General features: G+C 36.4%; 4 protein-coding genes across 6 annotated transcripts in view; all 4 read left to right on the top strand.

Moving 5' to 3' along the window:
• Nucleotides 1-5,157, top strand: part of LOC149838345 (uncharacterized) — a 5,940-nt gene extending 783 nt beyond the window's left edge. Inside the window, exons 2-3 of the mRNA XM_090008229.1 lie at nucleotides 1,558-1,643; nucleotides 4,873-5,157. Coding sequence (XP_089864355.1) covers nucleotides 1,558-1,643; nucleotides 4,873-5,157 — 371 coding nt within the window. The remainder of the gene's footprint in view (nucleotides 1-1,557; nucleotides 1,644-4,872) is intronic.
• Nucleotides 5,158-14,777: 9,620 nt separating this feature from the next.
• LOC149838346 (proteasome subunit beta type-1-like) lies at nucleotides 14,778-41,933 on the top strand. Its single transcript, XM_090007673.1, has 7 exons — nucleotides 14,778-14,884; nucleotides 15,027-15,134; nucleotides 35,833-35,914; nucleotides 40,901-41,030; nucleotides 41,130-41,272; nucleotides 41,373-41,459; nucleotides 41,676-41,933. The coding sequence occupies exons 1-7, from the start codon at nucleotides 14,823-14,825 to the stop codon at nucleotides 41,748-41,750; spliced, it is 687 nt and encodes a 228-aa protein (XP_089863799.1). The 5' UTR covers nucleotides 14,778-14,822; the 3' UTR covers nucleotides 41,751-41,933.
• Nucleotides 41,934-44,627: 2,694 nt separating this feature from the next.
• LOC149838347 (GPI-anchored protein LLG1-like) lies at nucleotides 44,628-50,264 on the top strand. The gene is made up of 3 exons (XM_090008230.1): nucleotides 44,628-44,718; nucleotides 46,103-46,159; nucleotides 49,701-50,264. Exons 1-3 carry the CDS (start codon nucleotides 44,628-44,630, stop codon nucleotides 50,063-50,065), a joined length of 513 nt encoding a protein of 170 aa, XP_089864356.1. The 3' UTR covers nucleotides 50,066-50,264.
• An 8,389-nt stretch (nucleotides 50,265-58,653) lies between these two features.
• Nucleotides 58,654-66,566, top strand: LOC149838348 (hexosyltransferase GAUT11-like). 3 transcript variants are annotated; one of them, XR_016432181.1, is made up of 3 exons: nucleotides 58,654-58,974; nucleotides 64,695-66,278; nucleotides 66,464-66,566. XR_016432181.1 is itself a non-coding variant. In XM_090007674.1 (2 exons), the coding sequence occupies exons 1-2, from the start codon at nucleotides 58,834-58,836 to the stop codon at nucleotides 66,144-66,146; spliced, it is 1,593 nt and encodes a 530-aa protein (XP_089863800.1). In that variant the 5' UTR covers nucleotides 58,654-58,833; the 3' UTR covers nucleotides 66,147-66,412. The 3 variants fall into 3 exon arrangements, 1 of the variants encoding a protein (XP_089863800.1); XR_016432180.1 differs by lacking the exon at nucleotides 66,464-66,566 and adding an exon at nucleotides 66,367-66,412; XM_090007674.1 differs by lacking the exon at nucleotides 66,464-66,566 and having other exon boundaries at nucleotides 64,695-66,412.
• The last annotated feature ends 5,523 nt before the right edge of the window (nucleotides 66,567-72,089 follow it).

Here is a 72,089-nt window from a genome sequence, read left to right on the forward strand (position 1 = left end):
ATCCCCAATCCTTCTTTAAGGATGGTAATGGACCGAGGATGGAGGACATGAAACGGGGATGGAGGCGGAGATGGAGGTTAAAATAAAAACCGGTGCGAGGATGGACTTACGCTTTCCCTCACCCCGTCTCGCCCCATCCCCAATCCTTCTTTAAGGATGGTAATGGACCGAGGAGAGACGGGCCCCACCCCACCTCATCCCATTTGGACCGGGGATGGAGGACATGAAACGGGGATGGAGGTTAAAATTAAAACCTGTGTAGGGATGGAGGGCAGGATTTTATGACGGGGCAGGGGTGAAGACCTTGTCCCCTACCCCCGACCCTGTCCACTGCCATCCCTAGCTTTTAGGATGTTTTGTAATTTCAGAATGGATTGCCCTAAAATCAGAGTTGGATTCCTACTCAGAATGAACGCTATATGCTCAACATGCAATCAATTTCATTGATCCCTTCTCAAACCTATGGAATTGCAACAAAGGGCATGTAGGCACGGATGTCAATGCGTCAGGTTTGGTTCAGATATCCAACCAAATCCGAATCCATTTAGTTTGATTGGTAAGAGGTTCAACTTCTACTTATTTAATTTGGATTCCGTTAATAGTTTGGAATTTGAATCCTACATCAGAATCCCTTTACGTAATATGCATAGTAAGCTAACTGGATCTGGATTTGATTCCATGTGGATCACAATCCAACTCCATTTCCGATTATCCTGCACCAATTATGTCGGGTTGGGTAACACCTACCTTTGAACCCAGGGATGTCAAAATTTGGACTTGGGCCGAATTCCAGGATCCAACTTCTTGACACCTATAGCGGATCCAGGTCCAATTTTGATGAGGGCTTAGGCATCGTATCCATTATGGGAAGACTGTGCCCAGCACAATTGGAGAATTAAAATTGGACGCTATCTTAATCGGATCCAGTTATGGTTTAGAACTCGCCAAACCAAATTCAGAGCAGAGTAGCTTTCTCGGACCTGGCCCGTAAACCAATTCAATCTATCGCCTGGAAAAATGCAAAGGAATTTACATGTAACAAGTAGGGACAAAAGTGCGTCAAATATATGGCGGGTCATGCTTGACCCGACATCATATCTGTCTCAGATCCATCTCAGATCTATTGGTGAAGTTATGGATCCGATCTTCTGTGAATCTGTGTTTCTCCATCGGGGTGAGGGGTAAGCTACGGTTTTACACTGCCGAGCACCCTTAGGTCTCTTACTTCAGGGGTGGTTTTGTCTGTTCCTCATGATCACCAAAAAAATTACCAATGGGGACTCCCCTTGTCTGGCAGGAGCAGTTAGTGCACGTCACCTTGTGTTGGGACGTTGCAAGTTCGAATCCCAATGGTATGGTTGTATAACTGGTAGGGGTCCGCTTAACCCCAGCTTTCTCTGTGAAAAAAGAAGAAGAAAAAAGTTACAATGGATTAGGTCTGATCCATATCAGATTATATTTGCTTACCCACTTCCGACCCGGCATTAATAGTTGACAGTCTTTTCTGTCCTCCCTGCTATTCTAAGGCCATCTTTTATTTTTTTTTGGGTTAAATAGAAGCACGATCCATGATGAAGACTCATGCCAAGGAGAACGATCTGCTGCAAGCCACGGAGAATCTCTGCCGTACACGTAAGCCAGAGGTAAAACTCAGAATTTATGTTTTTATTTTTTTTGGGTCGTCAAAACTATAATGAGTCGACAATATGTCCGGCCGGGTCAAGTTCAGGCTAGGTGGAGCTTGAGCCCTTGAGAGGTGGTTCGGCCTTGACCTTGGCCTTGACCTTGACCTTGACCAGGGTTTTGTGCAGCCTTAAAAGGACTCAGAGAAGGCTTTAGTTTGGTCAACTGATCCTGTTCATAAGCTGGTCAGTTCTTTCGGGTTCGAACCCTCTTTTGAGTTGACTATGATGGCGACAAGTATGTGTAGACTGCGATTTTACGACTAAACAAAGTGTTTGATGGGTTCATGGATTGACTAGGACTAAGACTGGTTTGAGTCACTAGTTAGCAGGGGACGCAATAACTCGATCTAGCCCAAAAGACTTGGACCGATAAAAGTTTTTCTAAGTTATTGACTCAGTCAACCCATCCAAGTTTTCAGCAACCAGCCAGGTTCTATGTCATCCTTGAGTTTGACTCTCAATATCCTTAAGTGTTTCTTACTATACACGTGGGTTCATGCTGTCACGGGCATAGAATTTTTCGCAAACCCGCGAGACTCGGTCCGGAACACGTGCACTGGGAATTAGAAAAGGTTGGAGTATAGACTTGGTGATTTCTCATGGTGAAGCCCACTTTGCACATTTGGTGGAGGCTTTGAGTGCACATCAAGGTTCTTGAACTGGTTCACGTTTCACCTGGTGCCCAAACGTGATTTTAGTAAGATTAGACTTTCAGAGGTCACGTTGAGAGGGGTTCATGAACTTGGTCATACGTCACGTGTTTGCATAAACTTGCAAAAGCAGTTAATTTTTAATTTTCATAATTAATTCTTATATATTTTTTTTACAATTTATGTATTTTGCCTTGTGATTTTAAAATGTGAATATCAACTTACATAGGCCGCTTTAAAAACATGCTTTCAATCTAAGGCTGTAGATGTGTTTATCACCATTTATTTACTAGAAAAAAAAAACATGATTTCAATCGAATTATTTTAATAAAAAAACAAGTTTTTTTTTTCATTACAATGCTTGGGTTTAATTTGGACCAATGACTGTTAGCTTCTTTTAAAACCTGTCTTAACATAAGAAAATTTTCAACTAATAAATGTTCTCCCACTAAATAAATATTGAGATATGACATTTGTAGTTTTTTTTTTTATCTTTTATCATGCTAATAAACCCCCATTTTTTTGGACATCTCCTTAAGGGAGGATCAGGTGCAACGTGATTGTATACTTTTGGTATGCTGCTGCACCTGATCACCCACCATCTGGTGTTGGGTCTCACAGCTGACAAGCTGTACCAAAGATGGTAGGCGATCAGGTGCAGCAGCACACCAAAAGTGTGCAATCACATTGCACCTGATCCTCCGGTAATATGGTCCATAACTAGGGGTGTCAACGGGTTGGGTTTGGTTCGGACCAAGGTGAAACCAGACTTGGACCAGATTTTTGGGTATGAAATTGGGTCTGGATGCGGGTTTAATCGGGTCTACTATAAGAGAAACCATACTCGGACCTGATAAGAACTACGTGAACCAGACCTGGACCATACCCGGTAAAATAATAATTTTTATCGTTTTTACATTGAAAAATTACGGATCTTAATTGGAACTCGGGTTGGGCCCGAGTCTGGTATAAAATTTCATGAACTATACCCGGGTTCATGCATTAATCACACGTTCAGATCCAGACTCAGGTCTTAATCGGGTTTTCTTATTTGTCACCATGCCCGGACCCTATAGGGTTTGGCCCGTTGTCATCCCTGTCCATAACACATTCAGGGTCATTTTCATGATATATCATTTTCTTCCTTTCTTTTTTTTTTTTAATCTTTTTGGTTTAGAAAACTTATAATTGCAGTAAAGAGAATAAAGAAAAGCAAAAAGCAAAGAGTAGGCCATGATTAGTCCAACTTTTGGCTACTATATTAGACAACAAAGATGAAAGGCCACTGCTGCCTGCATGATGTTTCCCAAAAGAATGTCTTCATGGGCCAACTTCGTTGTTCTTGTTTGGTTACTGCGAATGAAAGTTTCTGCAAAAAATCAAGAATCTTATATTGATTGGTTGCTTCAATATTAACATTCTTAATTAATTCTTAAAAGGGTTTGTGTTTGCTACCATTGAAAGTAAACCTCATTGATACTTAAGCAACCCATTGAGTTCTTCATGCCCTGCCGATGCAACCTTTATATATATTTAATTAGGTATTTCTTTTTCAAAAACACATTAAAAATCAATGTACTACAATATACCAAAATTTCAGGATACAATAAATTTGTTTTTTTTTTATGTCAAAACAACTTTTTTCAAAGATTTTTTTTAGCAGAAAAACCCTTATAAGGCCAATGAATTTAGTGAAGTAGTCTTCTTCTCTTTTTTTTTGCGATTATAAAAAACAATTGCCTACTTATAGGAAAGAATTTTCTATTTGACAATATATGCTTTGAATTCCATGAACCAAAGTTTTTTTTTATAGTCTCCATGAACCAAAGATGCTGCTGAGTTTAGTTTGAACCGTCGGATCATAATTTTGTGAGGGCCTTGATTTATTTATTTTTTATCATGATTTGGGATGAAAAGTATGTCCAGTGACCCAAAGCCAATGTTGGGAGGATTCAACATCAGCACCACACATGTAACAAACACTAATTAACATGATAGAAGCCACACCTAGACAGATTTTTGTGGGTCAACACGCCATCCATGACCACCAACCAAGCTAAGAACCCCAACTTAGGGGACAACTCATTGGCCCCCGCACACATTTCTCTGGTAAAGGGGTTGACACCACATTTGGATCTAAAATATGGCAATAGGTCACCTTCATTGCGACATATAACCCACCACCATTTTGACAACAATGCAGCATTCAAAAAAAGGAAATGACTTTTAACACATGTCATGTTCTGATTGACACGTAATATTTTTTCGTCGATTCAGAACGATTCTCCTAGTCACCTGAATCGTTGGCCAAACGATACAGGGCCGATACCAATACTGACAACATTGATTCCTACTTGGGAAAGAAAGAAAGTTGGAGAATCCAGGGTATTCCTGAGTTTGTGATGACATAAATTCAGCTAATAAAGGTAGCTAATTAGATAAATTTTCAAGATTTTGTGATTTTTTGGCATTGGCTAATTAAGAACTTGATCTTGCAAATGTGACTGAGTATGTCATGTAAAAAATTGGGCCCACAGGTACAGGTGGAGACTTCATTGGTGGAAGGAAATGAGAAGGGGCCCACCATAGTTAGGGAGGCAGGGGGACAAGAGGCATCACTTTTGATTCTAGGGCAGAAGAAGAGGTCCCTAACATGGAGATTGTTCATGAACTGGGCAAGGGCTAAAGTTGGTGGTGGGGTTGTTGATTATTGTATACAAAATGCACACTGCATGACTATGGCTGTGAGGAAGAAAGGAAGGAATGTGGGAGGGTACCTTCTAACCACCAGAAAGCACAAAGATTTCTGGCTCTTAGCTTGAGAAGAATCCACCTTGTACTTTTTTTCCTTTTTCTTTTTTCTTTGTTTGATTATTTGTGGGTCTGTATTGTGCCTTTGTGCTTGAGATTGATTTCAAAGCTGCTATGTACATGAGCAATTGCATATACCAATGACTTCTTGATGAGGACAGAAATTAGAAATGGCCTTCAACATTTGCAGTCAGCGCTTGTGTGTGTAGAGAGAGAGAGAGAGAGAGAGAGAGAGAGATGAAAATTCACCCACTTCATCAACATGGGCCTGTCTGAGAACACACACACATTATATATATATATATATATATATATATATATATATATATATATATATATATATATATATATATATATATATATATATATATATATGTTTGCTACACCTCGTGGCAGGGATGCGCAACGAGTTGAGCTAGCTCAAGCTCGACCCATTTAAGCTTGGCTCGAACTTGTTTGAAAAACTAAACAAGCCAAGCTTGATCAAGTGACTGAGCTCGATTAAGCTTGAAAAGCTCAATAAGGCCCGAATAAGTTATATATAAAATATGTTTGCATATTTATCTCGTGAATCGTTGTTTCCTTAATGGTTAGGTTGTTAAAAGGTGATGAGTTCGATTCTCACGTCTAAATTTTTTCAGTATTCTAGAGAAGTTTTACTATATATAAAAGTTTCTGGGTCATGATCAATATTACGATCAATGTGTTGTAATGGTGTGTCATGTGTTTGTGGGTTTGAGAGACCAGCGATTGAATCTCTTTTCCTGGCTAAAACTTTTTTGGAACATAGTAAAGCTTGGCTCAAGCTGGGAACCGAGCCGAGTCTGAACAATGTTGTTCAAGCTCGAACTCTGTTCGTGTTCATGCCTACCTTGTGGATAAGGAACTCCTTAATAAAAAATATAATATTTTTATTATTTTTGTTTTTTTGCACATTTGACCCTTCATATATGATCAACCTATTAAGTTTAAGGGAAACTGATCTTTGGATCAATGCATATGTCAGATTTTACAAGGATTTAAAAATCAATGGCTTACAAATTACAATTTACCATATTTGCAAACCTCAAAAAAGCATATTTTTACTTTAAAAAAACTATGATCCAAGGGTCGATTCTTACTATTTTGACCAGGTTGAACAGATCCAAAAGGTTTTGGTCAAAACAACATCTCCCTGTGAGTTCTAACTAGGGGGTTCCTTACCCATGAGGCAAATGCTATCCCTGTAGAAAGGTAATGTTGTGCAGCCAAGTGGGGGCAAATGTGCCTGATCCCATGCACCATGGGATCAGCTTTTGACAAGGGTGGATGCAGTAGTTAGGGTTAGATAAGATGAAGTCAAATGAGATAGCTGGATGGTTTGCTCACACTATCATAACTGAGGGGTCTTACACTCTAGGAACGCATATCCAATGAGCTGCCTGAGTATATAGCAGGGTGTGTGGGGCCTTAAAAAGTAACAAGTATCCCTTGTGTCACCCCCTCCTGAGCCACACCACAGACATTGCTAACAATGTTTTTTATGAGTCACTTAATATTTCAAAATTACGGTTTCATAGGCCTCCTTGTACTTTTTAATAGAGAGCAGGGACCAAGTCCAAAAAAGGCCAACAAATGCAGTTCGATGGTTATCATCCTCCTTACCCGTGACTCCCTTCATCCATGTATCACAATACTTTTAACTTCTCATAATCAAATATAATCATATAGTAAATAGGCTATTAATCTTATGCCTATTCCTCGGTCTAACTTTATTGCCATTACCAGTATTCTGTCATTGATAACCCAACATTAAGTGTACACATAAATATAATGAAAGGCAGAAACAATTAATTATCATAATCCAAAAGTCGTGACAAAACAATATTAAGGTGTTACAGTATACTGAAAGAACTGACTAGACCCATATTGGTTACATGTTCCTTAAATAGACCCCTTAGTCAATGGGTTTGCAATCATTATTGATGTAAATAACTGACACCATATGATCATTGATGTACTCTCTACGAACAAAATGCTTCAATTTCATTGCTCTTGAACCTTTAGAGCTTTTGTTATTCTTAAGAGAAAAATACTGCAGTCATGTTATCACAGTAAATCTTTAATGGATTGGCAATGGAATCCACTAGTCGAAGGGCTGTGATAAAATTTTGAAGTGTTGTGGCCTGTGATGAAGCCTCAAAGAATGATATGAACTTAGCAGCCATAGTAGGCACCACACTCTTATTTCTTGCTGAAATGACTCCTGCAAGTAAAAAAATATACCATGTGGTACTATCAAGACATCCACCAAGGTTTGCATCAGCCTTTCAATGATCTTTGCAAGGGTTGCTCTGGTATCCGCTGAGCGTCCTGATAGCAAAAATAATATCTTGACAAGTGCAAGTCTGCAGGTACATCAGGCTCCCTACAACCGAGGCATAAGGAATGTTTTTCATTTCTCTGAACTTGTCACCCTTCACTACAGGGGCTATGCTAGGTGCACAACATTGCATATTGAACCTTTCTAAAACTTTGGAGATATAAGCTTCTTGAGATAGACCTAGTTGTCTATCTCTATGATTTTTTATGCCAATGACAAAAGATGCATCACCTATATCTTTTTATCTCAAAAATTCTTTGATAGAAACCTTTTGGTTTCATGTATTAGGACCAAATCACTGTTGGCTAGCAGAATATCATTTACATATAAAATTAAAATTATGAAATTACTCCCACTAACCTCTAAGTATATGCATTGATCAATGACATTTTTCTTAAACCCAAATGTCAAGATTTTCTCATTAAATTTGAGAAACCATTGGTGGAAAGCTTGTTTAAGTTCATAAATGGATTTCTTTAGTATACACTTCAAATGTTCATTTATCTGCAATAAAACCTTTAGGTTGCTTCGTATACACCTCTTCCTCAAGATCCTTATTTAGAAAGGTTGTTTTTATATCCATTTGACATAGCTTCAAATTATAATGAGCCATTAACGTCATAAATATCTTGAATGAGCTTTTCTTAGAAACTGAAGAAAAAGTCTTAGTATTGTCAATGCTTTCTATTTTAATGTATCCTTTAGCCACTAACCTGTCTTTATAATGTTCAACTTTACCTTTGGAGTTTCTTTTAGTCTTAAATAACCATATGCATAGGACTGGTTTGAATCCTTTGGGTAGGTCAACTAAATCCCAAACATGGTTCTTGTCCATATAGTCTAGCTCTTTCTTTATGGCATCAAATCATTTTGTAGATATTATACCCACCATAGCTTGTGAAAACGTTTGTGGATCATCCTCAAACCCTACATCATATTCAATCTCTTGTAGGTATGGATTTCCTTGTAACCCCTTGATTTGCCACTTGTGGCAATTGGGCTTCAATTTTTACAAAATTGGTTGCTCGTGGGGCGACTCTTGCATAAGTGGTTGTTCCTCTTGAATGTTATCTTGAGGGTCAAACATTGCTATAATCAACTCACTAGATGCGATAGGTATATTGTTTAGATTTTGAATTTTCTCAAAGTCACATTTTGAGGTTGCACATTCTCACTGATTTTATTATCTTCAAGAAACCTAGTTTTCTCTATTTCAACTATATTGGCAGTATGAGATGAACAATAAAACCGATATCATTTTGATTTCTTTGTATAACCAATGAAAAATCTATTGATAGTCTTAGGATTAAAAGCCTTCTCGTGTTAATTATATAATCTAGCTTTGGTTGGGCATCTTCATATATGCATGTAATCCAAGCAAGTTTTTCAAACGGTCCAAAACTCATAATGAGTTTTAGAAACAACCTTAGTAGAAACTTTATTTAAGATATGCACGACCATCTTTAATGCCTCACTCTACAATGATATAAGAAGGGTAGAGTTACTAATCATAGTCTTATCCATTTATTTGAGCATACAATTTTATTTTTCAGCTACTCCACTTTGATATGGGTAGCGAGGCATAATGTGTCGAGGGACTATGCCTTTCTCTTTAAGGAACCTCGCTAATGATTTAGGTCTTTGTCCCATCTCAATGTACCTATCATAGTACTCACCACCTTGTTTGACCAAACAACTTTGATTACTTTTCCTATTTATTTCTTTACATTTGCTTTGAATTATTTAAAGGCTTGAAAAACTTTTGTATTTTCAAATAAAATGTAGTGATACATGTATCGTGTATGGTCATCGATAAAGGTGACAAAATATTGTTTTTCAGTTATGCAAGGAGGAATGCGACATGTTTGTATGAATAATTTTTAATGTATCCAAACTTTCTTCGACACTTTTCTTGAATGTGTTGGTCGGCTTTCCTTTTATGCAATCCAAACAAGTTTCAAAATCAGTGAAATCAAGGTCCTAAAACTCCTTTCACTAATTTTTTAACTTTCTTTATAAAGATATGTCCTAATCTCCCGTGGCACAACGTAGATGACTTTTCATTAATTCTACCTCCCTTGATGACAAATGAATTTATAGTATGATGAGTAAACAAAGATAATTCAAATTGGTGATTAAGATGCAATTTATATAATCCATCACAAAGAGAACGAGTTCCTACTACAACTGATTCTTTAAACAAAGTAAAATAAGATTGTACATAATGAAAGACATAACCAATCCTATCAAGTCTAGGGATAAAAATCAAACTTTTAGTGAAAGATAAAACATAAAAGGCATTCTCAAGGTCCAACACAAAGCCTGTGTTTAGGATCAACCTAAATGTCCCAAGAACCTTAACATGTGAATGCATTTTATTTTCCGTGATTCATTGTCAATTGGTGTCCATTTTTATAGAAAGCCCTACAAGAAGTTGGCAATATGAACCAGAGTCGGTATTAGTGGGAACATCCACTAAATTAGATTCATAAGAGACATGAGATAAGTGAATACTTTCTTTTCAATCTACTTCTTTTATTTAAGACCATCTTTCTTTAACTGTCCAACCTTTTTGTGGAAGAAGCAAGAAAAATTTTCTTTGACTTGATTACCAATATTCTTCTTTTTTTCATAGAAACACTTTTAGTTTTATCCATAGGTCCATTTCTTTTGTTTGATACTAAATTTATAACTTCAAGTCTCTCCCTTCTCAGCCTTTCTTCTTTTTCAATACACATGGTCAACAAATCATTCACGGACCATTTTTCTTTGTGTGTTATACGATATCTTGAAAGAACCATACTCAACAGCTTAAGTATTTATGATAAAATGGACTAAGAAGTCATCTGACATAGTAAAATTTATTGCATTTAACTATGAAGCTTTGTCCCTCATCCTTATAATGTATTCGCGGATGCTACCAGTGTCTGAGTATTTCATTGAAAACATTTTAGCCATTAGTGTTCTTGCCTTTACCTTATCAGAACCTCATAAATTGTTCCTCCACAACTTTCATGAAATCAACAACCTTTGTTGTATCAGGGATGAATCCTTTGATATTTTTTGCCATATGTTTCTGAATATGCAGCAGGCTTAAGCGATTTGATAGCTCTCATTTTTCATAAAAGCTTCTTTGATCCAAAGTACTTTCTGTTGTAAGTGGTGCAAGTATATCCACTCGAAAATCCAAATAAAGGTCCATACACCTAAATGTGAACATAACACTCTCTTTTCAATCCTCAAAACTAAAGCCATTCATACAAAGGGTTGGAGCAATAGTCATCATAGGAAAAGTAGATGCTGAAAATAATAATAGAAACACATGCTCACATCACTTGGTCATCATATCATAAAATCAAATATAAATTTTAAAGTAAATTTACTTAATCTTTTGTGATTTTCCATGATGGACAACCTATTGCATTATTAAAATTTCTCATTTGGGTGACAATTATAATAATTCAGCGGTTAACCCATTAACTTTAATAGTCATGGAGCTAACAAGTTGTATTGAAGATTTATAACTCATACCTTTGGGTATGATAGTCACAATCAAAACACATGCTTATTATTTCATTTCACTCAAATTATGATCATGATAGCCCTCCTTTAAGAGCATAAAATTAATGCAAATATGATGCCATCTCTTAGGTGCAAAATTTATAGTTATGAGTGTTTAGTGTGACCACCAAAGTAGCCCTAAATATGAATAATGATGAAGGGCTATGTGGGCTCTACCCTAGAGAATGAAAATCTGAAGTTGTCCTAAAATAATATGTATATGCATATTGATAATGAGACCTCGATCATAATAATACACATAGCTGAAAACTATGCATTAGACAATTATAATGCTGGCTTTGATGCCACATGTTAGATTTGAAAGTACATATCTAGGTGTAGAGATACCTACATGAAGTCATCATAAAGATCTGAATGCGTAAGCAAAGCGTTAACCAGATCAGAAGAACCCCAAACCTTATATTTCTTTTCCTTTGGACCAAGTCCACAAAAGTCCAACAAATGTAGTTGGATAGATATCCTCCTTACCCATAAGCAGGAGGAAGTGGAGTTTAACTCCCTTCATCCATGCAGTCACCGAATGTGCACAACTAATCCCACTTGATGTGGACCCCCACTTGATGAGAACTAGAAAATTATGAAGATAGGGCAGGTTTCTACCACGGGGATGCACCCTCAGGAGAGGTTTATGGTGTGTTGTGGGCTAGCTCAATTCCTTTGCTCGCACCATAAACGTCATTGAAGATTCCCATTGTATGATTTCCAAAATATTTTCAGACCGGGTCTTGAGTGCTTCAATCCAGAATTCAAGACACCCACAACACTAATCATAGAGTTAAGTTGGTATGTGGTTATACTTAGGCCTCAAGATGTTATTGTTCTCGAGGACTGCAGTTCCCAAGACTTGCCCATGTGGTGAAGTGGTGCATATTAGCACAATTGTAGGACTGGGGATCAAAAAATCTTTTAGTGACCCTAAGGGGGGGGGGGGTTGGCGTAGTGGGGTGGGGGCCTTGGACACTAGACGGGCAGTCAAGGTTCGATTCTTATGGGTAGGGATGTCTGTAGACCGGAGCGAGGGTCAAGGTTTCTACTGCTGCTCCGTCTCAAAATTCTGCCTTCCATCCCTGTCTCTATCCCTACATGGGCTTTGATTTTAACCTTCATCCCCGTTTTTTGTCCTCCATCCATGGTCCAAATAGGGTGAGGTGGGGCCCGTTTCTCCTTGGTCCACTGCCATCCCTAAAGACATTTTGGTTATTTTACTAATGGGAATTCGGGGCGGGGAAAAGTGTAAGTCCATCCTCGCACAGGTTTTGATTTTAACCTTCATCCTAGCATCCATCCCCGTTTCATGTCCTCCATCTCCGGTCCAAACGAATCAAGGCAGGGAAGAGCCCCATTTTCCCCTGGTCCAATGCCATCCCTACCCATGAGCATCACTCATTCTGCGCCGATGCCCAACATAGTCCTCAAGAGTAGGGGTCCTAGACTTAGAGTTTTACGCCACTGGCATGACAATCGTAGGTATGACAGGCTGAACCAACGTGTGCTGGTGTGGTTTCTTAAGATTTTTTTTTTTTGCTTAGCGATGCAATTGGGCTCTTGGTCCTACCAAATAATAGACACATTGCACTTTTTTATCTTTTCATTTTGGATAATCAAGTTGGGGTTTGGCAGACTCAATGGACCCGGGTGAGGGCAAGGGACGAGGTCTTCACCCCCGCCCCGTATCAAAACCCAAACCTCCATCCCCTCACAGAGATGAATTTTAACCTCCACCCCGCTTCCATCCCCGTTTCATGTCCTCCATCCCTGGTCCAAAGGGGGCGAGGGGCCGGGGCCCGTTTTCCCTCGGTATATTGTCATCCCTTAAAAGGATTGGCGCTGGGGCAGGGCGGGGTTCGGGATGGGAACAGGGCAGGGTGGGGGAAAGCGTAAGTCCATCCCCGCCTCTATTCCCGCACGGGGATGGATTTTAACCTTCACCCCCGCCTCCATCCCCGTTTCATGCCCTTCATCCCCAGTCCAAATGGGGCGGGGTGGGGTGGGGCCCCGTTTTTTCTAGGTCCACTGCCATCCCTAACTCTGATCAATGCAATTTGCTAACTATAATGACAAAGAATACATTATTGGAGTCACAAAATAATGGATCAATCGATAGCGGGATACCACTTTGATGGCTTGTCTTTCCAAATCCTGTCCTGACCAAGCCAAGCCATTTTAGCTGAGCTCTTAGCCATGTAATTGTTTGAATCATGAGACCATTGAATAATACATGCTCTTTGAAAACTCCACAGTTTATGAATTAGCACTTGCTGCTCGTCTCCAACTTGAATCTACCTTCCATCTGTGCATTGATTCTGTTCACTACTTTCTTTGTTCAATATCTAACAAGGAGAAACTCTGATTCAGGCAGCGGACCCTGTGAGAGAATGATGCACTATCTTATGGCACCTTAAAACCAATGTTGTCAGTATGCGTATCGATGGATATGTATCGTATCAGCAGAAAATTGATACGGTTACTGACCTGAATTCGGCTATTTTTTAATAAATATACAAAATGCTTTAAATTATATTTTAATGGTTTTAATATGCATCACGTTCTGATTAACAAGAAATATTTTTATTTTTACTTTTTAGCCGATTCATAAGCATTCACTTGCGAATCCGTATCAGCTGATTCACCTGAATCATTGGCCAAACAAGAGTGCATACCACGGTATGGTGTCAGTCATGGTAAGAACTAGGGATGGCAGTGGGGCGGGGCGGGGGACAAGGTCTCCACCCCCGCCCCGCCTCCCTGGCGGGGATGGATTTTATCCTCCACCCCCGCCTTCATCCCCGTTTCATGTTCTCCATCCCCGGTTCAAACGGGGATGAGGCAGGGCGGGGTGGGGATATTGCGGGGAAAAGTGGTTGGGGCGGGGATCGTGGCAGGGCGGAGAAAAGTGCACGTCCATCCCCGCCTCCACCCCCGGACGGGGATAGATTATTTTAACCTTCGTCCCCGCCTCCATCCCCGTTTCATACCCTTCATCCCCGGTCCAAACGGGGCGAGGGGGGGGGCTGCTTTCCCCCGGTCCCTAGTAAGAACCACCATATATTTTCCCTTTAATAAATGTATGTTTTAATTAACCAAAAAAATACAGTGCAACTTTAACATTATGAAAACCTTCGGTGAATTTTTTTTATATGTATAAAAAAGAAACATGGAGTGTTTTTTGAGCTTAAAGAAGGTAAAGAGAGCCTGAAAACCCTACTTTCAATTTTCCTCGAATTTGCGTGAGTTTTCCTTTTTAAATTGCCAGTTTTCAAGATCCGGTTCAAGTGGATTCGAGGCGGAAATTTCTCCTCTCGGAATTTCAGATCAATCCAAATATGAATCCGAAATGCAAACTGTAGATTTGAATCCAGATTCAAATCCAAATCTGATTGAATGAGTTGAATCAAAATTCGAAATATATGTGGTAGCACTAAATCACAAAAAAAACCCCAGCTATTTACATGAAAAACATAACCAGATCGGATTCTGACTTGGATTCGAATTAGATCCAAATGAAAACAACGATCCGATTCCGAAAGCAATCCGAATTAACAAACAAAATCCAATCCGAATGCACAATCGGATTTTACTTAAATGATCCAACTTGAAAATAACGTCAGACTCCGATCGGATATCCGACCATATCCGATCCGTTTACAAACCCTTCTTGTGCCCAAAGAAATGTAGTCCCAAAGACACTACAGAAGCGAAGCAGAGCACTTCTCTCTCTCTCAAAAAAAAAAAATGGCACCGGTCGAAGTCGCGAAGCAGCAAGCGAACTGGAGCCCTTACGATAACAATGGAGGGTAAATTTCCAACCCATTTTGATCTCTTTTTACCTTTCATTTTTCTTCTGCGAATTCGCTGGATTCGATTTCATGGTGAAACGATTCCGATCGATCGATTTTCACCTCCCATTTTGGTGGGTTTTTCTCTTTCTGATTTCAGGACGTGCGTCGCGATCGCGGGGTTGGATTACTGCGTCGTCGCCGCGGACACGAGGATGTCGACGGGCTATAGCATCCTCACCCGCGACTACTCCAAGATCTCCCAATTGTTCGTTCCCCACAAGCCCTAGATTCCTCTTCTTTTCCTTTTTCTTCTTGATTTTGGATAGCCTGCGCTCAGAACCCTAGTTTTGATTGCTTTGTCTTAGCTCGTATCTGTTCTTTAAGGGGCTTGTTCGAATCGTAGCTTATCGCTCTCTCGGTTTTGGTTGCTTTCCGTTCTGTTCCTTTGTTTGTTTTTTGTTAGCTGTTTTCGTATTCATGATCTCGAATGCTTTTCACTCGATTGAGAATTAGATTTTTTGGGTTTTTTCTTGTTTCTGACTGAGTGAAGTTTGCGGTAGGCGGATCTATTTGATGTTGGTTAAATTTATGCCTATATGCAGCAACTAGCGCACAGATTTATTATCAACAAGAATAAAATGAGAGGGTATATAATATGTCTTGGGAAAGCATTATGATGATATCTAGACTCTTAAATACATAGGGTTTGATCACAAAATCTCGTAAAAATAGAATATGCAACTTTCTGCAATATGTTCATGCTTAAATAGGCGTTAAAAGGCAAAACATCCATAAAGCTATGCCCTATTTATTGCATTAGGGCTGCTCGCGATGGTGGACTAAGAGAGCTATGAGACAGTTTGGCTGGCATAGTCTGGCATTTAACTACGTAGTGTCATGGTTGGCTTTCTCAGAACTCGGTATCAGATCCCCCGTTTGCAACTTAGTGTCTCGGACGAGTCAAAATTTTTATTTTATTTATTTATTTAAAAATATAACAAACTCATATATTATGATTTTATATAAAAAATCAAATAACCTAAGCTCCTAAATCAATCATAAAGACTAGAAAAAACAAGTTTTGCTAAATATGATTCATACTTAGCTAATTTTAACATCTAAAATGCAATATCATATATTTATTGCATATGCATTCATAATAAAAAGATGCTAATGATTCAAAAAAAATGTTTACTGAGCATTGGAATTCAGCTAATCTCAACATCTAATATGTATCATCTTATATTTATGATAGTGAAAAGTGAAGACATCATAATTAACTTACTCCATATGCATTCATAATCAAATGAGAAAAAAATTTAAATGCTAAACAAAAATTTTACAAAAGAAGTAGAACAAATCAACAAATAGATTAGATATAGTATGAAACAAATTTTTGAAGTACATACCTTTGAATCTCTCAAGCTGCATTTATCAAATTGGCAAGGTTTCAAAAATTTCATAACCTATTGATAAAAAAAAATAAACACAATGTTAGCCCTTAAAAATACAAATACCTTTTCCTGTTCATTACGTTGCCTACAATTTTATACTAAATGACTATGAGAGGAATTTAGCATTAAATTATTATAACTCAATCACAACAAAGATTAAAGACCATAAACAACGAAACTACATAAACACATTATATATAAAAAGTCAAAAAACAAGATTAAGATTAACAATCCAACACAACAACACTATAAAGTGTCAACAAAACAACATAGAAAAATGTTCAACAAAAGTTTTAAAAACATAAAGGTCATTCATCTTCTTTAAGCCCAAAGTCATCTTCATTCATATCATCATCAGCCCCACGACCCCCACCGTTTCCACCAAAAATATCATCATCATCATCAAAATGTGGCATTGTTTTGAATATTTCATCATCAAAATGTGGCATTGTTTTGAATATTTCATTCATGTTGCTTAATTCATTCTCCATACATGTTCCTTCAGAAAGTGCGGTAGAAGATCCAACACCAATAGAGATATCCATTGGTGTATTGGAAGTTCTAGTTCCAATGCTTTTATCAGCTACAAATTCATCATTAGTTTGATTCATTGCAACTACAAGCCTCTCCTCTTCTAAATTCTTAAGGAAGTCCTAGAAACAATTGTAAAAATACCAGTACGAGAAATTTGAAAGTCTATTAAAATGCAAATTGTAATACTAATATCATAGAATATCATATTAGTCATTTAAGTTTTAAAGGAATAAACATACCTCATCATTATCCAACACACCTTCATCTTGCATCACCCATTCATCTAGTGGACTTTCTAAAAAAATGTTGTCTAATGATATGGGATCAAAGTTGGAGTCTTTTTTGAGTTGCTTCTCTCTTAGACGAAGATTATAATGAACATAAACAAAATCATTTAATTATTTTGTTGGAGCCTATTGCGACACTTTGTATGAATTTGATCAAATGTGCTTCAATTATGCTCGCAACAATGATGTGTATGTTTGGCTAAGAATGTGAATTGCTATCTATGTCACATAGGTGCGGGTAGGACGATGCAGCACTTTAAAAAAACTTGGGTGCAGGGGTGCAGAAGGGTGTATATATATATAAGTTTTTATAGTTAATAGTAACACTAATGAAATAAAAAAAATTATCATAATATCATCAAATCAATTCATCATGCATGCAATAAATCAAATTAACAATCTATAATTTTATTCTTCATCATAAAAACTAACACCATAATTAAAACAACAAACAACAACTACGCCTTCATCCCAAAACAATTGGGGTCAGCGATATGAACCAAAAAAGAAATTCATTTTGGGTCTTCCACATGAATCCTTTTCCTCCAATCATTTCTATCCAACGCCATGTCCTCGGTGAGGTTCAAAGCATTCATATCCTTTCCTATCATCTCCATCCAAGTCTTCCTAGGCCTACCCCGACCTCTTTTAACTAATATATTTTCCCATTTCTCCAACCTTCTAACTGGAGCATCATTAGGCCTTCGCCGAATATGTCCATACCACTGTAAACGATTCTCTCGCATCTTATTTTCAATGGGTGCAACACCTACCTTCTTACGTATCTCTTCGTTCCGAATCTTATCTTTTATTGTATTTCCACACATCCATCTAAGCATCCGCATCTCAGCTACACTCATTTTTTGAATATGATGTCTCTTGGCAGCCCAACATTCCGTACCATATAGTAAAGCGGGTCTAATAGTCGTCCTATAAAACTTTCCCTTCAACCGCAATGGCATTCTACGATCGCACAGCACTCCAGTAGCACTTTTCCATTTCATCCACCCAACCTTTATCCTATGATTTACATCTCCATCAATTTCTCCATACTTTTGAATGATGGATCCCAAATATTTGAAATAATCATTCACCGGTATATCTTGCTCACCAAGCTTCACTACACTCCCATCACTACTTCGTTGCTTACTAAACCGACATTCCATATATTCAGTCTTACTCTTACTCAACTTAAAACTTCTAGCTTCCAATGTCTGTCTCCATAATTCTAACTTAGCATTAACCCCAGCTCTAGATTCATCAATCAAAACAATATCATCAGCAAACAACATACACCACGGTACATTTTCTTGAATTGATCTCGTAAGCTCATCCATCACTATCGCAAATAGGAAAGGGCTTAAAGCAGATCCTTGATGTAACCCAACCGTTATCGGAAAATTGGTTGTCACCCCTCCACAAGTGCGGACATTGGTTACTACTCCTTCATACATATCTTTAATTATACTAATGTACTTGAGAGAAACACCTTTCTTCATCATTGTCCACCAAAGAACGTCCCTAGGTACTCTATCGTATGCCTTCTCTAAATCAATAAAAACCATATGCAAATCTTTGTTCCTCTCTCTATATCTTTCAATAAGTTGTCTAAGAAGATGTATAGCTTCCATAGTTGATCTTCCAGGCATAAAACCAAATTGATTCTCCGATATCATGACAATCTTCCTCAACCTAGACTCAATCACCCTCTCCCAAAGTTTCATAGTATGACTCATGAGTTTTATACCACGATAGTTTGTGCAATCTTGTATATCACCCTTATTCTTATATAAAGGCACCAAAGTACTCTTCCTCCACTCATTAGGCATCTTATTTGTTCGCCAAATCAAGTTAAAAAGATTTGTCAACCATTCTAAACCTTTCTCTCCCAAGCATTTCCAAGCCTCGATAGGTATACCATCTGGGCCAACTGACCTTCTTGATTTCATTTTCTTCAAAGCCTCTGCAATTTCTTTCTTTTGAATCTTGCGCATGAAGTCACGATTTATCTCATGAAAAGGAATGGAGAAGTCTCCAAGATCTTGAGCATGACTATCATTAAATAGCTTATCAAAATAATCTTTCCATCTCTCCTTAATCTCCTCATCTTTGACTAAAACCCTTTGCGTTTCATCTTTGATACATCTAACCATACCCAAATCCTTCGATTTCCTATCTCTCATCTTTGCAAGCCTATAAATATCCTTCTCGCCTTCTTTGGTATCCAACTTGTCATAAACCTCCTTATATACCTTAGCCCTCGCGTTACGAACAACTTTTTTAGCTTCCTTCTTTGCTATCATATACTTCTCCAAATTCTCATTATCACGACTCTTACTTAGATTTCTATAACACTCTCTTTTAACCTTAATAGCTAATTTGACATCCTAGTGGTGCACCGCCTTTAGACTCACCCAATACCTCTTTAGCTACTTTTCTCATACCACCCGCTATCTTATTCCACATTGATTCTGAATCCTCCTCGAGACACCAATCAACTTCCTTAACTACCTGCTCTACAAACATTCCTTGTTTAGCTCCTTTCAGTGCCCACCACTTAATTCTAGGATCTATCCTATGTCTATCCCTTTTGCGGCATTGTCTAATTCTAAGATCTAAAATTAAGACTCTATGTTGTGTAGCTACACTTTCTCCTGGTATAACCTTACAATCGATGCAACAACCCCTATCTCTCCTTCTAAGTAGGAAAAAATCTATCTGACTCGTATTAACCCCACTTTTAAATGTTACTAGGTGAGACTCCCTCTTCCTAAACCAAGTGTTTGCTAAGATCATATCATAGGACAAACAAAAATCTAAAATCCTTTCTCCACTTTCATTTCTTTCTCCTATACCATAGCCTTCATGGATATTCTCAAATCCATCCCTACTAATGCCTACATATCCATTAAGGTCACCGCCGATGAAAAGCTTTTCTCCATAAGATGTCTCTTGTACTACTCCATCTAAATCTTCCCAAAATTGATGCTTAATGGAATCATCTAAACCTACTTGAGGTGCATAAACACTAATAATATTAATAATATCTGTACCTAATACTAATTTAATAAGTAAAATTCTATCACCCTTCCTACGGACCTCAACTACATTATCTATAAACTGACGACTCATAACAATCCCTACTCCATTCCTATTCCTATTTATTCCAGTATACCAAATCTTATATCCCCAAGGTTCTATCACTTTAGCTTTCTCACCTACCCATTTGGTCTCTTGAAGACATAAAATATCAATCTTTCTCCTACACATAACATCTACTAACTCTACCAACTTACCAGTTAAAGACCCTATGTTCTAAGTGGCTAACCTAATTTTATGGTCTTGGACTAACTTCTTTACCCCCACCCGTCCAACAAAGTGAGGGAACCCTTGCCTATTTGACACCACACCCGGGCGCCGGTGTGACGCGTCGCTTCTGGGCGACGACCTAGCAACCCTTGCACATTTATCACTGCCTCCGGGCCTAGAGAGTACAACGCATCGCTCAGTAGGGAACGCCCCAACGAAATTCTCATATTGGTTCATTTTCATAGGATATGACAAAGTTTTTATGCTGGCTGTCACAGGCCTACCACAACCCTCCTCCTTTATCCGGGCTTGGGACCGACAGTGTATAACTACACAGGCGGAGTTAAACACCATAATTAAATCAACCTAAATATATTATGGAAACAATCAAACAAGTAAAGCAAAAACGAAGTAAATTATACAGTATTATAATAAAAGAAGCAAACAATGCATAATTACGTACCAAAAGTATATCATAGACAATGTATATGACGATGAGGTAATGAATCCTAATAATTTTTTGTTTCATCATCAAATGCATCATAAGAATGAAGACCAGACTCAGATAAGTCAATGTTTGTAATGTTGAAATCATGCTCTCCCTTTAAGTCACACTCTTTTGGGTTTACATCCCGAAAATTGGATGATCCTTTTGTGCATTACAAAATACAAACCCAATTTGAAAATGTTAAATACAAGTATATTTAAATGCGGAAACTAAGAAATAGTCAAATAACTAAGAGAGTAATTAATATATGTATTCATCATTGGTTCGCGAAAGTAGTCAAAGATTATAATGAATATATACTAAATCCCCTGTACGCTTGCTGGTGAGTTTGTTTCTCTTCATGTTGTGGATTTCAGAATATGTGCTTCAATTTCTTTGACATCAGGATGAACTAGTAGGTTGAGATAGCAATCTCAATGCAAGATGTTGGAGAAGAGGTGTTTCTGATCCATACATTGATCATCATGTGATAAGATCTATATTTTTCTCCTCTCTCACTATTAATGCTTGTCCATATAATCTCGAAGATGAAAATTTTTCAAACTCTTGTGTGACTTGATTTAGAATGTGATTTTCGATTAATTTTTTTTCATATACATATTTCTATGCCTTGATAGCTCTGTGTCTAAATTTGGAGGGACACGACCAACACCACCTTCCTGCCACTTCTTTGCATAATATTTGAGATTGAGAGAATGTGCCATGCAATGCAAATGAGTATTGCTCTTATCTCATACTCTGACTAAAATTGAATGAATATGATTAAAAAATTATGAATCATCAAATGCAGGATTTTTTCCTCATGCTTGAAAACTACTTGTATTTTTTCAATTATATTATCCCACATTTCATAAACTTTGTGGAGCATGAGCTCATCCTTATCAACTTGTCTCAACATTTTCCAAATAGGTCGTGTAAACTGAAGGAAGTATACGATTCTATTCCAAAAAGCATCATCAACAATGAATTTCTTAATTTCTTGAGCCTTGACAATATCATCAACACGATAGAATGTCAAATTCTCATCATTTTTCATGTTAATCAAAGCATTTTTCATTTCGTTAATTCTTTTCACTATCACAATGATGAACACAAAACGTGTTTCAGTAACCTTCAACAATTTCATATCAGAATGCCTATTAAATATAGTATTAGCATGATGGTGGTTGACAACAAAATTCCTAATACTTTTGACAGTTTTTTCTAATTCCTTAATCCATGAACATAGTGCATATACTGATGAATTTTTCTTTTTCTTTGGAGTTGCATATGCTCTTGAGGGTCAGATTCAAGCTATGTGCTACACAGAGAGTTCAAAAAATATAAGGATATTCATTTTCGAAACTCAATGCTGCACTTTTACAAATTGGAGTGTTGTCTGTTATGATTTGCACTACTTTCTAAACACCCACTTCTTTTATTACTTCTATAAACAACCAATTCAAAAACTCAGCATTTTTATATTGCCCAGATGCATCAACTGCTTTTAAGAATACTAGGTCACTAAGCAAAGAAGCAATAAAATTAATCAGTGGATGCCTTTCAATATCTGTTCGCCCATCAGAAACAATGAAAACTCCATTTTGTTTCCATGAAAATTTCTTAATCTCTAGCAATCTCTTAACATTTGCCCTCTTTTTTGCAAGAATTGTTGTTCGTAGTTTTTTTGAGCTTGACGGTAAATAGTCACTCAAGTTACAATTTGCCAGTGAAATAACTAAATCCTTTTAATAAGGATTTTTAACTGTATTAAATAAAAGTGAACTAGAATAAAAATACCTCCATACTCTTTTATCCATCTCCTTCCTTCCATATGTATTGAGTGATGCTTGTATCGTTCCTCTTCCTCTACCTTCTACATCCATTTTTTAGCATCTTTTTGGTGGCTTAAAAAGGGTACACTAATTATACAAGAATCACTCATTGTATTCCTTTCATATTCATCTTGTATTTTCTTGTATTGTCTTCGCATTGCCTTATCAACTATGTCACATGAGTGCAGGTGCGGGTGCGGGGATTCGGCACTTCCAAAAAACCCGGGCGCAGGGGTGCGACAAGGGCAAAAATGTATATATATATATATATATAAGGGGGTTCAGGGGTTCTCCCGACGCGGGTTTTTTCAAATTTCATTTTATATACAGCTGCACGATAACACACCCATCTCGTCAGGAGAACAGTGAATACTAATAGCCAGCAAGGCTACCACCATCATTATCATTTATTATGGAGAGAGAAAATCCTTTACGAAAAAGAAGGATCAGCAAGGCTACCACCATCATTATCATTTATTATGGAGAGAGAAAATCCTTTACGAAAAAGAAGGATCAGCAAGGCCACCACCATCATTATCATTTATTATGGAGAGAGAAAATCCTTTACGAAAAAGAAGGATCAGGATTGAAAAGGCAGGAGCAGCAACAACTGTCAGCAGATTTTTTTTTTAAAAAATTTCGCAGCCCATTTCATAGGGCAATTTTTTTTTTAAAAAAAAAAATGGACCTAAATGATCCTGGGTGCGGTTAACGCACCCAGGATTGGGTTGATCGCACCCGGTGCCGCACCCGCGTCGAGTCGCGTCGACGCGGGTGCGGCACCCTGCTAGCCGAATCCCTATGACATAGCTCATCAACTCTTTTGCATCCTTAAATGCCATATCTTGATATCTTCAACAAATGAACTTTAACTCTTGTGTAAAACTCAACATAATCTCTCTCATAAAGCTTGCATCGAAATCTCTTATTTCTACCACTTCCTTTATTTTTTTCAAGCTTATCCATAAGTGCCCATAGTGGACCCCATCATCATATGTTGCAGCTAACAAACTTGAATCAACACTCTCACTACCACTACCAGCAACACTATCAACAAAATTTACATGTGGGGATGAGGATGACACTTCCTTTCCCTTTATCCGTCATGTTTGTCCTTAAAACAAAAAAAAAAAATTATATTAAAATAAAATTCATAGAGGAAAACAAAAACAATAATCATCGATGAAAATACATAACTCATAAATAACAAAAATCAGGAAAATGGGGGCCGAGGGTTGCAGAATTGGAGTTGATTATTTTTCTTGGCAATATTCGGCACTTGAATTGGGCCAACTTTTGCTCTCTCTACCAATTTGTTTAATCCTTTAGATGGGTTCTCACTTCAAAGAGTCCATATTCACAGAGCAGACGGTGAGTACACTAAGAAGGTGACACATGGACGTGAGGGAGAAAAGGAAGGTGTAGCCTCCTTCCACAGTGGGCACTTCACCTCCTCCTCCCACTTTAAATCACATTCAAATTGACACCATGTTCCACTAGCATCACACTTCAGTATGAGCCAACTCTCCGCTCACCCAGCAGAAGAAATAGAAATGCAAAGATCACCATCGTAGAAGGTGCAGCTACACAAAGGAACTCCACCAACAACCACAGTGGAGTTGACACTTTCACAGGAAGCAAAAAATTAATATTTTGTAATAGGCACCACTTCTGTAAACAAGAAAATAGCTGCCATGACAAATTATTTTAAATTCTAGGGAAGCTCATTGTTTGAGTTTTTTTTTCTTTTACAATAAGGTGAAACTTGAAAGCTCATTGTGAGTTTTTTTTTTCTTTTACAATAAGGTGAAACTTAGTGATTAAGCTGTCGCTGGCACAATGACTGCAAAATGTTACTACAATCTCATGATCATGACGGACAAGCAAACAGACAAAGGGAAGTTAAAATGATTTTTTTACATTTGCACAACTGAAAGGTAAAGTGCCAATGTCGTGATCCTCATATCCTAGGCTAAAACAAAGCAACAACCAAAGCTCAATGCACTACAACATCAGAGCAGAAATAGGGGACCCCTTGCAGAAAAAGAAAACCTACCAGATAGAGTCAAAACCTTCATGCTAAGGGAAACACGGGAACAATAGGTGGGAAAAAGAAACATGAAAACAGAAGTGGAGTTATGCAGAGAGAGAGGTATGCAGGGGTGAGGGTTTAGCCGAGAAGAGCGAGAGAGATTGAGGGAGAAAGATTGAATGAGACATACCTGGAGTCGCCGTGCCGGAGATGGCTTGGGGTGGGGGGGGGGTGGGGGGGGGATTTTTTTGCCCTAATCCCCCTCCTGCCCCATTTCTTTAGTTTTTTTTTTAAAGTCAAGAATTGGACTGTTAAGACCCTAGGTGCATTGACAACACCCAGTGTCTGTTTGACTGCACCGGGTGCCGCACCCACGTCCCGTTGACGGGGGTGCGGCACCCTGCTGGCCGAATCCCTGTGACTTAGATCGCTATCCTTAATTACTTACAATCCATTCCATACATTTGCCACCATAAAGCTACATGAAAATCTAAATAACCAGTAATATGATTATATGAGATAATGAGAATTTAAGATTAATAAGAATAACATTTACATTCTTAAATTGTAAATAAATTACCAGGTTTAAGCTTTTTTCATGTGCCAATAGCATTTGGGTATGCAAAATCATCAAGTGCATTCATGAAGGAAAAAAAGAAGAAGAAATTAAGTAAAATAAGATAAGAATTCCACATCTTTAAATATGACATTAATTTCTAAAGGTTCCCCAAACTCCTGAGCAGGGTCTTTAGGTTTCTCTTGCTTCTTCATTTTCTGAAAAATAAAAAGATAAAACACAGGTTAATGAAAAAACTAATAAGTTTTAAAAAGAACGCCCAATTGGAGTATCATATTTTTTCCCTAAACAGAACATAATGAAGTATCATATTTTTTCCCTAAAATTTTATTATACTTGAATACCTTTTCCTAAATCATTTGCAGTTATGCATTATCATGTTTAGTCCAGGTCTTCAGTTTTTCACTTTTTTCCTAGTAAGTGAATCTACTATTTGAAGCAGTTTAGCTATCAATTACTTTTCATTTCTTCAGCTGATACTTAAGACCATTAATAACTAAATCAGGTTTCAGAATTCAGATGAAATAAATGCTAGCTGTCCAGACCCGTTCCCCTCCACTAATGGTTTCCTGGTGAATATTTAATTTGGAAAAAGAGAAAACACAAGCATTCTACCAAACCTTGGGCCAAAGTAGCCAATATATCTAGACAAATTCAAGCACGCGTGAACAAAACCCTTGAAAAACCAACGTCTGACCACTGAATGCCAAAGTAACTAATGAATGCGTGAACAAAACAGTGAACTTGCACATATTCAAGCAAGCAATCAACCAAAGTAGCCAATGAATGCGTGAACAAAACAATGAACTTGCACAGATTCAAGCAAGCAATCAACCAAAGTAGCCAAGTAGTCAATGAATGCACAAACAAAATACAGATTCAAGCAAGCAATCAACCAACGACTGGAAAAAGAAAACAATATACTTGCACAAACTCATTTCCTTTGAAAATCATGTGACACAATAATCAAGAGCTGCGTTCGCATCCAAGATCGAACCTCACACTCACTCAAAACCTCACAAAACCCCCAAATTTCGACCAAGAATGCAAAAAAAACAAACAAACCAAAACATCTGAGTATATGAGGCTTGCCAGGAACCACAATAATGCAATTGATGCATCCCTGGAGACGCTCCAACCGAATTACATGTGATTTTGAATCATATGATATGTTTTATAACAAAGCCCCAACTGAGGAGGTTCTGAGTAACAGAGAGAGATAGAGATAGAGAAAGAGAAAGAGAAAGAGACAAACAGAGAGAGAAGGCTGCCATGCTTCAACCTGCTGGTTGAGAGAGAGAGAGAGCTGGGCAGCATGCTGCAGCTGCGGCCTACTGGCTGAGGGAGAGCAGGCTGCAGCCTGTAGCTACAGCTGTCAGAGAGAGAGAGAGAGAGAGAGAGAGAGAGAGAGAGAGAGAGAGAGAGAGAGGGTTACCCGTTACCTGATGATGGATGACCTCCTTCACCGCTGCCAGAAATTATGTCGGTCGCCGAAAAAACCTAGAATGGTGGCAGAGCTGGAGGCCAGATGAGGACGTCGGGATGGATCGTAAGAGTGGATGCCGGTGGTGGCTAGGGTTTCGTTCGTTCGATGGTTTGAGTGAAATCGTGAACAGAGGGGACGAACTTAAAATTCACCTTTTTCAGTTTTTTTTTCACTTTAGTTTTCATTTTTCAAAACTTGACCAAGTCGAATCAGTTTCAGGAATTGGCGCGTTTTGGATTTTTGACCCACTAATTGGCCGATTCAACAGTACATAAAATACACCTAACTTGGCCGAGTTGAATTGTGACTTGTAACTTGTCCGAGTCACCCGATTTTAGCTTTGAATCAGGCGATTTTTAGTGTAAATGAGTTATATTGTTTTCTTGACTCAGATAGGTTTCAATCCAAGTTGATTCAGTCGAGTCCCGAGTCAACTCGGCAAGAAATCCAGCCGTGCGTAGTGTACAAGATTTGTTTTAGAGGAGAATGATTGATAGGAGTGATTGTTAGGTTGCAAAAATTATATGACACGCTGGTCTAATTGAGAGGTGGAAAAGGTGTTTGCCTGTTTGGGCAATTGTTTTTTTTCTTTTCGGGGTGGGGTGTGGAGAGGGTAGGATGTGTAATGAGTTGTTGGTCTTACTAGCAGTAGCGACTTGTTAGGTGCAAAAGCTAAAAAAATTAAGTACAATGCGACATTCAAATAACAGTGTCTTTGATATCCGAACCATTTAGTTACTTGATTTATGATTGTAAACACCCTAAAATTTTCAAGTCCATTACGGACATTTCTTTTTGCAAATGCCAAAACCCCTGCAGGGCTGTGTAGAGTCTCACCCCTAGGTCCACCTCAGTCTAGAGGTCAGTTTTGCCTCGTTCAACCAATAAAATTACTGTTTTACCTCTAGGTCACCCGTAGACCTTTCATTAGCTAGGTTCAATCAAACTTATCTCAAGTTCAGAGAAGTTAGAATGTCTATCATTTCTAGCTCTCCTGAGCTCACGAGGACCGAACCCTCACCATTTTTTTTCATTTTCAGCTAATTTAGCTCGTTTTAGGCGAAATAACCTCATTTTTAGCTTAAATTCTAACCAGACTGTCCCCGAGTTAGCCAAATCCAGTAGATCCTATCCCCAGGAGTCTAACATGAGTGCATCAAGAGTTTGAACGGTTTAGTTCCAGTTCAAAGTCACTTTTCACACACTCAGACCTTAGTTTTAACTCATTTTAGCTTTTTTTAGCTCATTTGAGCTCAATATAGCCCAGACCGAGCTGACTCCAATTGGTTGAGCTAGTGTTTTAGCTTCGAATTTAGTTTATCTGAGTATAATTGGCTTTAGATTCAGTTTATTTCAATCCAATCCAGTTCAAATTAGTTTAGACCAGTCTAGTACCGTGTTTCTACCCCTGCAGGGTGAAGACCCAAAAAAATAAAATTATCTGGGACACTGTTTTCAACAATATTTGAACTGAAACAGACCCCAAATTCGGACTCAAATTAATTCTTTCATCTAATATTTCATCAATATCCGAGATCCAATCTATTTCAATTTAGATATTGGATCCAATGTTGGATTTGATGTCTAATTTCTTCCCAGACCTGGATTTTTATCTGATTCGTTCAGAAATTCATATCCAGAGTCCGATTTCATTCTTTGAACCTGGAATATCTCATCAGATATCCAGGATCCAATTAAGCAACTTTGGATCCATTTCAGTCTGGATCCACCTTCTGATCCGTTCAGGAGTTCAATTCAATCAAATTTCTGAATTCAGATTCATTTAACATCTGAGATGCAATTTTACTTCTTGATTTCTGATTCAGGCCCAAGATTCAATTCCATTCTCAGGAATTGGATCCAAGATTCAAAATCAAAATCCCAATTTTATTATAAATTTGGGCCTTTTTCTATTTTTAATTCTTCAAAAATCCATATTCAGGGTTCGATTCCCACTTCGAACCAAATTTCTTTCAGATCGAGATCCAGATCCAATCTTTTTCAAAACTTCTGATCCAGTTCCTTTTCAAAACTCAATTTTTTATTCTAATTTCAAAATCAATCTTTGGATTTTCAAATTCAAATCCACCATTTTGTAAAAATCCTTTGAAAAATACCCTGGATCCAGTTCAAAATTCAGTTTAGATTTCGAAATGTCAAAATGGATCCAGATCCAGTTTCAAAATTCATTTTTTTTCAAAATCAATTTAGGGATTTCAAATTCAAAATCAAAATCCAATTTTTATCCCCAATTTTAAGATAATTTTTGAAATTTCAGAAACCAAAATCAATGTTTTACAAAAATTCTCAAAATTTTAAATCTGGATCTGGTTTTGCCCAATTCGGATTTTATAAATCAAAAAATGAATTTTGAAGTGCAATTATTTCCAAAATTTCCCCTTTTCACTTTTATATTTCATTCTCCTTTTCTTAATTTTCAAAAATCAAAAATCAAAAAGCATTTTCAAAAGAGGGAAGCCTCTTGGCATTTTTATCAAAATTGTTTTTCAAAGTGCCTTTAAAAACCCCTTTGCTTTTAAAACTCACACATGAGCATCACCCACAAGGTGATGCCGTGTGTCAAATTTTTTAAATAAATGTCATTCTACCCATTTAGAAAATTGAAAATGACTCACATGGGCACCCTTTTACAAGAGGGTGCCACATGTCAACCTTTTTCACAAAAGGGCATTCTTGCCCATTTAACAAAATAGAAATGCCCACATGGGCTTGGCCATCTCCTTTTTGAGAATTTTTAGTCCCATATCTAAAGTTTTGCAAAAGTCAACCCCATTCTCAAACTATAAATAGACCCCTTGGGGGTCTCTCTTCTCAACAAGTTGAAGTTTGAGAAATTGAGAGAATCAAAGAAATTCTCTCTTTCTCTTCTCTTTTCCTCTATCTTTCCTTCCTCCTCCTCTCTTGGCTCTCTTGGTGGCTGAAACATAGAAGAAGAAGCTCAAGGTAGGCCCTCTTTCTCCCTTTCTTTTGATTTTTTTCTTTCTTTCTATTTTTTCAATTTCTCAAAAATTGCCCCCCCTTTTTCCCTTTTTTCTTGCATTTTCTTTCAATTTCGTGTAATAGGATTGTAGATCTAGTTTAATTTCATGTAAATTTTCATTCCTATGTTTTGATCAATTCAATTTGCTATTTACTCTATGCATTTTCATTTGAGCCATTTAGAATTAGGATTTGATCTTCAATAGATCAAATTCTACATTCTATGGGCCAAATCAATTTCAATTTATGCCCCAATGCTCTTGATTTCATTTTGTATGCTTTCATTTATGTTTTTGTATCATTTTCATTATCATCAATGATCTAGAATGATAGATCTCACGTTTTGATCATTGGATCAATTCAATTTTGATATTCTATTCCATTCAATTGTATTGAGATGATATTTTCAATTCTGGTCCGTTTTTGCCTTCATCATTTTGTATATAATTAGGTCTTATTTTGATCTTATTTTTTTACCACATTTTTGTTAGTATATTTTTGGGATCCACACCAAAAATCAGATCATTCTGAATTGGTTTGATCCCTAAAAAAATCGGAATTCAGACCCTGCTGTTTAGCCTCGTTCGGATTTTCTCTGAAATTAGGCCAACTTGTTGGAGTGATTTCTCCCTAACCAGAGATCTTTCAAATACGTAAAAAGGGAAATCTCCAATATTGAGTCTAGTTTTTTCATGTTAATTTTAATCAATTTCTATGGTGATTTGATATCGGATTTTGGCAAAAAATTGCAACTCTATTATACTGTGACACTTTTATAGTTCTGATTTTTGTCCATTTTATCAGAGTCATATCTCCTTAATGGGAGATCATTTTTTAGCTCTGTAAAATGGATCTTCTTCATCTGCATGTCTAGTTTTTCGTGTAAATTTTCATTCATTTTTACGGAATATTTCTATTTCTTTTGTATTTTAAACCGAAACCTTGTCTGTTGCAATCTCAGGCATTATTCTGACTTAAAACTAACTTGTTGCATTTATATCTCCCTAATGGGAGATCATTTTTTAGATCTGTAAAAAAGAGTTTTCTCTTTAAAATGTCTAATTTATGCACACCAATTTTGAGAATTTTTCATTAAGTTTTCATCTATCATTCGGGTCAAAAATCAGAAACATATTGAATTTTCTTTCACAGGATTTTACAGATTTTTGACCAACTTGATCAGATGGGATCTCCCCAATGAGCGATCATTTTTTAGATCTGTAAATTGGAAGTGTTTCATGGTTAAAGTAAGCAACTTATCCCACAAATTTGGTTGAAACTGAATCTGTTTAACCCCTAAAACTTGAAAATTTTAGAAACTTGTCTGTCAAAGATTAATTTCCTGATTTCAATATTTATTTTTCAATGTTTTAATCATACTTTGAGTTTTAAAAATGTCTTTTGAGATCTGTAAAAGGGAGATGCTTCCTTGAAGAGTTAGAAATCCATGAAATCAATTTTCAACTCAATCAGAGTTGTTTTAAGCTTTCATTCATTCCAAATACTCTGATAGGGTCGATTTACATATCTCAATTTTGAAATATCTTGTTTTACTTGGATAAAAAAAACCCAAATTCAGGTTTTCCTCCAAACTTTTTTTGCATTTTTCAACTCTAAGATACTTTTAAGGTTATTAGGAACCTTAAAATCAAATTTCATCAATTTCTAATATGTTTATGATTTTTTCTTTTATTTTTTGGGGCATAAAAGGCTAAAACTTGTTTTTTCTTCAATTTTTCAATAATTGAAGGAAATTCATAAAAGCCTACATTTATTTCTAATATGTTTGCTCATTTTGCAGGATTTTTCCTTTTATTTTCTTTTTTTTAATTATTGTAATTCAATTTAAGGGTTGTAATAATTCAATTAATGAGAAATTTAGTTTAGAATTATTGTGTGAAAATACAATAAAAGATAAGATTAAGAACGAGGAGATACGTAAGAAGGTAGGCGTTGCACCGATTGAAAATAAGATGAGAGAGAATCGTTTACGATGGTTTGGACATATTCAACGAAGGCCTAATGATGCTCCAGTTAGAAGGATGGAGAAATGAAAAAATATATTAGTTAAAAGAGGTCAGGGTATGCCTAGGAAGACATGAATGGAGATGATAGGAAAGGATATGAATGCTTTGAACCTCACCGAGGACATTGCATTGGATAGAAATGATTGGAGGAGAAAGATTCATGTGGAAGACCCAGAATGATTTTCTTTTTTGGTTCATATCGCCGACCCCAATTGTTTTGGGATGAAGGCGTAGTTGTTGTTGTTGTTGTTGTTTAGTTTAGAATGAATGAGCATATAGATTAGTTTTAATTTCTCATAATTAATTGTTGCACTTAATTTTCTTTTATTTTTAATTCACTATAGAAAAATACGAATGACACGTGCACCATTTAATAAAGGATAAATAAACTAAGGTTCATATTTATGGCCATACTCAGAATATGAATAATACTTAGAATTACTATTTTTATTAAAATACAATTCATTTTAAAAAAGTCATTTTATTTCAAATACATTTTCTTTCTTTATTAGAATCTAAAATAAAGATTAAATCAAAGTATATTCGTGACCATAGTCATAAATATATGAAAAATTAATCTTATTTTAATTTTATAAATGCACAAAAATTTATTTCATTCTTTATTGGAATTTAAATAAAGATTAAATTAGAATATGTTTGTGACCATAGTCATGAATATATTAAAGTTTTAATCTTGTTTTAATTCTATTAAAGAATGAAATTTGATTTTAATTCCAATTTCAAATAAATTCTTTTTAAATACATTATCATTTAAGATAGAATTACATCATTATTTTCCAATCCTTTGAACCTCACCAAGGACATGGCATTGGATAGAAATGATTGGAGGAGAAGGATTCATGTGGAAGACCCAGAATGATTTTCTTTTTTGGTTCATATCGCTGACCCCAATTGTTTTGGGATGAAGGCGTAGTTGTTGTTGTTTTCAAAAGTAAAGTTCAAAACTATTTCGAAATTGAATTTCAATTTCAAATTTAAAATCATTTGCAAATTCAAAATATTTTCAAAATCATTTTCAAAATCCAAAATAATTTCAATTTTGACTTCAATTTCAATTTTCAAATTCAAATTCCTATTTCAAATTTTGAAATTTTCAAATTTCATTACAATTTCCAAATTTGATTTAATTCTAAAATCAATTTTGAATTTTCAAATTCCAAAATGGTTTCAGTTAAATTTCATTTTCCAAAATTCCATTTCATTTCTCAAATTTCAAATTTTAACTTTTATTCAGATCCCAATTCCAAATTCAATTTAAACTTGAATCCTTCGTTCTGAATTTCAACTTCAATTTTCAAGATAAATTCAAAGTTCAATTTTAATTTTCAACTTCAAATCTAATTCTGATTTTCAATTTCAATTCTAAAAAACAATTTCAAAATCCCAAGTTTGATTCTGAATTCAAAAATCAACTCCAAATTCGATTTTCCATTGATTCAGATTTCAAATTTCTTAACTTTGAATTCAATTTCAAAACCTTCAATTTCAAACTTTTAACTCAAATTCATTTTAAATTTCAATTTCTCAAGGCAAAATTGATTTCTGAACTTCAAAGTCATTTCTAAAAGGATATTTGCAAATCTATTTCAAAATCACTTAGAAAAATCCAAATCTTCAAAGCATTTTCAAAAGCATACATATTTTCAAATTCAAAATCATAGCACAAGCATGATTCTATGTGCATTTAGGATTTAGAATAATTTCTTAGATAAATTTAGGCAAAACAAAGGCATAAATTCGATCCTTGGTTCAATTACCTCTGGTAAATGCGTTAGGAATGGTTGAACCTCGTACCAATGAGCGAATCCCGTCTCCCCATTTTCCTGCAAATTTTAAAACGGAGGCGAGTTATTTCAAAATCTATTTTCAAAAGGTCAAGTGAGACCTTGCGAGAGTTTTTCTCTTTCTTCCCCTAAAAAGGAATAAAAGGAAATTTTTTGCAATGATCACAATGATCCACAAGTAATATGATAAATGCTCCATTTCTTACTCTCATACAAAGCATCTTATCTACCATGTAATAAAAAAACTCCAGAAAAGTGGCTGTTTCCCATGTCTACCTTCATATCCTGTGGAATAGTTCTTAGTTTGAAGTACAAGAGGTCCATATCTTAACCATTGTCACACAAAAGGGCATTACCTCAACTAGCAGATAAAATTTGGTTTAGTCCCATCTCTTAAGAGCCATGCTGCATGGATAGTTTACCATGTTTGTGTACCATATTGACACAACAATACACCAAAGTAACGTTGCATCTTGGAATTGGTCAACACCGCTTCCATAACTTTATCATTTTTTTAACGGCCTTGATCCTTTATTATGTAATTACTTGTATTTTCTTTTTCTTTTAAATTTTTTCATTGATTACATGCAATTTGATTTTTTTAACAACTTGGAATTGTATTTAATTTTTATTGATCATAGTGTCTTAGAATTGTTGTTCAAGAATTTAAATTTAAGATGATCGTCATGCTTTATTGTTTTAGCTTTTGAGTATGTATCGATCTTACACGTCATTATATATATATATATGTGTGTGTGTGTGTGTAAAATTTCCCAAATCTCTAGTGAGTTATAGACAGGGTTATATGGCTGTATCCTAGTGTCGTAGTTATATGAAACTTCCATGTTTTAGCAATGCCTTGTATCCATGTCTGTGTCTGTGTGACATAGGTTAGGAGATGGAATCAAATGACAAATAGGAAGAAGTGGATAATCAAAGGAGAGGGAGCCAAAGGATATGCTGATATCCGTATCTTGAACCTATTTAGGTGTTCTAGGTCTACTATTGTAGAAGAGGGAAATAGCAAGGTTGAATTAATGCTCTTCCTTGAATTAATTTAAGGAAGACAATCTGGCGAGATTTTAGTTGTTTTATGATTTAGTTCTCTGTGAGTTTTGAACAGGATCCTTCCTGTTTGTAATTCTTTATGAAAGGTTTTGAGTTTGTTGATCTTGTGTAGGATGTTTTTCCTTGGCTCATCAGTTGGTTCTTTAGGAATTGAAGCCTGTAACAGAAGTACATGTATGTTACCATTTTACAACAATAAAAGCTTCAACAATGGTGCTTCTTATATATATATATAATGGTATTTCTCCCTGTTCTCCTTGCCCATGAGCATGCTCTTATCCATATAAAATGGAAATGTCAGGCTGGCATATACTTCAACTGAACCAGAGAATATGGTTCTTTTTGACTCCCATGCTTTTTATGTAGCTAGAAAAATCATCAAATTTAATTCAGTTGTTTGATGCCAGTATATCTGCATCAACTTTTGCTTTGAAACAATAATTATCGCATCCTCTTTAGATCCCAAGCATGCAGCTGCTTTTGAGCGCACACTAATCACACAATCTCCATTTCTTTTTCCTTTGCTACAAAATAGATTGCCACATTTGTTTCATGCAACTTCATGGGAAAGTGCTGAGCTGGCAACCCTGCTGTAATCCTTTCCCACCATGAATTAAACAAACATCAAATCATCATCGTGGGAAAATTCCATGTTGACACAAGTTGGGCCCAGTTTTCCCACCACCTACCACTTTTCATGTGTAAATCCTTTCATACCTCCCTCCCTATGAAAGCTTTCACATGGGAAGGCTGAGCTAGCAGTATTTTTTAGAAATCCACACCCATTCCCATGTAAAGCCTTTCCTTTACATGGGAATAAAACAAATGAGGCCTATATAAATATTCCAGCTATATTTCCATATCGATTAGCTTTGCATGTTTTGCTATATGGTGAGTTCAATCCATGTTCCAATACTACAAATGTGACTAGTTAATGATTTCTTAAGTTCTTTTTTACTAGGTACAACACATAGATTTGCATGAAGTAACATAATCCAAAGTCAATTTGGGCAACAGTTTAAAGATTTTGTTTATGTAACTTGTGCTCTTTTGCTATTACAGAGCTGAAAAATCTGTGATGGCCTCTTCTGGATTCCAGGCAGATGTTAAAGCTCTTCAGAAAAACCTGTCTGCTAGACACTCTGTGAGTACATGGAAATGATTAGTTTGTGCTGTGTCTTTTCTGTTAGATTTAGTTGTTGCTCCATGGTGTGTTTGGGAAGCTAATTTCCTGCATTTGCAGTGGCAAGTTATTTTTCTTTTTTCTGTTCATTTGATTGCAATACACGTTAAGCAAATCATGGAAAGACTTGAGAATGTTTCACAATTCATTATCCAATGATAGCACTTGATTGTCATTACTTACACCAGAGAGGAAAAAGATAAATACTGTGTATGGTACATAATAAGCACATTTTTTGGTTCATGATGCTCTAGTTGTGATGTAATATTTATATGTTAATATCTGAAGGTTTCAAGAATTAATAGAAAAAAAGAGCATGAGTAGAAATATGAAATGACAGTTGTTTTGATAGACATCATATGTTTTCATTGCCATACTCTAAACAACCTCTATCAAAGCTAGTTTTTTACAGTATTTTCTTTTTAAAGGTACTATAAATATGCTATAAGAAGAGCCCTCATGGAGACAGGTTTAAGCTATAACCCATTACTAGCATCAGTATGATTAATCTGTTAGGACAATGTTCTCAACAAGCTAATATTCAACTCTTTTATGTTGCTATGGAGGTGGTTGAGAGATCTGCTAGGGTTGAAATTAAAAAGCTTGTTTTACCTGAAGCTTAAATTATTGTATATTTTTTTGCTTATCTCTGGAACATAACCTGTCATGATTTATATATTTCTTCCGTGATGCTTCTATATTGTTATCCATGATGTGCATACTGTTCTCTGTTTGAAATGACCCTTAAGCTTATGATTTTCTTTGTTTTCTTTCTAGAACTTCCTGCATTTGCTTTCGTTATTGTGTCATGCATTTGCAATGATGTTTTGATCCTTGGTTTGCATCTTGTGGGCTGACATTCCTTTTGCTGTAACAACTCTGAAACAGCTCTCCACTTTTTTTCACGTTGCCATTATTTTGGAAAATCTTTTTGTCTTGGTATCCAGATGAAGAAATATCCCCTATGGGAATGAGTTGAACACGTCTTATTTAGAGTGGTGTCTCCTCACCACTTGGTTGGAGGTTTGGAAGGATCAAATAAACTGATGTAGGACTTGTTTCCTGATTTTTGCTATCTGATTGTGTCATGCATTTGCAATGATGGCTTGATCCTGGTCTCTGTTTGTGGCCTGACCAAGGTTGCCAAACTAGGAAGCGGAAACAAGAAACGATACGAGAAGCGGAAGTGAGAAGCGATGCATTTTAAAATGTATAGGAAGTGGGAAGTGAGGAATAAAAAAAGCAATATAAGAATTGAATGAGAATCAAAATGAAACACAAATAAAAACTAAAATAAAAGTGACTATTCTTAAATTTCATGATTTTTTAGTGTAATAATTAAATTTTTAACAAAATCTAAAAATGATGACTACCAATCTAGAGAAAGCACGTGGAAGTGAGTGAGAAGGTAGATAGGAAACACATAAAAAACATGAAAAGTAGAGTGAGAGAATATATAATAAGAATAGATGAAGCATGTGGAAAACATAGGAGAAGCATGGGATAATTGAGATTCTCGTCAAGTTTTGGAAGCGAGGAGGAGAGGAAGAAAACTCTGGGCCTGACGTTCCTTTTGCTTGAACAACTCTGAAACAATTTTTCACTTTTTGTCATGTTGCCCTTATTTTGGAAAATCTGTTTTGCTTTGGTTAGCAGAGGAAGAAAACATCCTCTGTGGAATGAGGGAAGGGGGGTCTGTTATTTGGAGTGGTGAATGTTTGGAAGGATCCAGTCAACTGATCTTTGTTGGAAAATTAAGCCATCACTTTTTTTTTCACTTATTTCTTCACATGTTTATCCACTAAGTGATCAACCCTTGGGCCAAAATAAAATAGCCCAGAGAATATTAAATTGGTTGATCTTTCCCTATCAATAGCTTGCATCTTTGCATCAATTCTTTTCGGGTGACACCTACTCAACTTTTGCCACTCCGCTTCCTTCTAATAAATTATTTTCACTTGATACAGAGAAAACTGAAGGCCTGATCCTTTGTAGTAATTCTGTGGCACTGATACTGAATTACCATTCTTCTTACAATTCATTTAGTGGTTGATTTGCTTCTTGATTTACCTTCATTTTATTTGTACATGAATGTCTTCCATCTACATGTAGTACACTGCAAAAGAAAATCAGATTCATAAAACATGTTTAGATTTAATATTTTCTATATAGTACTCTCTATGGCTACCTTAAATTCATGGGATTTTGATTTTCATCTTTTTTCCTAGAATTATAGATGTGCGTCTCTTTTTAGAATAGATTTCTGAATGTACAACCTTACAAGTCATGGAAGAAGGCAGAATTCTTCAGGAAAAGATAATAAAAAAGGATAAAGGTCTATCTAAAGCCAGTCTAAAAGAAACGTGAAAATGAAAAAGGAGGGAAAAGAAAGAAACCTGTTTGGCAGCTTATTATTCTTGGGCTTGCATTGACTTAAGTTGAACTATTCTTGAATTTTGAGCTATTCCATGTCTGGAATTCTGTTAGGTTGTAGTATAGTTGTTTTTCAGGAACCTAAGTCTCTTGTGTGGACTCTTAAATATATCTTATCTAGTGAAATGTCAGCATGGACAGGCTCGCTTTCAGCGTGTACAGAGGGGCACACCTCTTATGCAATTTTTGCTTGAAGCTTAAATTTACATTTTAAAAGTAGGCCTTCTTAGAGATGACTATGAGCTAGAAAAGTTATTTAATTGGAATGTATATTTTGCTTAGTTTGGACAAACTGAGGTACACGGAAGAATGCTTGAACCAAAATATAATGCCATCCTTGCTAGCAGCTCCACTTGTGTCTAGGAATCTCTTTTACTAAAGATTGTCTCCCAGTTGGATACTTACCTTGGCATTGGTTTTTCTCTATTGTAATGTTATGTGCTTCCTTTGCTCCATCTGGTGGTTCTCATGCAATTTTCAGCTTCTGCTCTCAGTGCTCATGTACACATGCATTTGCTTACTCACATTGCTCTTGTTAGCCTACACATTATGTATATTATACCATGATTCTAAATTTTTTAAAGATCGAGTCAATCTTATCTTCACAATTGACTGTGGGCAATCTAACTATCTTAAAGCAGTATCCAAGTCTACCGCGGTTTCACAAAGCATCTGCAAATTCTTTCTGCTTTGCTAGATCAAGATCCCATAATTCACTAAATATTTTTTCCTGGAAATTTGTGATCTATGCCTTGTCATCATGCCTATTTGCCCTCACATCCACCGTCAAGTAAATCTGATACATGACTTGGTGCAAGAAGCTTCATTGCACAGGGTTAAGCATGGTCAAAGTTGTGCTGACCATGGTTAAAGTGTGTCCAACCAGATCCATCTCAAGCATAGTCACAGATATCATTGATAATTTGGAAAGGTTTCCATCTTGTCACAATATTTTCAAGAGTTATAATACAACTCTGTACACGCATGATACTTTTAAAATATTGTCTATTTTTAAAATATCACTATTTGGTTTTGATTTTAACACTTTTAGTTTTTTATATTTTTAATCTTCACCTTATATGTTTTAAAATTTTATATATGTTATTTTCTGAGAAAATCAAAATTTCTAGGGCACGTTTGGAAGCAAGAAAAACTCTCATAGGAAAAGAAAATTTTGCCTAAGAGAAGTTTTGATATGATAACTTTTCTAAATGAGAAGTTTTCACTTGTTTGTCTAGCGTGAGAAAAACAGTGAGAATATGTAAAAAAATGAGAGAGGGTCATCAGCCCCCTCTGAGAGAGAGCGAGAGAGAGATCTGAAAATGGTGGTGGGTAGGAGGAAGATGAAGATGTATGAAGCTCTTCTTGTGACAACCCCATGGAATAAGGTGTGTTGAGGGTGAATGGTTGCCTTAATGCAAAAAGAATTTTTGATAGGAAAAATTCCTCCACCGCCCTCCCCCTCACCCCCCCCCCCCCCCCCCAAACTTTGCTTTCAAAAATTCTCTCGTTTGGAACGGTTGGAAAAGTTGCCATTTTTTCTTTCCTACATTTTTCCTACCATTTTCTCACTTTCAAACATGGTTGGTTCTTCCTTGCCATGAAAGTCTTTATACCTGTAACCCTATGCCACATAGACACGGCAACCCAGCATTCGTACCCATGTCGACGCGGCTCGACACAGGTACCGGTACTGGATGCAGCATGGGTATGTGCTGGTCCGGATCAGGTCGTGTCCAATCCTGACCCAAACTTTTTGTTTTTTGATGTCGGTGCAGGGAGGAAGAAGAAAGAAGAAGAAGAAAAAGAAGGAAAGGAAGATGAGGAAGAAAAATAAAAATAAAGAGGAGGCAAAGGAAGATGGGGGAAGAGGAGAAGGAAAAAGAAGACGAAAGAGGAACAGGAAGAGAGAGCAAACCCTCTTCAACCTCCTCCTTCCACTCTGCCTGGGAGAGAAAGAGGGAGTGTACCTCTTAGGGTGTGCCTGTTTTTCTTCTTCTTCCTGCAACAATCCGAGAGAAAGAGAGAGGGGAAAGGGCGCATGCTAGAGAGAGAGCCTTTTATTTCCCCTTTTATAGAGAGAGAGGAAAGAGTTTGGGTCTGGATCGGATGTGGATCCAGACCCAAACTCTTTCTTCTCTTATATATATATATATAGCCGTGTTCCCGTACCCGCATTTTTTGAAATCGCTGTGTCGCACCCGTACCCATGTGACATAGCTGTGACCTTGATTCCTGATACTGATGTTCGATTTTGTTTTTGGATTCTGGATGAACACATGCATGTAACGTGTGTGTGTGGGGGGGGGGTTGCTGTAGTCATTTGCTGTACTCGGCCTACTAAGCGTCAGTGTTGTGTCTTGACAAATGCTTGTCCAATATGTCATTAACTATGATGTTTGAGAAAAGCATCTCTTCTCCCATTTTAGGTTATGGAAAAGCATGCTCGTTTGGCTCTCTTTTTATTTTTCTTTTTAGTACTTGGGAGGTTTCTTACTATTTTTTGTATTGCAGATATATCAACATCAACATAACAAACAAATGAGCTGCCCTGCAATGGCTCAGCTTTTGTCTAATACACTCTACTACAAACGTTTCTTCCCCTATTATGCTTTTAATGTCTTGGGTGGCCTCGATACTGAAGGTAATGTCTGTTCTTTCCATTCCAGGGAAAGTTATCCCCAAGATCAATTTATCAGGTTCTCTCTTTTCCCTTGCCAATATGAGTGTTTTGTCATTTCAGGAAAAGGCTGTGTTTTCACATATGATGCTGTTGGCTCCTATGAACGAGTTGGGTACAGTGCCCAGGGTTCTGGCTCGACGCTCGTAATTCCTGTTTTGGATAATCAGTTGAAGTCTCCTAGTCCTTTGCTGTTGCCTCCGAGGGTAGGAATCTTGAGATCTTGTCTATATGACTGTTTGCCACTTTGCTCATGATATTTGATTTTGAATGGGGGCCCTTATTTAGATACTTTGGGTGTCACAGGATGCTGTAACTCCTCTGTCGGAATCTGAGGCAGTTGATTTGGTGAAGGATGTTTTTGCTTCTGCTGCTGAAAGAGACATTTACACAGTACGTTTTTGAACTATTCTCTCTCTCTCTCTCTCTCTCTCAATATTCCCAGCTTGATCACTTAACCCAACCCTGTGTTTGGAAGGGCTGTTTGGGTAGAGATTGGTTTGAAGGTCAAAATAGTTCAGTTGGTTTCCTTTCCGTCTGCTGTCTTTGGGAGGCCAAGTACTTTTTTTCTCTACTTATATTTTGTCCACTTGACACTATGATGTGCAGGGCGACCGGGTAGAGATTGCTGTCATAAATGCATCGGGCATTCGCCGTGAATACATTGAGCTTAGGAAAGATTAAGTGTTGTGGATTGTTATCTGAACTTGCATACTCATGTTTTCTCTTTTGCTCTTGTTAGACTTTTGTAGACAAATGAGTGCACTATTGAACTTTTTTTTTTCGGAAAATACTTGTTATAGTTTTAAAATAATGATTCTTCTAATTGAAAATTACATTTTCCATACCAATGAAGTTCGGGAAAAAGCAATCGATCTGTTAAAAGTTTCAGATGCTTGTTAGATGCACGTATTTCACACTTCCAAAGAGATTAGTATGATCCAATTCCAAACGAGTCACTATGGTTGACGTTCTATCACCATTTTTGTCACTCTATGCTCTTAAATCGAAATCCAGTTCTAAACTAGATCAAATTCAATAAAATTGGATCTGGATCCTTTTTATATGCAAGTACTGGATCCCTTTAAAAAACTGAAAGTATGTGGTTGACATGTAGATAACCATATCTCAAAAAAAGAATGTGCAGGATTCGTTCATGGACACCATTGACTTTGATCAGATAATGAGATCCATATCTAAAAAAAAGAGTGCAGGATTCGGTCATGGACACCATTGAATTTGATCCATTTGCATTAACTACTGCTAATTTTTTTTTTCTGAATAATTGGAACTGCCTTGCTCTTATAGTTTATTAGCATAAAACTCCATGTCCCCTTTATCTGCTACTACGGAGTCCATTGATCCAGTTTCAGCCTTGCGGCAAGGAACACACATCCCTGGTTTTGAACTTATGATGTATCATCAACGTGGTGACGTTCACAAGTCGCCCCTACCAGATGAGTAGAGCTCTCTTTAGCTTTTATTGGTGAATATTTTATGAATCAACACCGAAATGCAATTTAATATTTATTTTTAGTTTATTTATTGGCGCTTGGACGACAGCTGATTTCAGGCCAACTTGTGTTTGCGTTGTAGCTGGACCGACCAACGCTGTCGAACCTCAGATGGATGGGACCCACTTCCATGTGGAGAGTTCGTCTGGGCACGTCGACTCAAACTCAAAATTACAGAGAACCGCCATAAGAAACACAAATTGCTTTTTACCGGCTCGTGTAAACAAAACCTCAGAATGAATGATTGCCCTTGAAACCTAACCAGAGAGTGGACAGGTTCCACTTATTTAACAGGGTATATGATCGGTCTGTGAAGCCTTGAAGCTGAAGACATCCTTTGGGGTTGATCTTGTAGTTCTTATGGGGTGGAGACCATGCTATGCCCAACAATATGGATCCAATACAAATCCGAATTGGACCTCATCGGTCCTCTTAGTCTACCTTGACCCCATCCATTTTCAACTGCCTTTGATTCTTGTATGTGATTTGGAGTGCAAACTGAATTAGGTCAGACCTTTGATCCAATTCAATATGATAAATTATCATATATAAACCTTTTTTTGAATTTATAACCCAAAGAAACTGCACTCATCACAAAGAACCTGGTTGCACTGGGTCAGCCTGTCATACTTATGGTCATCGTGCCGACAGGGTAAAACTCCGAGGCTAGGACCCCTGGCCCTGGGGCCTTGATGGCATCCTTCACCTTAATCAAAACACTAATATTGTCCCAACCCATTTTTCTCATGCCACACAAACAAGAGAATTTTTTTTGATAAACAATAGTTCTCATATGAAAACTTCTCATATGCAATTTATTTTTTCTCCTTGTTTGTTTTAACATGGAAAAATAAAAATAAAATATAAAATCTGAATAAAGAACTAGTAGAAATTAAATATTGATTCAAATACAGTTCACACCCGCCCAAGTCGGTTGAGTGGCAGCGGGTCTGGGTTGAAGGTTCTGACCCCTTTGTCCTAGGTTTGACTCCCACCAGGTGTGCGAGTGCCTTTAACTGGTGGGCTCCGCAAGGGTTTGGCTGTCGGTGACTGCACCCGGAGTTTACCTCTCAGGGAGGTGGGCTAATTAAGTGACCCAGTTCTTGGCTAGGTTTCGTTGACATAAAAAAAATCAAATATTGTTGTTGAATTAAAAAAACCATTACAATAAGTCAGATCCCATCTGAATCCGCATTCGGATGTTGTTTGTAAGATCCTCACCGACAATAAGGCTCTAGATTCAGATCGAAGGTCAGGGTTAATTCACTTGTGCCCTACGATGAGAAGGCAAGCACGTATCATAATGACAAATATTTTAAAAATTAAGGGATGCTAAATTTTCGTGTTTTTTTTTTTTTTATGTTTCTAGTTTTCGTAAGCAAAATATTGATATAAATAATTAATTAAAAATAGAAAAATATATTTATAATAAAGAAATAAAAGTGCCCATGTAAGTATTGTGATAACAGATAAAAATGCAAGTCTTGTGATATTTACATTCTAATGAAAATATCAGGATATTTTACTGTTTAAAACGGCAACCTAATTATCGTGTTCTTAATAACATAGGTACTCATGTAACGAATATTGACGACATTTTGAAACTCTGCTGATGTTGAGAATATGGCATCTTTATCATGATATTAGTAAAATAAAGTTAGTTTTTAGGGATGCCGATATTTTCCATAGGTAAACCATATTTTTTAATATGTCGGCGAGATTTTCCTGGCTGAGTTTTTTTTCCCGAGAACGAGATTTATGAATAGTAACATCGCAAGTTTTTTATTTTGAGGTTAACTGCAAAATAGTTTCAGTTTTGAGGCTAAGAGAGAATATTTTCCATGCAGCAGCTAATCTGCAATTTTTGAATTTTTTGAAAACCGCATCTCCCCCGCTGTTGAAGGCCGGCCCTTCTTTCGCTTCTCCATCTCTTCCGCGTCGCTTTTCTCTTCTTCCTCCCTCGCTCTTTGCCTACAGAGAGACCTCTCCTTCTCTTTCTTTCTCTTCCAGAGGAGAAAGAGCTCTCTCTCTCTCTCTCTCTGCGGAGATGGCGTCAACGCGTGTCTCCGCGATCTCCCTCTCCTCCTTCTTCTTCTTGTTCTTCTTGACGGACGTCTCGGCCTCGGGATACATCTCAGGTGCGTTTCTGACCGTATATTCTCGTTTCCTTTTCAGGATCACGGGTTCCTCTTCTTTTAACTTTCAAATCTTTCGTGAATTCGGGAAAATGTCGGTTTTGTTTTGCTTCAATTCATCTCTTCTTGAGATCGTACCTGTCTTTTTGGTTGAAATTCATGAATTTTGGATCTCTGTAGCTCGGAATAGCTCCGGATTAAGGAAAATTTCGATTTTTGTGCGTGGTTTCATGTAAGATCGTGATTTTTGCTTCGTTTGGTAGTTTTCTCGTTGGAGGCTGGTTCGTGATTTTGGATTTCTTTTGGTTTTAGTATTTTTTTTCGTTCCTTCTGGGATCTTATCGCTGGAACCGTTTTTCTCCTTTCTTCAAAAATCTCAGATTTTCGTTTTTTATATCGATTTCATGATTAAATGAACTTCTGGTTTCTTATGGGTAAACTCCTTCCATTTAAGCCCCAGATCGTCCTATTAGCTTTAGTTGTTTGTAAATTGATTGAAATTTTGAAATCTCTGTTTTGTATAGTCCATTCCAGATCGTCTCTCCCGAGACATCAACGCGAGATGCATTTAGAACCAGATACAAACTTTCTATTTTTAGGTTAAGTTCTTTCTTTTTAGGCGACGTCGAACAACAATGCACGGTAATTCGAAAAAAAAATCATTTTCTTTTTTAAGGAAAAAAATAAAACCTTTTTGTGTAGATAAGTATACTCGTTTCATTTCCTGGTGAACTAAATTTCTCTATTTTAATGGGCCATATGTTAGGAAAACCACGAGCAAGAAACAACCAAAAGGAAACAAAACCTCTCCTCAAATCCGAGAGAGAGTAAAAAACCACGGCCGCCCAGAGAGAAATCTTATTACTCTTATCAGACAGTTACAAGCTAGGGAAAGAAAAGCGAGAATATAAACAAGGCAAGGGCGACAACCCTAACCCTAACCAAATCGGGTCGGATCCACTGAAAACCGGGTCCCAAACCGGGTCAGCGGGAGCCGCGCCGGGGGAGCCCCCGGACCCCCCTTCCTACAAGGGCAAAAACAGTGAATCAGGCTCCACAACTCATCACCATATGCCTTCGATTAAGTCTGGATTTCTTAATTGTTAGGGAATTTAGAGTTTTCATTAGTCTCTTTTAAATTATCTTAATCCTCGATTCGCTTGTTTCTACAGATTCTTCCGCACTTCATTCTTTTTCGTAGTTATTGTAGTGCTACCTGAACTCATGGCTTACTGTAGGAGATTCTGTAGTTTGTAAACCGTGAACACAATTTGGATTTTGAAGCACCTATAATATCCTGTCAATCTTCTCCTTTATTAAATGGTTTTATGAATCTCCAACGCCTCCCCCTAGTCCTTGTGTTTAGTCATGGCTCTTTTGTTTGCAGATCGCATCTTTGAGCAACCCCACACAATTGGTAGAGGACTGCTTCAGGTGGAAAAGAGTGAGTATTTTTTCCTCGTTCAGTTTTCCTGTAATTTTAAGTGTAATGTCTTTGTTGAGGGTAATATTGTTTAGTTGGGCAATCAAATCTTGGTTGGGTTCTATATTCTCGGACACACGCAACCCTATAATGTTGGACGTAATGCACTTGTACAGACAGCGTACAAACGTATATGTTCATGCATGCACATTGATTTTGAAAATCATGCTATCATGCCAACGTGATTTTGGTGTCCCCCAGCAGAACTTTGTTATTTATAGTTATTTGCTTGCTGGCTGCAACATGTGTTATTAATATCATTCTATATCTATGTTTTTTATTCTGCAAGTTTCTCCGTTTCTCTTTTCACATTATGAATTGGAAAGAAATTTCTTATAGTGGTCTTCTGGTATTCCTTTGAGTCTTTTTCCATCATAGGAAATCTTCTGTAAAATTTCTGAAACCATAGAGTTGTTTCAGTAAGGCTGTCTTAGGCTATGTTTGAACCATAGTCACCTGTATCGTTAAAGGTAATTTCTGAGGGTATTTTTCGGAGAGATTTTCAAAATTTGATAAATCTCGGGAGTTTAAAAAATTTTAAAAATATAAATAACAACAAAAATGTTAAGAAAATAATAAGTTTTGCATTATTTTTCTTCCAAAAATATAAAGAAACATGTTTTAAAGGTTTTAAAATATAAAAGAAAAAAATAGGAAATGCAAAATTAAAATAAAAAGAGTTTTTCACAAAAATATCGCGATAATATCATGATATATTCCCGATATTATCGGCTACCTTGAAATAGCCGATAATATTGCAATATTTTCAATGTATAGGTGATATCAGTGACAGTGGTTTGAACACAGATAATTGCAAAGATCTGGACATTTCCTTGTGCTTCCTAGTATCCACATGACTTACAGGTATCTTATCCTTTGATGTTAAAAAATCATGGCCTTGGGCAGAGCTTTGATGCTTGGCATTATGTCATAACACGCTGTCCCCATCTCCTAGCACAAGCTTTTCTCTTTGTCACATGATGGAAATGAGAAGATAGATACCCAGTTTGACATCTGCATGCAATCATCAAAACGGAATCATGGTGACAAGATTATTTTTCACAAGACTGGAAATAGTCCATCATCAATAGGGTGTTTGGCAAATTTTTTGGACGCCTGCTTCTAGTTTTCTACTTTGGTAACTATGGGTCCCTGGGGTGTTTTCAACATATCATAGGATGAATACTTAGCTCTCTTTGTGGCCCTCATGTCCCTGGATTCTTCTTTCAATCATGATGTTGGGAACAACATACTTGAATTTGATGGTTAGCTTTCAACTGTGATATTTTTCTTGTATTGGGTACTGTTCTGAACAATATCATGGTCATGTGTCTTCCGGTGTTCCACAGTCTGATTTCTGGCCGTCTAAGGTAAAAGAAATAAGTCAAGATATCTGTAGTACTTATGATATTTTGTTGGTTTCTGGTGATGACTGTTATGTTCTAAGATGTATCATGGAAAAACAAGGAATTGGTGCATCCCACATAACCTTTGTTAAGGAACATGCTTAAACAATTATTTGCATTCAGAATGCATGTTAGACATTAGAAATATATTGCATGTACCATACTTGTTGCAAGGATGTTTGGCTAAATATGCATTACTATTTGAACATAGACATCTCCTTTGAGGCATTGCCGAATGCAATTTTTTGTTTCTATATGAATTTTGCAAAATGTAGGTTTGCACTTTGCATTGCTAAGTGGAGTGCAAGTGTATCGGTTACTGAACTGGGTTGGGACCTGATAGAATATGGGCATATCTGTCGCTAGATTCTTGGGTGATGGGTTTTCTTAGGTGCCTGGAGAGTGGAGACTGCTGTACATTGTGATAAGATCCTTTGACTAGTGGTGCTGTGCCAAGCTATGCCTTACAAATTCCTGATGAAACCACCATAAAAAATAATATGCCCCTCATGGAACTTGGAGAACAGGAATAAACACGCATTTACATGCAACATTTTATGGACCCCATACTTTCTGTTCCATGCATGGTAAAGAACTTCATATCTGAAGTGCACTCAGTGCTTTTGATAATTTCTTCATTTCAGGCAGCTGCTGCAGGACCCTTTAGAAATTGGTTTATTAATTGTTGTGTACAAAACCTTCTCAAGTAGGATGCAATTGTCAAAAATCAATGTATTTTCCCTTGATGCCAGGACTGAGGAATGAACTTTATTGAACTCTTTATATTTGTTGGAATAGATCACGTCATTTATGGATAAAAGGATCAAATTTATGTTCTTGGGCAGCAGATATGTAGAAGCATGCAAAACAGTGCAACAGATTCAGTCAATTGGAGGTAGCTTGGCACTCTGAAGAGGAAAAAAGAAAAAGCCTTCACATGGCAATGAATATGCCGTGCAATTAGGCTTCACTCTTCATAAAACCTAAACTAAGACCCAGTGTGGGCTGTCAAGACTGGCTTGGTGCAGCCTGAGCAGGCTCTTGGCTTATTTGAGCTCAAGCCAATTGTTAGTAAAAAAATTAGTTGTTTTCATAGTGGAGGGGATGATTTGAACATAAAGATGGTTTGATTTTATTATATAAGGTGACATGTATAACATATCTATGATGAGCTTATATTAAAAGGGATTGATCCATTGTTATTGAGTTTATGCTTATCTCATTTAACTAAACAAGCTCTGATATTAAGTTGATGCTACTCATTTAGCTAATTAGTGACCCCTAGATTCTTATGAGAAGCTTAGCTTATTTGACAGCATATATATGGTATCTAACTAGATGTCATTCGAAATAGAGTTCAGTGAGAACCTTGGCTTGTTGTGCAGTCCTACATGAGTATCTAACTAGGTGTAACTCAAAATAGAATGCAGCTTTGGTTGTAAGTAGCATGGATTAAAGGCAGTGTGATTCATTGATTTATTGGGTTCATGGATGATATGGAAGAGAGAGAGAGAGAGAGACTCCTACCTCGTTCCTCACTGCAACCATGATGCTTTGAGCTCAAGATCCTCTTTTCTTTGATAAGACAGGATCCTCATCTCATACCATCCACTATACACATTCAACCTGATATAGTTAATACTTGGGTATGTGTTTTGCTTCTTCTGAAAATTGTGTACTGTTTCAGAATTCTTGCACAATTGACATTTTGTATTTCAATGCGGATATGGTTCGAATATCTAAGTAGTTGAGCGCTCTGTGGTAATTCTAATATCAAACTTACATGCTGTCATTTTTCTGCATTTAGAAAGTCTGATGTGGGATCGATTTCTATCTTTTGGATATATGGGCCAACATTATAGTTAATGATACCCCTTTTCTTTTTTCTGTTCTGAAGTTACAGATTAGCAATGGAAAATTTTGCTCCAGCTATTAATAGAGATGCTCTATTAATCAATGCTGCTAAAAGAATTACACATAAATTTTGTTTTCCTTTTTCTCCTTTAATTTTGCTCCAGTTATTGGCAGAGATGCTCTATTGTCCAATGCTAAAAAGCTGGTCCTTTTTTTCCTTAATTCTTCTTCCTTGTCTGCAGGTTGCCCCGTGGACTTTGAATTCAAGAATTACACCATCATCACAAGCCAGTGCAAAGGACCACGATATCTACCAACCCCTTGTTGCAATGCTCTCAAGCAATTTGCATGCCCCTTTGTAGCAGAACTCAATGACCTAACAAACAACTGTGCGAGCACAATGTTTAATTACATAAACCTAGCTGGGAATTATCCACCAGGGCTGTTTGCAAACGAGTGTAGAGATGATAAGAAGGGCTTAACATGCAATATGACCGCAACAGAGAATCTTCAGCAGAACCCTAACTCCAGTGGAGCACTTGTTGTTTATGGCTCTACCCTCATCCTTGCTATCATGGTTAGCATCCTAATCTTCCTTGTTTTATAAACCCAGTTATCTACATTCAGGTAAACTGTAATTATTGTTATATGATATCTAGAGTCCCACTCTCTACTTGTATTTTTTATGTTGATACGCCTCTAGATCTTGTTATGCCATTTAACTGCATCAAGATTCTTGTATGTTGTCAACATATAATGATTGTAACAATAAAAGAACAATGGTTCCTCTTTCAGAAATTTTGGAATTATGAGTATTTTCTCCATTCATTTTCCTCATCAACTGGGTGACTAGGTTGGGTCATGACAAGTATCTCCCATGGGATTCAATCCCAATGAGTGGGAGAAGAAGCTTTCTGGGATTTGGAAGGAGGGTTTTAGAGAGGAGCAGGTATCTCAAAAAGGAGATTTGCAACAATCTGACTATCTGGAGGTGCCATTAGAAAAGTGGTGTCACTGGTCTGTACATAATTCTTTGAGCGCGCATCAGGTCAGAGGTACCTCGGGTGCCTTTCATCAAATCCTGTTCATCCATTTGATGAACGGCAGCCAAAATATCATAAATGGATAGGTTGTTTATTAGATGGGTGCCACAAAATGTTTGAGAGCCATTCAAGTTTTAGATGAGTGGCATTTACAGTGCAAAAAATGAATGGCTGAACCAAAACAAACATGATGGTGTTTTGGTTGCTGTTCATCACATGGTTGAACGGTATCCAAGGCATCTCTGCCGGTCTACCCATCAGAGCTGCCTATGACCTGATGCCCTCTCTATTTCTTTAGCTTATCAGACAGTTCAAGATACTATTTTCCTGTAAAGCAGCTTTCATGTTATCTATTATATATATCAGTAGTGATTTAAGCCTACAATGGGGTCAGATACAGGTTTATCTGGGCTCAACATTTGCATCCATGTGAGACCAATTTGATTGGGCACAACTAGGTCAACCCATATCCACTTCCATAGCCATAACCAACTATGTCAGTCTTAATGCTCAGTATCTTACCTTTAGGTATATCTTGTTACCAATTGTTTTGCATGCAATAATGGCACTTTCTTAAAAGTGACAGTTGCCCCACCAGGGTAGAACCTGGGTGCAGTCCGGTTGAACACAACCAAACCTACACCTCACGTAAAAAGTTAATGGATCTTTATCAATCATGTAGAGATAAAAATCTGTCTCATAATCCTTTGGTTTCCTAATTCTTACTTTTTCTAATTTTTAGATTTTCAAGTTTTAAAACACGCTTTTGGATACATGTTCTCGAAAAACATTGAGAGAAGAAAGATTTTGCAAATCTTTGAAAGTTAATTTTTCTCTGAATTCAGCTTTGCATATATTCACAAATTACTTTAGTTTCTAAGTTCGTAATTAAATCTATATACTTTGTTGTTGTGGAAATAACAGATAAAAACACGTGCTAGTTTATGTCCAAAATTAGTTTGTTTAAGTTCATTCAGTCTAACATAAGCAATACAACCTAAAACCTTAATATAACTTAAATTTATTTTTTTTATTTTTTCATAATTTATAATAAGTAACATCTAATTTTGAATTAGACACACAATTTAAAATATAAAATGCAATGACTAAAGCTTCTCCCCATAAATTAAATCAATACCGAAACTAATAAGCATTGCATTTAACATATCAATTAAAGTTTTATTTTTTTGTTCTACAACACCATTATACTTGAAAGTGTAGGGTATAGTGTTTTGTTTATGTATGTCATGTTCTTCACAAAATTTGACAAAATCATGAGACAAATATTCTCCATCTCTATCAGACATAATTGGAGCAATTTTGCAGTTATGAAAATTTCTCAACTTCAATCTTAAAAATTTTGAATTTTGCAAAAGACTCATCTTTGCTTTTCATAAAATAAACATAAAAAATTTAGAAAAATCATTAATAAAAGTTATGAAGTAAATATTACCAATGAGTTGAAGTGTTTTTCAAATCACAAATATCATTATGTATGAGTTCAAAAAATTTTGAACTCTTTTTCACTCTAAGAAAAGGTTTTTTAGAAAATTTTGCTTGAATGTATACATCACATTTATTATAATAATTATACATATATACAATAATTAAGCCTAACTTAGCCAATTTTTTTTAATAGAACAAAAATGTACATAACCAAGTCTATCATGCCATACTTTAAGAGAATCATGCAAGTAAGAAAAAATAGAGGCAATCTTATTGATTACATTCAGTTTGAATGGGCTATCATAAACAAAGCCTTTACTAATAAACACATAGTTTTTCAAAAATATTAAAATTTTGAATTCAAACACATGCTTAAAACAATGTGTGGTCAATAGAAAGTTTGATACAAGGTTATTTGTCACGGTGGGTACATGATATACATTCGTGATGATAAGACATTGTGAATTAGAGTTTAACATTCTCTTCTCTTTCAACCTTAACATGATGAGAGTCTCTCGTATAAACTCGGTTATCTTCTTTTACGATATCGTATTTTTAAACATACGTCGATCATTATAAGTGTGAATTGTAGACTCTGAATCCACATACCATAATTTGTTCATTTGAACAAAAAACATTGATTTTACTACAACTACTAGGTTCTCTTCGAGAGCTTCTGCCTTGGTGCATTGTCTTTTGTAGTGATGACGTTCTCTCTTATAATATCTCAGTTTGCTACATGCATAGCAGAAAATAATCTCACATTTGAATTTCTTAAAATATTTGGGTTTCTTATTTTTAGACGTCAAACCGGGTTTGAACTTTGACTTACGATCCATTATATTCACTTTGTTGCCAACTTCTTTAACTTCGTCTTTCTTATTTCTGTGACGAGTTTCTTTCTTCAATTTGAAGATGAGAAATAAGTTGCTCCAAAATGAAATCCTTGTTCTTATGTTTTAACATATTATGATAGTTTTTCCATGAACTTGATAATTTCTTAATATCATAACCAATTCGAAAGACTCATCGAGGTCCATGCGTTCTACCTTAAATTGATAAGCCAACAATTGCATTTCATCAACTTGAATCAGAAGAGGTTTGTCATAAAAAAAACTTAAAATTCATATATTTGCTGAAAAAAAACTTACTGTTTTTCACATCCTTTGTATTGTATTTATTCTCAAGAGCTTTCCATAACTTTTGCAAGGAGTCCACTTTTGAGTAAATATCAAATCATGGGTCGAACAAAGCATTTTAGAATGTGTCCTCAGACACACATAATCATCTTCCTTCCACTGGCAATAGTTTATTCTTCTTGTTCTGAGGACATGGTTCAATCAACACGTACTGTGATCATGGTAAGGCAGATCATCACTTGAAATTGGTTCCATCGAACTGGGTTGGTTCCCTCGACCTTCATCATTGACACCATGGGAATTGAAATAGGGTTTGAACATTGTTCATAACGAAATCGACACGTGAGTTGATCTTGAGAGAGGCTACAAGGGTGCATTCCATTGCACAGGCAATGGTGTCTGCCATCCTGTGGGGCCCACACACCCATGCAAATGCGGGACCCCTGGACATCTTTGAAAAAAAACAAAAACTCAAAAAAGCGTCCTTGCCCAGCCTTAGACAAGGACACATGCTGACAGGACAGGAAATAATATCATGTCCTTGGCCAGGGCTGTCCGTGAATCAAACGCCCCCTAAAGCTTCACATTCAAATTTGTGAGTTTAAAGTATTGATATATATAGCTTCACCTATAGCTTTTCCTATGACCGCAAACCTTAGCTGATTTTCAGACGCACGCATATGGGAGTTAACCTATGAAATAAGTAACGTCTTCTAAAGTACCCACAGTCTCATGAATGAAGCTTGCCTCCATTTTCCATTTAACTGCCAAGCTGGGGTAGGGATGTAAAGTATAAAACGGGTCGGACTCGGGCCGGATATAAGATAATCAGATTTGTAGTTGTATCATGTATGAATAGAGACTACGAAACCCGGATCTGATTAGAGTATATACACTAATACATCTGACATCTGACACACGTATAATCAAGTTGGATCTTGTCATATTTTAAGTCGGGCTTAGATTCGGTTCGGACTCGGATGCAAATGCTATAACCGAATTTGAGGGCACATTTGGTTGATTCCAAGGGAGAATCGTTCTTTCATAATGGTGTGAGAATGGTTCTCATTCGCTCATGTCTTACATGCAAGAAAATGTGAAGAAAGAGGCAGAGAGATTCAAAATCACATTTGGGGCCTATTTTACTCACTTCTCATCTGATATCAAATTACATTGTCTTGGAATCCTATGATTCTGAATAGCATGAGATGGAATGCATGTGATTTCGAATTACATTTGATGCGTCACTGATGACACGTATTCAAACAGGGTTTACTTCGCGACACCCTTGAGACACGGTCAAAGCCATGTCAGATGTTGACCGCTATTTTCCTTCAACCCATTTTTTCAATGAAACTATCAAATAAGGACCTCAGTCTCGTTAACCAACTTAAGCATGAGTTATATATAATAAAATTATTAAACTGCTCCTATTGCAAGATGTTTGCATAATAATTAGAGTTGTTTTACTCAGCTCATTTATAGTCAAGCAATATTCGAGCTTGGCTTATCTGACTCGGATGAGCCAAGCCTAGTTGAGAATGAGCTCGAACAAGTCCGAGCCGAATGAGCTGAGCCTAAGCTCGCTCATTTAAATAAAAAGAAATTATTTTTATGGGATACATAGAATGAAAACCTCTGACTTCTTGGTTATAAGCATCCAATCTATTGAGTTAACAAGTTTTTTTTTTTAAATAAAATGATACACAAATACTATATATGCTCATGTTGACAAGCTTACGCACCTAAATAAGCTGAGTTGAACACCTATTGTTCACTCTTGGTTCACTTGTATTTCAAAAATTGCTAGTAGCTCAGCCCACCAAGCTCACTTGACAAGCCTGAACAAATTTCATGCAAGTTGAACTGAGCCCAACTACGACCAATTTAGTTCATTTACCAATCCTTTTTATGTAAGCAAAACACACTTAATACAAGCTAAGGTTAGAAAAGCTATTTCACATGCATCTTAATCATGAAATTAACTTTAATTTTGTAGTTGATTGTTTCATTATAAAGATGGTGGCGAAATTCTTTTCAGAAAAGAAAGGTATGTGTTTAGAGTACCAGGCAAAATGTGGGTCTCTAAACAGAATTTATGATAACACTGTCTCTATTAAGGAATCAAATGGATTGGATAAGCCCAACCAATTTTGTCATATATATATATGACAAAATTGGTTGGGCTTATCCAATCCATTTGATTCCTTAATAGAGACAGTGTTATATATATATATATATATATATATATATATATATATATATATATATATATATATATATATATATATATATATATATATATATATATATATATATATATATATATATATATAAGCCTAGAACTAGTCGGATCTGGTCAGAATTGGGTTAAAACTTGCAGTCTGATCCACACCAAAATTGGTGTATCTGACCACAGGGAAATCAATATATTTGACTAATTTTCAATGGATTCAGTAGCATGAAAAGTCATTAGATCTAAATATGGGACCTCTTGGCAGGATCCAGATCCGGTCAAGCATGTACTGCCCTGTATACACTCTTGACCTCTACCATAGTTTGTTTTTAATTTTAATTTTTTTTTTATGATGGACAAGGATTTGCTAAAACGAGTACTTGCTTTAAAATGGTTGGCGTTCAAAATGACAAATAAAAAGAACAATGTGAAAAAATGAGTTAGAACAAAATCAGCAAATGATACCTGTGGGAGAGATTTGCAATCAAGACTCAACATGATTCCTGTCTAAGAGATCCAGTAAAACTAGTTTTTGGAAAAGGAACAATTGTTTTTTGCGATAAAGGATCAGGTGCAATGTGATTGCACACTTTTAGTGTATTGTTGCACACATGATCACCCACCATCCTTGGGACACAGCCTGTCAACTTTGGGGCCCAAGACAGGTAGAGGGTGATTATGTGCGGCAGCACACCAAAAGTATGCAATCACATTGCACACGATCTGTGGACCCGTATTGCTAGTCCTAATGCTAAGGTTCAGGATCTGAATTATATGCATGATGATGATGCATAAACTGAATTGGGTCCCAATACAGATCCAAAGCCTAGTTAGGGTGATTCACCTGCCCATAGATACATGAAGGGGGGCAAAGGAGGCAGAGATTTAGCCCTTCACCTCTCTATCAGGCGCATTAGACCTACCACCAAATCCAGATCTAGGTCTATTTTTTGAGAGACACTATATCTATTTGTTTTGAGAGAGGAGAAATGCACTAGAGAGTTTAAGAAGGCCTATTTTTGTTACTTTATTTATTTTTCTACTTTATTTTTTTGAATAGATCATATAGTTTTTCTCTAATTTTGGTATCAATCTGTGGGATTCAAGAACAATCATCCTGATCACTGCATCAAATTTGGTATCAGAGTTTTGGTTGATTTCCTCGATCATTGCCCTCTTGTGAAGTTTGAGAAAGGATCCAAAGAAGTGTTTAAAAACACACGTTCAAGGATTGGAAAGTAGTATGCGTGAATCGACTCGAAAAGCATGAAACATACAAACGAAGCCTCCTCGAAAATCCTATGAAATTAGAATCGAAAAATGGAAAACCTGAGGAGCAAACATCAAAGGAAAAAGAGATCATCGTTGAATCAGAAGTCGAAGAGAGTTCGCAAGAAACACCAGAAGTCATGAAATTGATCTTCATGGATGCTGCCCAAACAATCCAGCCCTGGGTTTGGTGTCCAAGCACGCTCATGGCCTCACCAGAAATGCCCTTGAATCAGAGACATGTCAGATTCCCCCCCCCCCCCGCTTGTTGCCAAAAATTCGGTTTTCAATCTCATGGCAGCATTAATCCAAACTTCCAAACATCGCAAAGAAGACGCACTCAATGATTCTCTCAGTGAGGGGTCCTATTCTGTCACACTGTAACTAGTAGCGATCCAAAAAGGCAAAATCTGTCACTTGTTGGCAAAAAGGCAAAACTTGCATACTCACATGGCCCTGTCATCTGTCGTTTACTTTCTATTCTTACTCTTTCATATATCCTTCTTTCTCAATCATACTAATGTTTTCGCACCTGTTCTTGCAACTAATTGCAGCATTGTCATTCTCTAATAAGGAACCATTTACATCCAATTGGCAATATAAAACATTCTGCAGTAATATTTTTCCTCATTTGCTGAAATGGTATCTAAATGTGAAAACACACCCCGCATATATATATATATATATATATATATATATATATATATATATATATATATATATATATATATATATATATATATATATATATAATGAGAGGGAGAAATGGGTGGGTGCAAAATGATAAGTGCCTAAATTAAATGGGTTTTTTAGGGTTTTTTTGTTTTATTTTTAAATTATAAACATACAGATATGATCTATGTATTTGATTTTATAGGGATTAGCTCAAGAAGTGTTCGATTCGACACATGGGTGAATTTTTATAAGGTTCAAAAAAACCAACCATTCAAAATCTTATTAAATTTTGGAGGCTTTAAATATCATTTTTTCATTGAAAACACGTGATCCAGGTGTGGATTCCTCGTAAATCTACCATGCCCAATACATTTATGGGGTCAGAACTGCCAAAAAAATACTAGGAAAACAGAAAAATCCATTTAGCATGTATCAATTTCACACCTAACCTCTCGTTCATCGATTTCTTGGGGCTTGTATATATTTCCATCAAGTGATGTGAAATGGGAATGGAATAGAATCTATGTATGTACAATGTCACCTGATTTGCTCTCAGATGTGCAGTGGCAGCGTCAATACCACCACCAACATGGCCTTAATCATTATTGGACAACTGTTCCCTTCTAATTTGTGCTATGAGAAGAGTAAAGGTGTTGATCCTACACATTATAAAATTTGGCAGTAGATCTCTTTCATGTAGATTTCTTGTCAATGAGCTCCCTTGTTGTGAACAAGTCATTAGTGGACAAACCCTTAGGCCTTTGTATTGTAAAATAAAACTATGAAGGTAAGTTGCAAAATCTGCCATTATGTCATTTAGCTGTTAAAACAGGGAAATTGAGTTCTCAATAAATCTGAGGGAAATTATGACCTTGCAATGTATGCAGAGCGCAATAAATAAATGGTGGACCGGTCGAGGTGAAACTTCCCTCTTTTTTTTAATCTGAAGACCATGCAAACTGCATTTGAAACAGGCCTGAGGCACCTTGGATGCCGTTCATCTTAAAAATGAACCACAGCCATCAAAAAGTGAATAAAGCTCATTGTGAGCCGTACATTTCAAACCATTCAGATGCCGTCCTGCCGAAACACGAGCAGCATCGGGAAAAAGAGTGGGGCTCATCCAAGTGATGGCATCTCATTCGTACAGGTCTGGATGCCGTTAATCTTGAGATCAAACGAACTCACTCTGACCTGATGCCATCCCATTTCATTACCAATATGAGAGACCTCTCCATCCTTTCTCTAAACTCTGAAGTAAAGACTCTTTAAGCCTATTTCCCAATTTTCTAAAGATGCAACATGAAATAATTTATTTCTCTTGCCTGACTACCCTTCTCTTCTTGTCTCTCTCTAAGAATCTTAAAACCCCATTTACAAATTTTCTAAATAGACAGCTTCCTCTCCCTTGCTCTCCTATACTAAAAACCCTTCTTCGGCTGAGAGAGAGAGAGAGAGAGAAGTCTAGCTTTTATTCCCCCTCTTTTCTGGCTGCCCTTTCCTTCCTCCATTGATGGAGAGAAATGGTGGTGAGGTTTTTTCGATTTGGATGTGAGATTGGTCGAAGATGAGGAGGAAAGACCCCAGAAGACATGGTAGAGCGAGGTTTTCGAATTGGGTCTTGGGCCTTCTCGGGTTCTTTGTGATCGTTGTGTTGATTCTTTTCGTCGTTCACCATCGTCATGAAGATGGATCTGCACCTCATAAGGTAATCCTTCTCTTCCTTTTGCCTCCCCTGTTTCTTCTTATGCGGGAAGTTCTCTTCTTTTGCTCATTTCATTCTCAAAACGATAGTTATTTAGAATTCTTGATTGCTTAATCCAATTTGTGAATTGGGTTTCTATTAAATTCTGATTTGGTGATCTTGAATGAGGCAATATTTTGATTTATGGATAGTGGTTCGATCTGGACTTGTTGAACTTGAAAAGATGGGAAAATATGTGTTGAGTTTTTTTGTCTGAATTTGCATAAATCTTATTGGTGTTAAGAAAGTATTGGGAAGATTTGCTTGAATGTTGTTGGGTAACTTCGGTAGTTATAGAGAAGGCCGACTTATTTCTGGTTTTATTCCAATGTTTCTTTTTTGGCCTGATTCACTTAATTTGCAAATTTGATTTTTCTTTCTTCCAAGTGTAGTTTGAGATTTATGATCTCTTTCTTAGTAAAACATTAGTCGTACTGCTATTGGAATTTTAAAGCAGAAATTGCTTTGGTATCATATTGGACTAAAACCAAATTGGAAATTGCTTTGCTAGTTAGCTACGTACTTATGTACTCTTCCATAAAGAAGTAATTTATGCTAGATAAGAGATCCAACCTCCATTTATAGCGAAGAGATTAGATGAAAATCAATAAATTTATAACTATTGAAAGGAAAGCTGGGGTTAGGCAGACCCCTACCAGATAACTCTTAAGCCCCACGTGGCAGAGGGATTCGAACCTGGGCCTTCAGCTTGGCACAGGACCCGCTTACCACATGAGATACCACCTCGGTATGGACGGCAATAACTTAATAATGAAAACTTCCTAATTTAATTTTTCAATGAAATAGAGGTAATCGAACTTAGCACCCGAAAGTTCCTGTTTATCATCATGAAACTAAAATGCCAGTCTAAAGTTTAGAGTTCATGTCGCCCAATCCTTGCCCAGAACTTAGACATCTCCATCTCTGACCATCTCTGGCAACTCATATCGCCTTTTTGCAGTCACACTTTCTCTGAACTTGTGCTTCTTTTGTAAGACATTTCTGTAACGTCATATGCTTCTTCTCAGATGTTTGGGTAATGATCTTTTTTGAAACAAGAAGAATGAGCTTTTTTGCTTCTCCTCTTTTAAGACATGACAATTTTATCAAAAGTTAGAGGCAGTGACAAGTTTACGTGGTTAATTGCATAAGTCCTTAGATATATAATTATAATATAATCTAAAATAAGTCCCAATTTATCGTCTTTGTAGTAAAGTTGAATTTACCCCTACATCACATGGTCAAGGACATGGACTAACTATATGATATGCACAACCACACACATATATGTACAAAAATGTATATTATATACACACATGTGTTCTTTACTTTCATACGCATGTGTGTATAGAGCATAGGACATAAACTTCCTATTGCACAACTACAAGTTACCAGATTATGGCTCAAGATTGTCAAGAGGTACAAAGGTAACCATGTCAATGATCATTTATGAAAAGATAAGAAAAGTAACAAAAAAGCATATTCAGAAATATGTTCATGATAGTTTTGAAATAATTGCATTGAAAAGATTTTTTAAAATTGGAAAATATCAAAATGTTTTGAAAATTAGAACACTCAAAAAATGAAAATGTTTACACTAATATCACGATGTTATCATTATATTTGTTTGAAATTTATATCTTTCAAATTTTTTGTTTCTTTATTTTCGATTTTTGAATAATCCTTGATTTTTTTTCTTAGGAAAATCACTTATTTTTAACTTATCCCAGGAAAAATACTTGTCAGTAACTAATTTACTAAAATTGCCAAAAAAGTCAAGGTTGTGGCAATTATTGACAATCTTTGTTAAGAAAGATATTTTAGTTACATAAGAGACTCAACCAATATGTATAGCAAAAACATCCTATAAAAGCGATAGCTTCATGTTGAGGACAGTTTCTAATTTAATTTTTTAATAATTTTGAAAATGCACCTAGCTTTTCTTAAATAATAATAAAAAGGCACCTAAGTTTTCTAGGTTTTCAAAATTTTTCCTAATTTTTCTTTAATTATCCAAAAAAGCCTTACAGTTTTATTTTGTTAGAAATGTCTTACATTCATGGCACAATGACCATTTTACCCTTGAAATAAAACAAAAGAAGGAATGTTCTACTCTCTCTCTCTCTCTCTCTTTGTATGTGTGTGTGAGGACCACTACAGTCCTTCCTTTCCTTGTCTCTTGCTGCCTTCTTTTCCATTCTCTCACTATCTTCCACAGCCCTCCCCCTCTCCAACTCGTGCTTCTTTCTTTTACTTTCTTCCACTACCATCTACTACTCTATATATCTTGTTTGCTTCCTTCTCTCAGTAACATAGGGAACTTTCCTCTCTTGCTAACTCTAGCATTCATCTCTCCTTTCTCTTTACATTTTGTTCTCTTGTCACTTCTTCATTCTCTACCATCATCTGCTATCCTCTTATTATCTCATGATTGTGCTGAGTAGAAAAGAAGGTTGGGCTTAATGGAGTAAAGAACATCAAACAATTATTGTATTTTCTTACGAGTAAAAATATAAATTTACAATCCAAACTCAAGTCATGTTAAGGGCAACCTTAGTTGATCTTACAGAAGTATATTTTTTATTATTAGAGTAAAATTTTAGTTGCGTTCTTTAAAATTTTTGAAAAAATGTAGGTGTATTCTTATTATTGCCAAATAGTTAGGTGCCTTTTTATAATTTCCCCTTCAAACAGGTGAAATTAAGTAAATTTAATTCATGTTGACATCTATGGCTTCTTGCCATTGTTGAAGTGAACTAAGGTTGCTAACTCTCCTCCAGAACAAGGTTCTATTACAATGATATCTACTAAACTCTCTAAGTTCCTAAATAACTGCATCTGTAACCTAGATCATGGCAGTAGATTAAACCAAAAGTGAAAATACCCATGCATATTCTTAAGTTTCTTGACCCTGGGTTACTTTGTAACATGTAGTAAAGATGCTAATTGCTAATACGCTAAATAACACTAAAATGCACTAAAAATTTGACTTTTTGTTTGCTATCTTAATGCTTCACATGTCAAAATCTCTGGAAGACTGAACAGTGGAGAAAAGGAGTAATTTGGTTTGGAGTTTTGAAATAGCTTGAAGATTATGATGACTCATTATGGCTTTGAATTTGATTAGACCAAGACAACATGTCATTTCATTTAGATGTTGTCCTTTAAGTCTTGATACAAAACCATTTCCCTCATGGTGGGATCTGTTTGTTGCCATTCATATTCATCATGGTGATGGGCATTTTGGCCTTTTCAGATCTTACTACTATTAAAGATAAAATTGGTTTCGCTAAGGTACAATATCATATATGTAGTTTGTCGACATGACTATTCGATTAGGTATAGCTTCCAACTCAAAGTAATAAGATCATTTTGCTTTCCACTGGAGCTGTTATAATTCATTCCTAGGTCAATCATAAATTGGAAGATTTTGGTGTTTGATGGGTTGTTGAATGCATGGCTGCATGTGTCCCAATGCCCATTGACATAATGGTTGTGTTTGCCATTGAATTGAAAAATCTTGTATGACTTTTCATTTTGTTAAAAAGTGAAACTCAACTTTAGAAATGAAGATAGAGGGCCCACACAAACCATCTATCATCAACCTAGGAAAATTATCTGTGAGACATGCATAGTATGTGTTTAATGTGCGCTTGATCACCATGTGAATTCTTAGTAATCAGTTGCACCAGAAAAGGCAACTATGAAATATCATGAACCAATCTGTCTCATTGAGTCATGATGCAGTCCTCCCAATCCTTCCAATCACATCCTTGGTACATGAACATGCATCTATATATGTATTTAATAATGTGAGTATGTGTATGTTTGTATACATGTTTGTATGCATGCAGTAATTGGTCTCTGTACATGTGCAAGTGGACTGTTATGGACCATACTAGCCTTTGTTTTACTACATGTTTTGCAAATCAGACCATGCAAATGTGAGTTCTACAGTTTTCTTTTAGTAGAAAATATCTATTAAATTGGGGAAGCTTTTCATGTTTATACAGGTCTTAAAAAAATCTAAAAATCAACAGTCTATATTGCAACAAAACTGTGCAATAAAAAAATCAATTTTTTCATTGAAAATAATTCTAGTAAACAATTAAGGTAAACACATCTATGGGCTCTGGTTAAGGAGAAAAAAACTTGCAACTATGACCTTGTGAAATGGTCCATAATCTGTACTGGTCCAATTTTTGAAATGACCCCTTTACTATAGCATTCACATCTTTGTGATCTGTTCAGTTTTAACATTCGAATGTTTGAACTTTAAGTTATGTGGTTGCATTTTTTGCTGGATTTCTTTGATGTTAAACATTGTGAAAGTCATAGATTTGTCAAACTTAATTCCTTGCTAATTTTTGCCATATTTCTATTCCATCCTCTACATTTTCTCTTAAGTACTAATAATTGGTTCTCTTCATGCTAGTCTGTATAACATTCAAAGTTATTTTAGTACTTGGTTCCCTTGAGGAGAATCTCTTCCATGATCAGACCTGAATCATGTCATGCATAAATAGGCTTCGTAAGATCTAGTAGAATAAGTGATGTGGCATGATCCAGATTATGTTCTATCTATTCCACTTCCATTTATTTAACTTATAGTGGGGAATGCATTCATTTCCCTTTCTTTGGTTCTTTTCTTGATGCTCTATGTTCTAATCACTGTCACCAATATCGGCGATATTTTGAAGAGAAATACCGATATTAAAGGGAATATCTCGTGATATTTCCAAAATATAGCTAGAAGACAAAATATCGCAATATTATTGAAAAAAAACTCTTTTTTGTTTTATTTTAAGTTTGCATTTCCTATTTTTTTGTTTCTTTTATATTTTAAAATCTTTAAAACTTGTTTCTTTATATTTTTGAAAGGAAAATAATGCAAAACTTATTATTTTCTTATCTTTTTTGTTGTTATTATATATTTTTTAATTTTTTTGAACTCCCGAGATTTTTCAACTTTTGAAAATCTCTCTGAGAAATATCCTCGCCGAGATAATACCTTGAATGATATAGGTGACTATGGTTCTAATAGTGACATTCTATGGCTTTAAATCCATTGGGGGTGTTGTCCTACTGCCAAGATGCTTAAAAAATATTCCTCTGTGTTAGTGAAGCATTTCTTTGGTTATGTACACCTCCCTATTTGTCATTCTGTGTGTTACGCCTTTGCAGGAATTTTTAAATTATTTTGGGATGTTTCATCTGCACTAATAATTCATGTTCTTTCATTTCATACCCTTTAAAAACTTCCTTTTTCTTTTTCTTTATCTCTTTTTCAGTTACAAAGAGCTTCTAGCTTCTTTTGCTTAGTTCTGCTAAACTCACAAATCTTTTATAGCAGCTTCTTTGTTACCTTCAAATAATTACACATCGTCCTTTGCAGTCCTTCCATGTTTAAGTTTAATTTGGATATACATGTATCAACAGTGTATACTTAAATCATCTGTTGCAGAGTGCTCCTGATATTCAAACAAGTTTGAATATTAACATTCATCCAAATGCCAATGTTAAATTAAGGCTTATCCTGTGTTTTCTCATGACCTTTTGGGAGTTTCTTGTCTTGTTTGTGAATTTGGTTGATTTTTTTTTATGACTGTACTTCTGATGTATTTTGTTCACTACTCACTTCGAAAAGGTAAAACCCTGATTATGCATTCTCTTGTTGCCTGTAGATGGATGAGAGGACTCAAGATGTTTCCCGTGGAACCATGAATCTCACAGAAGAAATGTGGAGTGCCACTTCGTTTTCACGGCAATTGGCAGATCAAATAACTCTTTCAAAAGCCTATATAGTCATTGCAAAAGAGAACAATAACCTACCACTTGCTTGGGAGCTAAGTTCACAGATCCGAAAAGCGCAGCTTTTGCTCTCCAAAGCTGTCACAAGAGAAGCCCCAATCACACTGGATGAAGCTGAACCTGTGATTAAGGGATTAGCATCTTTAATATACAAAGCTAAAGAAGCCCATTATGATAGTGCAACTACAATTACGTCACTGAAAGGGCATATTGAGTCCCTTGAAGAACGAGCAAATGCTGCTATTGCACAGAGCACAGCATTTGGACAATTAGCTGCTGAGGAATTACCCAAGAGTCTCTACTGTCTTGGCATCAAACTGACCCTTGATTGGGTAAAAAATCCTTTGATTGACAAACATGCAAAAGAGCAGAAAAACTCTCCACGCCTTACGGACAATAATCTCTACCACTTTTGCATATTTTCAGATAATATATTGGCTACCTCAGTTGTTGTAAATTCTACTGTTTGTAATGCTGATCATCCAAAGCAGCTTGTGTTTCACATTGTCACAGATGGCATTAATTACAAAACAATGCAGGCCTGGTTCTTTTCCAACGACTACAAAGGAGCGACCGTTGACATCCAAAATGTGGAGGAGTTCACGTGGTTGAATGCTTCTTATGCTCCAGTTCTAAAGCAGCTCCAAGATGAAGAAATGTGGACTTTCTACTTCAAGGGTGCTGAAGATTTGAGGACTGAAATCAAGTTTCACAACCCCAAATACCTTTCTTTGCTGAACCACTTGAGATTCTACATTCCTGAGATTCATCCCTCGTTGGAGAAGGTGGTATTCCTCGATGATGATGTTGTAGTCCAAAAGGATCTGACCTCTCTCTTCTCGATTGATTTGCATGGAAATGTGAATGGTGCTGTGGAGACATGCCTCGAGTCATTTCATCGTTATTACAAGTACCTTAATTTCTCTAACCCAGTGATTAGTTCAAAGTTTGATCCCCAAACCTGCGGATGGGCATTCGGCTTGAACGTATTTGATCTGGTGGGATGGAAGAAAGCTAATGTGACTGGCCGATACCATTATTGGCAAGAGCAGAACTCAGACCAATTGCTTTGGAAGTTGGGCACTCTACCTCCTGGCCTCCTGGCATTCTATGGCTTGACCGAGCCCCTTGATCGCAGATGGCACGTCTTGGGTTTGGGCTATGATTCAAATGTTGATAATCGATTGATAGAGAGTGCATCCGTCGTTCACTATAACGGCAACATGAAGCCATGGCTCAAGTTAGCAATTAGCAGGTACAGACCTCTGTGGGAACGGTACGTGAACTTTGCAAACCCAATTTTGCGTGAGTGCCTCATGCACTGATTCATCCATTGATCAAAACCCATTTGGGTGACTCGTTCTTGAATTTGGGTTGCTGCTCGAGAATTGCATACATAGGCGTGAAGACGTTGAACGTGAGATCTCTCGAACAGGTGACCTGCGCAGATTTTTAAGGTAAAGGATTCTTTGCTTCCAAGCAAATTTTTGTAATAATTGGCTTCAATGGAATACACATCTATCAGTCATTTTTTTTTAACTTCAGACAGATTATTGATATCTTGGGAAATGGAAGATTTTCTTGTCCTGGTGAATTCGATTCTTTATTTGTACGAGTACTAACAATCTTGTGGGATTCATAGCTGGTGGAATCACAAGGCCAAAATGAACTGAAGGTGGAAAGGAAGCATGGGGAGATCCTTGTGAAACTACTGACTAGGGTTTTTTGAGTTGATGCTTGTGACCGAATTGTTTCAACAGGAGAATTTTACTAATTCGTCAGTGTGCTTGAAACCAAAGGAATTCAATTATACAATGAGACCAATGTGTTTGTTAATTCCTCTGTATTTGAAATTTCTGTTATTTTGTTAAATAATGGTGGTTATGAATTTTCATATGCTATGTTTGCCATTTTTTTCTCTATTTGGGTCTAAAGAGTTGGTCTCAACTATGTCACAGTGATACATGCATGATGAGTTGGTAAGATTTTTGAAAAATAGCACACGTGGACATTTTTTTAAATTTTGTATCCAATAAAAATATTTTTGTGATATTTTGATATATAAGCACTTTTTATCGAAATAATATTAAAAATAATAAAATAATGTCCGGACGTGTCATAGCATGTCATAAGGTGTATTGTGTCGCCAGGGGCATGCAGCCAAAATGGTGTGTCCCTGTGGCATAGGGTCTCATAAGTAGTTTGTTAGCTTTATCAAATGTCAATGTTTGTTCAACAACTCGAGCATGCAAGTTCTGGCTTTTGACTAAGGTCCCAAATCCAGTATCAGGATAGACCCGAGATTTTCAAATGCAGATTCGGTTAAATTAACCAAACAAAACAAGAACTGACTGGATCTTAGGCAGCCAGTGAAGGTTTTTTTCTTTTCCTTGGTGGCTGGGCCAAGGGAAAACCCCCACTCACTGATGGCATGTTGTCAGGCCTCTGGTTGGTAAAACCCTTGAAGTCCTCCCTAAACCCAGGGAGTACACCTAGCTTCCACCTTGTGGTGAGGGATGCCCCCACGGGTTTCGAAGTAGTCACATCCCATCAACTATGGGAAGCCTTTTAAGAGTTGATACTCTATTGTAGTCCTGTATGACTCTGGGCTATGTATAGATGCTATTGACTTGGTGAAGTCCAATTCTTTGATTGGAAAACATCCCATACAAAGAGTTGGTATAATTCATCTGCCTCAGGCAAGTCTGTCCAGCAGCATGGTCTCTTGAAGAACCCAAATACTGGGCTCAAACCAAATATAGGGTACACCTGAATATCATCCAGGTTTTATTTCCTCATGTGCATATTCCAATTCGGGTCGGATCCTAATGTTAACATGCTCAACCGGAGCTGATCCAAATTGAGAGACACAATACTTGGTTTAGCCACAGTATGATCAACCTTGACTTGTGATGAAATGCTATTTAGAGGGGATGCATGTCTTCTTAGCTCATTCTTATCGTATTCCCCTCACCTTTGGAGTGGTATGGTGCATTTGAAGTCTAACATGAAACTACATTTCTCAAGATGAATTGTGAGTTTTTTTTTTTAATAAAGAGGTATTTTGAAGTGCCGCATTTGAGAGTTATGGGAAGCAGAATACTGGCGTGAAATTTTTTTCCCCAGGATCAAGTTGAGGGCATACCAAATCCCATCAATCCAATCACTTTTTGGAGAAATAGATCTATTCATAAGAAAAAAAGTGAACAGTGATTCGATTGATGATCAAATAGAATTATAGGTCGTGAATAAGATTTGATTGATGATTAAGGGAACTCTTAGATTAGTTTTCCATCTTAACTAAAAAAACAAAAAGATTGATCAAATTCTATTGAGCCTGACTCATAGCTATCATTTCTAAGAATGTCTTTGGTTATCAGATGATTGAACATCCAAGCCCCAGCCAGACACAAACCCAAGATCCCTTAGCTAAGATATGATAAGACAGCCTACAAAAATAAAGGGAAAGAAATTTCTTTTTGATTATGCATATTTGTTATCATAAGTTACGGTTTAATTGGACATTTAACTTTGCAAAATTATATTAGTTCAGCTATAAATGGGGCTTGAGTTTATGACAGATTTATGTTAGCCTTGACTCAAGAATGAACCAGTTGAGCTCAAAGTGGGTCTTACAGATTGTAACTGAAATTTGAGTTTTAAATTCAGTGGTTCTTTTCTTTTTCGTTTTTTTTTTTCACATATTTTTAACATGAACACAAGTATAAAATGATATAAAACAAACACATGAGTTTGTTATAAAAAAATTACTATTTTGTAATATGAAAAATGTAGGAAGTGAGGAGGAAGCGAATAGAAAGTGATCAGAAGAGGAAAACATTAATGAAGCGAAAGAAAATAGATTTGTAAAACAAGGAAGAAAAAGGCTTTCTATTAAAGAAAATCAAGTTTCTCATATTTCAGGAGCAGGTTTCTCAAAGCTTCTCCCCCTTTTTTAAGAAAGTGAGGAGTTTTTAGCTTATGAAACAAGTTTATCCATGTAGTAAGAAGCCTTCCTTAACTATGATTCAAACTGATGTTACCACTAAAGAGTATTCAAAAACTCTCTAAATCACCGTTAAAGACTCTTTGCCCAATTTTTATACATGGGTGGGGTTCTCTCTCTTTGTATATGTATATAACCCACCTAACTTTCTACCTATTTACAAAGACACGCCTAACTTTTGAAATTTACGAATACTGGCATGGTTAAAAAACTAATTTTCAAATACACCCCTTCTAAAACTCAGCTGGTCCCACGGTTGTTCAACCACAGGGGTGGGCAACAGGCCGAGCAGACCAGGGTTTGAGTCAAGGTTCTAGTCTTGGACCCATTAGCTATCGGGACAAAACCGGCTCGTTATACATGTGGGCCGGGTCCGGGCCCGGGCAAACCCCAGCTTGTCTTTATATATATATATATATATATATATATATATATATATATATATATATATATATATATATATATATATATATATATATATATATATATATATATATATATATATATATATATATATATATACTAAACTTCTAATCCTAAAGCCTAAAATAACTCTTTCAGCTTCTTTAGTTCTCCTTCCTATCCTTCTTCCGATCATCATCGCGGTCAACCCTCTCGGCCTCCTCTCAAGGCTCTCCATGCCACTTTGCGTGACAACTCGACCTTCTCGGCGGCTCTGCCTCTCATTCTTTTCCTTCTAATGAATGCAACGATAGGAGAGGAGGATAGTAAATTTGGTGAGATACAGGACGAGAACAAATATGAGATGCAAACAAGGACAATAAATTTGAGACGGGGCATGGGGTGAAGGTCCAAAGTCTCCCTCGTCACGAGGATGGACTGGGCATGGAGGTCACTACTCGCCCCAGTCCATTGCCATCCCTAGCTGGGTTTCATACTTCCCAACTTTCAAACTGGTCACGGGCTAGGCACACGCTAAAGACAATTATTGGTTGCTCCCTCGAGAATATTTTTCACTTGTGCAAATGATTATGGTTGGTAAATGAACTGAGCAGCTGGTTACTTGGTTTGGCTCGTCATGAACTCGTTCGTGATCATTTCGTATAGTTGGTGAGCTGAGCCACGAGCAACTCATTTAGCTTAAACAAGTCGAGCCCAAACACATGGTGTTCGGCTTGGCTCAACTCTTGGGAGCTAGTATAGATAAAAATGTTTTTACATAAAATCTAAACTATTAAGTATAATATATAAAAATTATCTATATTTCAAGTATTATATATATTTCATGTATAAATAACATAAAATGTTTTTACACGAGCCAGTTCGTCTCATTCAGGGACGAGCCAAGCTTGAGCTCAGCTCGGCTGAGCCACAAACTTAATCCACTGGTAAATGAGCCTAGCTCAAATATGCTCTATTCGGTTCGTCCGGCTGGTTTACGAGCCCTACAAATGATACAATTGCCATTCAACCGCAAGGCACTAGCCAGTGGCCTGCGGTGCTTATTTCATTTTCTTTGTCCCTTGCAAAGGCCACATTTTTTGCAAGTTGCATTCTAAATTCACAAAACATTCAACTCTTGCAAGGTACAGTCCCCACTCTCTCTCTCTCTCTCTCTGTATATATATATATATATATATATATATATATATATATACAGAGAGAGAGAGAGAGAGAGAGAGAGAGAGAGAGAGAGAGACTACCACGAGAAGAATGACATTTTCAGGGGCGTTTCACAAATCTGACTCTGCAGATGTATTCAGAATAGTAGATTTAGAAAACATGACTTGTATCGTGTTTCTTTGACACAAAACCAAGGCTTTTTAAGCTTGAATATTTATGAAAATATTAGACTGTCAATTTTTAAACCTTATAAAAACTTTTCCATGTGTCAAAAATCCTATAACATCAATCATGTAGAACACATTTGTATGATCTGAATTGAAAAAAAAACATCAAGAAGCACCTTCAAAATTCTTGTATCATAGGGGTAGGTATGGATCAGAGGAAGCAACTGCTTCCTACTCTCTCTTTATATATATTAATGAAAAGTTATAAAATAAAACACACAAAATTAGAATATTTTTAAATTTTTTAAAATTTGACCATATGGATATGATTTACATGCTTGATTTCATAGGGATCGGCTCTTGGATCGTTTCATTTTGATACATGGATAGGTTTGTACAAAGATTGAAACATCAACAACCTATTTTTTTTTTTAAATTTTAAACTCAAAAGTCATCTTTTTATTAAAAAACACAATTCAGGTGTCAATTCTTAGCAAATTGATTGTGGGACACATCTATAGGGTTAGAATGTTGTCAGTATCGGTATCGGCTCTGAATCGTTGGGCCACCGATTAAGCTATATCGGTCGATATCGATAATCAAGTGAATCATTTTGTATCTGCCAGAAAATAATAAAAAATATTATATGTCAATCATAACATGACATGTGCTAAAACTATTTAAATAGTATTAAAATAAAAAAATATTTTTAGTAAGTTTTGCATTTATTAAAAAATAGTCGATTCAAGGTGAACCATATTGATTTTCTGCTGCATCTGCCTATATGCACGATAGTGATACCAGTGGTTAGAATTGCAAAAAGAGTATCAAAAAACCTATTTTGACCAATTTTGCATGTTTTATTTTGCATATGCCCATGCACACACTAATAACATATATATATATATATATTATAAAATTTTATGACAAACTAAATACACTTATCTCTGTTTGGCAAAATATCTTTCCAAAATCAGTTTAGAAGACGTGCACGAGAAAGTAAAGCAAAAGCAGGTTCGACCTTCATAACTTTGAGATCTACAATACAAAATATCTAGATTCAAAATTCAAAACTCCCAACAAAGCGATATCGCATTACTTATATAGTAAATAATAAAAACTGAGAATAAAAGCAAGATTAAATCATAAATAACTAAATTGATCCAAATATTACCTTTTTTGAGCCACAAGTCCTTTGTCTTTTAAGCTCTAAATTACAAGTTTTTTTCGATAGAACCATCTCCTAGGGCAAGTGATCTAAGAGCTCGCTCCTCCACAATCTGGCAGCAGCTCCACATAGACAGGATAGCTTGAGAAGTAGGTCCGACAACACCTTCACGTAAGCCTAACAACGGACTGCAAAAAGTCTTTCGGTGTCTGTTAACAAAATTGAGGATTTCAATTATTTTGGGTGTTTTAGATATTTTTTTGAGTTTTTTCTAAAATCCTACGTTATGCCTAACTTTTGGGGTTTTTCTTAGGGCACGTTTGAAAGTAAGAAAAACTCTTAT

This window comes from Nuphar pumila, chromosome 5, assembly GCF_984573655.1.
Source record: "Nuphar pumila chromosome 5, dmNupPumi1.hap1.1, whole genome shotgun sequence".
Lineage (NCBI taxonomy): Eukaryota > Viridiplantae > Streptophyta > Magnoliopsida > Nymphaeales > Nymphaeaceae > Nuphar > Nuphar pumila.

What these genes read in the sequence shown, in the direction of transcription:
- LOC149838346 (XM_090007673.1), top strand. Translation starts at nt 14,823, where the DNA reads ATGGCACCGGTCGAAGTCGCGAAGCAGCAAGCGAACTGGAGCCCTTAC. An exon ending in TACTCCAAGATCTCCCAATT is followed by an intron (nt 15,135 to 35,832) that starts GTTCGTTCCCCA and finishes TTGCTATTACAG; the next exon opens with AGCTGAAAAATCTGTGATGG. An exon ending in ACCTGTCTGCTAGACACTCT is followed by an intron (nt 35,915 to 40,900) that starts GTGAGTACATGG and finishes TTTGTATTGCAG; the next exon opens with ATATATCAACATCAACATAA.
- LOC149838347 (XM_090008230.1), top strand. Translation starts at nt 44,628, where the DNA reads ATGGCGTCAACGCGTGTCTCCGCGATCTCCCTCTCCTCCTTCTTCTTC. An exon ending in GGCCTCGGGATACATCTCAG is followed by an intron (nt 44,719 to 46,102) that starts GTGCGTTTCTGA and finishes TTTTGTTTGCAG; the next exon opens with ATCGCATCTTTGAGCAACCC. An exon ending in ACTGCTTCAGGTGGAAAAGA is followed by an intron (nt 46,160 to 49,700) that starts GTGAGTATTTTT and finishes CCTTGTCTGCAG; the next exon opens with GTTGCCCCGTGGACTTTGAA.
- LOC149838348 (XM_090007674.1), top strand. Translation starts at nt 58,834, where the DNA reads ATGAGGAGGAAAGACCCCAGAAGACATGGTAGAGCGAGGTTTTCGAAT. An exon ending in ATGGATCTGCACCTCATAAG is followed by an intron (nt 58,975 to 64,694) that starts GTAATCCTTCTC and finishes TGTTGCCTGTAG; the next exon opens with ATGGATGAGAGGACTCAAGA.